Consider the following 72,089-nt stretch of genomic DNA (forward strand, 5'->3'; position numbering starts at 1 on the left):
ATTTTTTTATTTTTTTTTTTAGTTGTTAGTTTTTATAATAGTTTTAGCTTTTTGTGTTTTATCTTTTTATAATAATTGCATTGGCACTGCATGAGTGGATATTAAATGTATGATAAAAGAATAAAAATTAACATAAATGTTTCACATATTGTCCTATATTTTTATATTAATATTTAAGTATTAAAATTTTGAAAGTAGATCAAAACCGACATCAAATAATTGTAATCCATATCACATTATTGGACTTATTACTATTAAATATATAATGCACCACATTGTTTCACTTTTGTTATGTGTATACATGTGAAATCACTTGATAATTAAGATGTGAGGAAATAAAACATCCAACTAACATAGTAATATTATTATTAAAAATGAAGAAATAAAACATCCAACTAATATTGTAATATTAATATTAATATTATTATTATTATTTTGAAATAAAATAAGTAAAGGAAGTTGAAAACTAAAGTATTTTTATGAAATTCATTTATTCTTTAGTTTGATCCTCTTTACAGTTGAACTTTGAGAATTTGTTATATTGCTATTTTTCATCCCATGTTGATCTTTCTCATTTTGTACTTCTTCTACTACAATCTTCGTAAATGTGCGATCCTTATCATTTATCTTGTCTAGCATTGTGAAAAATATGTATATATGTTCAAAAGCAAGTTTTAGTGCCTCAAAATGGGTAATACTGATTGTAGAATCTATTTTAGATTGTGAAACAAAATTGTTTTGAACCTTCTAAAGCAGAGTCGATTGTTAGGGTAAATTATATTTTGTACCCTTGTACTTTGCACTAAATTTCACTTTGGCCCGTACACATGAAATCATGATAGTCAACCTCCTACACTTCTGGTCAAATCCTAATTTAGTCCCTACACATGAAATCATGACAATCAACCCCTTACATTTTTACTCAAATCCCATTTTAATCCCTATACAAGTGTTAATGTCCCTCTTTTGTTACTTTATTTTTAAATCTTTAAACAAAAAATGTGATTATGAAATGAGGGTAAGAGAGAAAAATCATCCATGTTTCCCACCAATACACTTTGTTTTACATGATAAGTACATGAAAGTTATATAATACAATATATATATATATATATATATATATATGTTTGTCTGGTAAAAATTGGGACGAAAGGCAAAAAAATAGAGTTTTTGAAATAAAATAAAAAATACGATAAAGAAATCAAAGAGAAAAAAGATAAATAGACAAAAAACTATGTTACCGTGAAAACGGAGTTCGTGATTCCAATTTATGCAAAACCCTAATTCATCTTCTTAATTGTTCAAAATTTGGGTATTGTTTTAGCCTAATATAGCCATATTTTGATATAAATTTTGGGATAAAGTGTGTATTGGTGAAAAATGTAGATGATTTTCCTTTCTTACCCCCATGTCGTAGTGACATTTTTATCATATGACTAGATTCTGTTAAAGATTTAAACAATTGAGTAACAGAAATGGGACATTGACACTTATGTAAGGATCAAAGTGAGATTTTACTAAGCGGTTAACTATCACAATTTCATATGTAGGAACTAAAATGAGATTTGACCATAAGTGCAGGGGATTGACTGTTATGATTTCATGTGTAAGGGCCAAAGTAAGATTTGGTGTAAAGTGCAGGGATGCAAAGTATACGTTACCCGGATTATTATTTGTGAAAGTGTTGCAGTGGATAGTGAATGGCAATTGTTCCGAACCCTAAGAAACAAAATCTATTATTAATTCACAAAACCCAATTGAAAAAACAACCCAAGGGCTATCAGTTTACCAGTAAGATCACTTTGAATCATCACCACTCATTCAAAATATATCAATTGCAAAAATATTTATTTTCTTTATATACTTTTATGATTTTTCTTGATTTGAATCTCATAAAATTTCTCACTCACTATTCATGAGAAGATAATGGGAAAGACAAATATTGAACAAGTCACAATAGTGAAATTATTATTAAAAAAAAATAAAAAAATAAAAAAATAAAAAAAAAATCATATTATGATATTTGACGGTGTTGATGTTTGAATACTTACCGTTCATGAGAAGGTAGTGGATAAGACAAATATTGAACAAGCCACAATAGTAAAATTGTTTAAAAAAATAATCATATTATAATGTTTGAAAATATTTGATATTTGAAAGTATTTGAATTTTAGAAGGCGTTTGGTTGTCCAGTAGATGTAAGTTGATATTTGATATTTAATAAGTTTGGGAGAATATTTTTGAGATACGTCAAAAGTAAAAAAAAACATAGCAATTCTTTACACTTTTATAATAGCAGTAGATGAGCGCTTCGGCAGCAAATAGCAACATGGGAAAATCACTCTGCACCTGGTCTTACTTGGAGAAATGATTGTACTCTTCGAGCTCAAAAAGGGTGGATGCTTGCACCCCTGCCTTCCCAATTCTCTCGAAGTCAATCTCTTGCTAGTTCTTCATTTTCTTTCTGGTGGAACAAATGAAAAGGCGTGGTTCGGGTCCATGCAATTATATATTAGGCTAAATAAAGTAAAAATCTATGAATCATGATTTAATACAAATCACGATTCACTATTTTAACAAAATTCACGATTCAATTTGTGATTTGACAATAATAATGCCAACCCCTTTTCCGTACAATTGAAATCACAATATGACTTTCAATTTTGTTCTGAGTGATGACCATGTTTGTTCTTGTTCCTCTGTTAATTTTAATGTGATTCCTGGCATCGAAATCACGTTAGACAATACTCAACTTCTGCTGATTTTCTTAGAAAATCTAAAATGCATTGTGGCTTCTTAATGATTCATGCACAATGTACTTATCAATTAACACCTCTTGATGAAATATTCATCTCAATCACAAGTACTTTCTATTAGTAACTGTCTTTTATTCACATCATTTTAACATGGAAGGAAGCAGACAATTCCATCCAAGATACTTCATTGAACGTAGAAACGCTGGTTATAAAATAGAATTCGTATTTTCACTTTAATTTGTATGAAATTTTAAATAGAACGTGCACTGACTCCGGGATTATAGAGGAAAATTGTTCTTCCATCTAGTTGTTGAATTGGCCTTGCATTTGCCTCAAATCCCTGAAAAGGTGCAAACCAACATAAATGTCAAAATCTAAACAAGGAAATATGTTTTATTTATAAAATGTTGTGTGCAACAATTTGTTCAATATAGGAAGAAGTTAGACATGAAGTAAAATTTGAATAAAGAATTCTACAAATTAATGCTTTATGTTCTCCTAGATAAACTGTCATTATCATTACTGTTAGAAGTTAAAAATCAATGGAAAATCATTTATCCCCAAAAAAAAAAAAAAAACTAGCTGGAAATCAATCAGATACACAAATCACATCAATAAGAACACTCCAATCCACCATGACGCTGATGAGTTATGATTGGTCACTGCATATTGAAAATTAAGATAGCCGTACGATTAGATAAGATTTGAAGGATTATTTTTCCCATTGGATGGGTGAGCGAAGACAATCCGCAGGGGGGACTAATTGTCCTGGGGGATTGGTAGCAAGCCAACCAAACAAATGGTGGGGGATTGGTCTATGTGCCCCCACACGTCCCCCTAAACGCTCCAAATTAACAAACATTGTCTTAAAGTTTTTCTTGAGTTCTTAGATTCCGAGAGTGATCCAAATTCATAATAGAAGTTTATCTAAAGCGCTTGTTTGTTAGTAGAGCTTCCAAGCAGACCTGGTTTGTGTGGATAAACTAATCAAAATACCTCAACTCGGAAAAATAACTTACGTCATGAACAGCATCCCTTAATGCTTGAACTTGATCCCTTGAAACTGTTCTCACCTGCATAACCAGAATGGTACATTAGGCTGTGAAGATCATGAATTTTTTTTTTATATTTTTTAATTTTTAATTTTTTTTTATTTTTATACACAACGAAAGAAAAGGTTAAAGACTCGAACCTTCTTGACTATTGTCCAAATAACACCCTCTGTGCATGGAGGAACTGTAAGAGAACCAATATATCTGTAGTATTTTCTGCTCCCAAACTTTATATCACCCGGATTAACAATTCCCAAGTCTCTCTCTTTATCAGTGGACTTAATATGGTTTATCAACTGCTAGGAAAAAAAAAATTTGAAAACAGGTCTTAAAAACAATTGTATCAGCTATAATCTCAAACCAATTTACAGTTAATTCAAACAATTTTCTCCAAGGTAGCATTTGATAAAATTCCCTTTTCTTATTTAAATATATATTAGTCATTTTTTAAGAAAAAATAAAATGAATTCCTCGTATATTATGTAACATAATATGGCATGCATAAATGAGACCATAAGGATCTAGGGAAACAAGAAACCATGTCATTACCTTTGCAAGAAACGGATCGGGCTGACCGTATTTGTATACAATTCCAACAACAGCTGTTGTTCCGCAGGAGCTGAGATGAACAATGTGAAGCTCCAAATGGTACCTGCAAAAGAATTAGGTTGAAGTAGGCATCAAGCTAGGAACAAAATTTCCTTTTGTTTCCATCAAAACAGCTGAAACATTTCCATCTCCTAAGAGATTGGAACGAAATACTAATGGAATAACGAATTTCCAGTGTTCCCACCAAATGATAGAACATTGAGAAACACATCAAAACAAAACAAAACATAGCCAAACAATAAATTGTTGACACGAATTATTTAACAAAACTAGTTTATTTGACAATACTTATCAATTTTTAGTTCATAGCAACATTTACTTTTTGACTATACATTTGTTCCTTTATGCGAATCAATAATTCTAAATATCTTTAATTGATCAATTATTAGGATTACATTCATTTAGGTAAGTTTTAGCATTTGTTTCTACACATTTTCATGTATTTTCAAATTATTTTGGTTTCTTTCGAAATGTTTTCAAAGCGCTTTCATTTATGTGCTAGCCAAAACAAACAACACACTAATGAAATTTTGATCCTTGGCAGTAAGTAATAACACCATTGAATCGGCAAAAGTTGGATTAGATGGGCAAGTTCTATGTCAAAATACAAAACCAAACATATTGTAGAGAGGAAAGAAAAGAAAAGAAAAGAACAGAAAACAAAACAAAAGAAAAAGAACAAATATGAAACCTTGTTCCATTGAAGGTGTGCTCAGAGGGAGAGTGCCAATGACACTGTAGCAGTTTGTAATGGGTGCCATTTATGTTAATTTTTCCTGCATCACCTTTCCATTCCACCTGAAACAACAGAACACTAATTCATCAGATAACTTGAAGACAAGAAGAGAATAAAATTCGCATTTTTATGGCCGACAAGGATTTTTTTAATAGTGACCCTAGTTGTCGCATTTCTGCTTTTGTTTGATGGGGCTATGAGTTTTCTCAATAACAACATCAAATGATTATGTACCACCATGACACACTGCATGCATCAAAATCAAAGTATACCAAAGGGTCACAAATACAACTTAAGCACATGCATTGACTGGGTTGGAATATTAATATGCATTGGTCTTTTTCAAGTATCATTCATATACATTAGAAGCAAAAATAATAATAAAAATGAGAAAGATAGGTTATTTAAGAGCATGTGATAGCTTACAGCAATATCATGTCCCCTATTCTTAAGAGTGGCAGGAGCTGGCTTGTAATCCTTTTTCAATTTCCCCAAATTAGGAAAAACTTTCACTCTTTGGTCAACAACATCAATGGGAGATTGCAATTTTCCATTGCCACAACTTTTCCAATGTGGATTAACCTTGCCCCATTTTCTTGGTCCTTTTCCAGTTCCCTCCACATAGGTGAAAGGTGTTTCATCCTCTGTTCATTCATCACACAATAATTAAATACAAGTTTCAATAACAAAAAAAACATTAAATAATAAAAAATACACAAAAAAATAAAAAATAACTCATCACTTTTAGGCTGGCATCCAAGAACAAACCAGATTCAAATATGAATGTTTAAAAAACTACTAATGTACATATAAGTCACAAAAGAACTCAGAGAATTTATTCTTTTCTTTCTTTTCAAGTGTAAAGTAAAAATAAAACAAGTCAGCTGACCATGGATGAAAAAGTAGTTTAAAATAACCTAAGAGAAATGGAAAGAATAAAGTTAAGGATCTATATTAGCTGAATCACAGAAACAGTCTCGCCAGAAATGGGGTTAAGGTTGAGCACATCTTGTCTTCCCCAAACCCTGCTTTAGGAGTCTCATGCACTAAGTTGCCATTTTTATTTATTTATTTATTTATCTATATAGCTGAATCAAAGGTGTTAGAGTTCGAATCAAGTAACCTAGTTCAGATATGATTTAATTCAAAAACCAATAGATGGGAAAAAAAATTTGTATTAAAACTTAGGAAAAGATTAAAGCTCTTGCTTTATCTATGTTTGTTTATGCATAAAGAGAAAAACTCAGAAAGAGGGAAAGAATAAAACATAATTGAACTATTTATAGATTTGCTTTTTATGACACTTTTCCATAAATAAAGAAATCAATAAACTTTTTGTTGAATCAACTTTGAATATTGCAGGGTGACCAAAGGTTAAGATGCTAATGGAGTTCACTACATAAATCAATAAGAAAGCATAGCTTAATTAGTGCGATAAGAAAGGCAATCCAGTGCATGAAGCTCCGGCTAAAGTGAGATTTGAGGAGCATCAATCAGTTAATTGTATACCGGTAAAGAACAAAACTAGAGTTTCGTAAAATTCTTATGCATATAGCATTAAGGTTACTAATGGTATTGTTTTGTTTTTTGTCTAATGGTTTAATAGACAGTAATAAGCATTTCCCAAAATGAGGTTAAATCAAAAAGACAATATTCAGAAATGGGATTTAGGATCTCATGAACATATTTCCTTGTTCTTGTTGGGCCGATATGAATAATTTTAATGTTGTGTTTGGATTTTAGATTTGTCAAGTAAAAATAAAAGGAAAGGGGAAAGATAGGGAAATAAAATGAAGTGAAAGAAATATTTTTTCTTCCCTTTATTGGTTGGGTTGGGAAAATAAGAAGGGAAAAAAAAAAAAAAAAGAAGGTAGTAAAACTTCAGAATTCTATGACAATACTGCATTTATGATTGTGGTTTTGGCACACCCCATGCTGAAAACTGAGTAATTATATACATAAATAAATTTTATATATTATATTTTTTTTTATGTGATTTTCTCTCACCACTAGTGACAAAGTATTAATAACTATTCATGTAACCTGCTATAATAAAGAAATAATAATTATTTTATAAAAAAATCTGTTTATGTACAGCATTTTGAGTGTTTTTGAAACCATATTTTTAAAATGTGATCATATTGAAACATTTTTAAAACATAATTTCGACACAACCATAAGATGATATTTTGGAGATGTGATATCAAAATAAGATTTCAACATGGCTGGCAGCCTTAAATGTCACCATAAAAGCGCATTTTGAATATGAGATTTCATCATGAAATTGCATTTTGAGAATGTGATTTTAAAAGGTGGGTTATAGTTTGCTAAATAATTAGAAAAGTGTGTTATTTTCAAAAATAGTTTGATTTTTTGAAATATTTAGAGCGAGAATAAAAAAAAAAAAACTCCAGCATTTTTCACCTCAGATAAAAAAATTTAAAATGAGAGAAAAAACTGATAAGAGTAAAGTAAACAAGAGATCAATTTCCAGAACATAAAATAAAAACATGAAATCAAAATTGGGTGCATAGAAAAGAACAAACACAATATATTGTTCAATGAAGAAAGAATGGTTCATCAAACTTATAAGACAAGATTTTAGTGCAGTATGAAATAATATACATCAACAACACTACAAACTCAGACAGAAATTACCCAAATAAAGTGGTTTAAATTCATTTTACTCATCACCTTCATCAATTTAATATACACCACACAAACACATTCAGATAAATTAATGTTGTGTTTGGTTGGGGGATTTGGGGAGGGATTTGGAAAGGGAAATGAAAAATGTGTGTGAAACTATATAAAATATAGGCATGATTTATTCACATTTCACCTACCTTTTCCATTTCCCTTTCCAAATCCATCTTCAAATCCCCCAACCAAACACACGCCATAAGCTTGATAAAGGTGGTTCATAACATTTTTGTATATACATATACCCAGATAGATACATATATAATAGAGAGAGAGAGAGAGATTACCAACTTCAGATTCAAAAGCATTGCAGATGGAGAAGAGGGAATGGGATGATAGAATGAAAAAAATGAAGAAGAAAGAGAATATGAGACGTGGGCTGTTGTTGATGATGGTGGTGGTGGTGGTGGTGGTGGTGGTGGTGAAGAAGGCCATTGTTGCTCTGTCTTTTGGTATTCACAACACAAGGTTGGTTAGGTACTACTTCAATAGCTGGCTGGAGTACTGGTTATTTATATATGACAATGGCGAATGTTTAGGAGCTACACAAGAATTTTTGTCTAGACCTACAACAATCATGCGTAACTAGCATATTATCTATGCTATATATAAATAAATAATTAAAATTTAATTTCAAATTAAAATAATAATATAATATTTATTTAAAATATGTAGAAAAAATAATTTGTAATCAATGAAATTTTATTTATTTTTATCAAACTTGCACATAAGAGAAGATTTTTATTCTGATATTATTAATTGTATGTTCTAAATTCTTAATAAAAAATTTCATGTCATAATTTAATTGGTAAAAATTAAAGAATAAATTGCAAAAATTATATTTACAATAAAATACAAATACATTTCGTTTTATAAGTTTCGTAATTTTAATTTATCACATGATAATAGTAAATTACATTTGTTAATATACTAATTTTTTCTTATTTTGTAAAACATAAAAATTTGTTTAATCAAAATTGTAAATTGTCATATCTCATGACCCTTATGTGAAAATAGATTAGGTTTGACTTGTGGTGCTAGGCTAAATATTAGAAGTGACTTAAAAACTACTTGACTCAATGTTTATTCTAATATAACCTTTACTTAATAATTAAAAATCGTCTTTATCGGTTCGTTGCCAGTATGAGTTAGTTTGGAGGTTTCAATATTGGATTAAATACTAAAAATTAACCTAAAAAATCTAATTTGAGTCATTTTTCAACAATTCTTGGCTTAAGTTATACTATATCATATTTTAATAATTCAATATCATAAAATAAAAATAAAATAAAAAAATCTTAATGTTTATGGTGCTTTTTATCAATCAATAAATGTTTTTTTATAAATATTAAGAGAATTACATTTGAACAAATTCCAACTTAAAATTTTATTTTAAGACCTACTTATTTTCTTTAACTCTATAACTAATTTTTGAGATAGCAACTAAAATAAATTTTAAGCATTATTATATAGAGAGACACATGTGATAAGAGTTAGGACTACACAATTTTAAAATGTAATATTAATTCAAAATTTTCAGTATGGGAAATATGTACCAAACTTTATGTTATGGTTGATTCATGGATTTGGATATGAATTTGGAATGAGAAAAAAAAAATATAGGTAAAATGTAAATGAAATATAACTACATTTTTACTAATTTCACACACCATTTTCATTTTTCCTTCAAAATTTCTATCCAAAACTATCAACCAAACACATCATTAATGTTTGAAAAGAGTTTTGGATCCTTTATTATATTGATAAACACTATTTAAAAAAAAAAAACTATATGATATTTGGTAGGAGACGCAAGTTCTTAAAATGGGTCATCAATCACATTATAAAGAAATAACAGCTACCCAACATTTTTTTTTAATTATTTAAAAAATTGTACATCAAGAGAAATAAATTAGGGAAGATGTGAATTAATTTTTATATTTTAGTGGTACAAAAATCTAAATTTTAAAACTCATCCATTTCAAATTTCTAAATTTAAAATTTTAAATAGATTAATTAACTTTCCTTTTGAAATGTGTAAATCAAGGTATATAATAATTTTTTTAAAAATAATTCAATAAAAACTATAAGATTTTTTTTAAAATTTTAAAACTGATTAGTTAGCTTTCCTTTTTAAATTTCTAAATGAATTAATTAACTTTTCTTTTGAAATGAGTAAATCAAAGCATAATAATTTGTTTTTTAAATAATTCAATAAAAGTTTGAAGATTTTTAAATTTTAAAACTAATTAGTTCACTTTCCTTTTCAAATTTTTAAATTTAGATTTCTAAATAGATCAATTAATTGTTCTTTTGAAATGTGTAAATCAAGGCAAAATAAGATTTTTCTTTTAAATGATTCAATAAAAGTTAGATTTTTTTAAAAAATTTCAAAACTGATTAGTTAATTTTCCTTTTCAAATTTCTAAACTTAAATTTATAAATGGATTAATTAACTTTCCTTTTGAAATGTGTAAATGAAGACCTAATAAGATTTTTTTTTTAATAATTCAATAAAAGTTAGCCAATAGATTTTTTTTTTAATTATTTAAAAAATAAGAATTGTAGAAAAATAGTATGAGAGTTTTGAGTTTCATAATACTCTTTTCATTAGAAATTTCATTTTCCTTAATATCTAGTATAGATTGGTGGGATTCGGAGATATTCGAATGTATATTAGAATGTACACTACAACAAAATGCACATTTAGCAATTAAATTTTTAGTCGTCAAAAGTACAATTTTTAGTTGCCAAAATTTTTGCCTGACTAAATCATTTTTTTGTAGCCAATTCTGGAATTTTTAGTGACCAAATTTTTTTTAGTCGCCAATAATCAATATACGCCGACTAAAAAAAATTAGTTGCTAAATATTTCACTTTTGCCAACTAAAAAAATTATTAGTCGCCAATTTCCAAACTTTTGGCAACTAAATTTTTTTTAGTCGCCAATTTTAGTCACCAAATGTGCATTTTGTTGTAGTGGTAATAATTTGACATTTATTATTTTTTAAAAGATTTACATGCCAATCTCATTTTATAGATTTATATTCCATTTTATAGATTTATATTCCATTAAGTCTTGACTTTAATTTTTTAGACCTTTAAGCCTTATTAAATTTTGAAAAAATTGTTGAAAAGTCTAATTGAAGGAGGGTATAAGGCAATAGGTTCTATAATTATTTTTCTTTAGTGAGAAGTACACTCTTTGTGAAATATTGTATTGAAAAGTACATTTTGTTTTCAATTTCATCCCTTAATCTATTTGTTGGAATTTTTTTTATTTGTGTAATTTTTTTGACTATTTGTTCAAGTATTTTTTTTCATCTTTTTAATTTTTTTGACTATCTATTGAAAATTTTTTTTATTTGTTGATTTTTTTTAATCTATTGTTTCTTATCTTTTGAATTTTTTCAACCTAGCTAATGAAATCTTCTCTTTTTTTTGTTCATGTCTATTTTTTTATTTGTTCAATTGCAATTTGTTCAGATTTGTTTTCCAAATGCACAAAACAAATATTTGAATTTCCAAAGCATTACTTAGCCATGAAAGAACACAAGCAAAGTACCATTATTTTCCATGTGAGCAGACCTAGAAACAAAAGGTACTGAAATTGAATGGTTCTGTGAGAGAATTTTCCTATAGGATTTTTAGAGGTTGCAAAATAATATAAAAACTAGTCAGAATTAATGGATAAATTGAGAAGGAAAACAAACAGAAAGAATTGAAAACCAAATTGAAAGCTGAAGAAGAGAGCAAATTAAAGAGAACTGAGAATATAAGAAGCAACACCCACCAAACAAAACCCTAAAAACCCAAGAATAAATACTAGCAAAGCATTACTTAGGCATGAACGAACACAAGAAAAGTACCATTCTTTTCTATGGGAGTAGAGACCCAGAAACCAAAGACAAAATTTGAGAAACTGAGCCACTTTCGATTCTACTAGCATGACATTCTCAATAGCCACAATCCCACTACCGTGCAAGTAGTTCCACCGCAAGCTGGTCTGGAAAAGGAAGGCACTTTGAGCATCTTTATGCAGAGGAGGGACATAACAGGGGATTGGAAACTCTTGTTTCGAAGATCGCTACTGGCTTGGGAGGAAGAGGAGGTTAGAAGGTTGCAGGAGCTAACAAGAGGTTTACCTAGCCTGAATGTGGAAAAGATGGATTCTGCAAGCTGGTCTGCATCATCTTTGGGGCTGTTCATAGTGGCTTCAGTCAAAGCTTGGCATGAAGTTACCCAAGGCCCCAGAATGAAAATTCCCAGGATGTTGTGAAATAATGTGACACCACCAAAAGCTCAGTTTTTATGTTGGCTGGCATGGAAAGGAAGGGTGAAAACTACAGATCTTTTGCAGAGATTTGGGGTGCTAAGTGACACAATGGAGAACTTGTGCCCCTTTTGCAAGACTCAAGCAGAATCAGTGGAGCATATATTTTTGCTATGTCTTGAGGTGTGGAAGGTTTGGTCAAACTTACTGCAATGGTGGGGATTTAGTTGGGTTACTCTTGTTTCAGTTGAAGGTGCGTTGCAATGGTGGTTGGGAACAAGATTCAAAAAGACAGTGTTGAAGGTTTGGAGACTTGTACCAGTTGCAATGCTGTGGTCAATTTGGAAAATAAGAAATGATTGTGTTTTTAATGGCTATCAATTTAGAAAGGATGAGCTTTGTGAAATAGTAAAGGTTAGAGTTGGGATGTGGGTGAAATCTAATCTGAATGGTGTTCCCTACTCAATGCATGATATTGTGGAAAATTTGGCTCAGGTTAGATTATGTTTATAAGGTGGTCGACTGGGTATGGGGATGTAGCAGCTTAGTGGCAGGTTTTCTGGTGTGTGATGATGTTCTGAGGCTGCTGTTATGAGGTTGCTTCTGGTGGTGAAGAGGTGGCGTTCTGTATTAGAAATGGAGGACGATTGATCTGGAGCTCCATACAACTGAAGTGTTGTTTTGGATGGAGGATGATTGATCTGGTGTTCTGCTGATAGTACTTTGCTGCTAGAATTCTATCCATTTGAGCTCCATATGAGATCTATGGTTCATTAGTCCATCGATAGTGTGAGTCTTTTCTGGATCCTATATCTGTAGTGTTGTTTTGAATGGTTGGTTATTGGTATGTATGGTGTTCATGGTTGCAGTGGTCTGGCCAGGTCTCTTATAGTTTGCTGATTGACTTATTGTTTGGTCTCTGATGTTTGTGTTTGCTGCTGATATTTGTGAATGCACTGCTATTGTATGCTCTGGTCTCATGACTCACTGGTCTTCTGCTGCGACTGATTGAAGTTTCTGGTGGTTGGGTTGTGTGCTGGTTGATCTGGTTGTTGGTTTGTATGGAGCTTTGGGCTGCAAAGACGTGCACTGGCCTCCTGCTATTGATGTTTGCTGTTGTTTTTGTTTGGTTGTCCTAAGCTATTAGCCGGTGTGGTAGCTTGGTTGTCCTTCTCTTTGGGTGTTTTTGATTGGTTCCTCGCCAATCTGGGTCGAGAGCTTGCAAATGATTGCGCTTTCTTTGCCGTGCCAACCTAGTTGGGATCGTTAAGTTAGTTATGATGCTTTCTGCTCTCCCCTACTTCGTTGATGTATTTTTTGCATGTATTATGCTTTTTTCATCAATAAAGTTTTGTTTTGCTGATCAAAAAAAAAAAAAAAAGTAGTTCCACCGCCGTCGAAAACCTCTGCCGGTGATCGGAAGGAGCTATAGATCAAATCGAAGCGGCCTTTTTTTATTTGCTAGGGGTTATGCTAGAAATATGATCTGAGACTACGATGGTGAAGACGATGTGGCGGCGGCGGCGGCGGCAAAGAAGAATGGTGAGCATCGAAGCAGAAGAATAAGCAAACCATGGAGAAGAGAAAGAATATGAGGATGACGACACCACCACAGTAGGTGAGGAGGATGAGGCAGTGGTTCTAGTGGCGGATCTTGAAGTAGGTGAGGAAGAAGCGGTAGTTATGGTGGCAGTGAACGGAGGAGAGGCGTCCCCGGAGTCAGTTTTAGCAAGAGAGGGAGGAAGATGAAAGAGAGAGAATAAATGGTTTAGAGAGGGTTTGAAGAAATGGTTTAGAGTAGACCTTTAAGTCTCATTTGTGAAGTTATGGAGTGAGCACCAAGGATCCTCTAGAGTGAAATTTTCCTAAAGTTTCCTAGAGTGCTACATTGTGTGGTTAAGATTTACTCGCAAGTCACATCAGAAAAATTGATGTGACTTGCCAGTAAATCTCAACCACACAATATAGCACTCTAGGAAACTTTAGGAAAAAATCACTCTAGAGGATCCTTGTTCGTCTAGTGCTCTTGGGGCATGCTTATGTGGTACCTAGAAGAGTTGTGATTGGTGGAGATGGTTAAACCCACAATTTTGTGTTGGGATGTGGGGCATAATAAATTATGTGGCTACGATTATTGAAAATGATCTACATACAAAAACTTATAAATTGAATGACTCACAAACCTGAATTATACCAATTTAGTCTAAATTTGGCCGGGAGACAAACAAACCCCTAGAAAAATATCATGAAAATTAAATGTATGGTATAGATTCAAATTTAATGTAGTGTGAGTTACGTCTATGCGCTTCTTCATCATCATCTTGAGAAACGTGCTTAATTTTGTTAAGTTATTGTTTGTACTTAAAATGACCGGTCAATAGGAGTGTGCCACGTGTACGTATAGTGATGAAAGATGGGTGACTTTAGCAAAATTGTTTGGTGGCAAATTTGTATAGCAATCATGGTTTTGATGATGATGAGATCAAATCCCTAAAAAGGGCATATGATCACATGAACCCTTTTCTTCATGATTTTGATGGTGATGAGATCAAATCCCTAAAAAGAGAATATGATCACACGAGCCCTTTTCTTTCTCTTAATGGATATATGTGGGTATTGATAAATTCGATAGGTGGGACAGGGTGACCAAAATCTAATGGCCACCATATCCATTATTCAAAGCATCCAGCAACTACAATTTAAATTTCCAAATAGCAACTATATTAGTGCAACCACTTGACTAACATGGGACACTTGTCATTCATTTAAGGCTTGATCTTTTCACCCAACGGCTTAAATCAGGAGGCAATTACACCCATGACCAAGTCTTGAGGAATATGCAACCAAGGGCGCTGCTCCGGACCCCCAGTATGGCAGCACCCCCAGCACCCCCACCTCTGCGTGGGGGGCTGCCAATAAAAAAAAAAAAAAACAGTTTTTGGCCAATCAAAACAGACCCCCAGCATCCCCACTGGGGGTCTTATGCATTTTCCATGCAACCAACACCCTAAAGAGGATGAACAAAGTGGGACATGTGTCACTTCAAGAGGAGGTTCAGCACCGCACTAACCAAAGTGATTGCAGATTTTCAGGAGGCTCTAGCCTCTATAAATACAAGAAATGAAGATGAAACAAAGCCCACCCAATCAATAAGCCATTCAGCACAACTTAGTACATTGCCCAGTGTTATTTATCCTTAATTTAACCCTAGTTCAACTTAAGAATAGACTTGAAAGGCACCTTTGTCATAAATTTTAGCCTTAGATTATAACATCCATGTCAAATTAGTTATTTTTTGCCTTCATTGGCATTATTTTGAGACTTAGATTGTGTTTACATATTTTGTAACTCAATTTCCTGTTTTCAAACTTACTCTTTTGTATTTTTGTGTTCATTTCCTTTTACTTATCTCTCTTTTTGACATTAAAAATTCCATTTTAAGTCCTCTTAATTGAGGCAATAAGATCCAATAAGTCTTTTATCACTTTGAGCCTCACACAACCTCCTATTTTCAGAAGTTAGATTTTTTCAAAAATATTTCCACAACTTAAGCACTGTTACCTTGGCACGCACGCGAATCACCCAAAAGTTCATAATTTTAGCCAAAACCTATGTTTTAATTAAAAAGTTTTTCTTTTTTTTTTTTTCTCTTTTTTTGATAGTTTTTACACAAACAATTATAACTTACACTAGTTTGTGACTTTGGTTACGATTGAACTGGTCATTCATTAGAACTCAAACTGATGTTAGTTACAACTTAACAAAACTATAATTAGTATGGAAAAAGTACTTATACGTTATTGACCCCATATATACATGATATTTATTACATAAAAACACCAAAAATAAATATGATGATAAATATTTTTTTCTTTTTTACTTGACACTTTGTTTGGAAAAGAAAAGAGGCATTAACCCATAAATCCTAAAATCAAAATTTATAGACCAACTAGCCCCAAAATTATTTTAATGAACACACAAGTCATTTTTATGTAAATTGGCACATTTATCATTATTTTTATGATATGGTCAAGATTCCCTCAATTTTAATTGTTTATGTCACATTTTAAAAAAGTACACTAAATGATTTTTATAATCATATTGCTGGTTTAGACAAATCACATTTCACTTTCAATCCACCCAAAATATAACATGTCGATTATGGAAATCAAAACTTACGCCACATTTCAAAAACAACATTCCACATTCAATTCACTCAATTTGAAGATTTTCTCTTTAATTTTAATTATTTATGTCACATTTCGAAAAAAAATATATTAAACGGTTTTTGTAGTCACATTACTGAATTGGACAAACAGCATTCTCCATTTTAAAATTTACATTCCACATTCAATTCATCCAAAATATAACATAGCCCATTATCGAAATCAACCCTTATATCAAATTTCAAAAATCACAAAATTTCTGCCCATACTTGTTCCTTCCAAAATGAGCAAACAGCAACAACACGAAATCAAAGGAATTCAAAATCCCGAAAAAACGATCCACAACATCCGTAAAGAATACAAAGGGGTAGAGATTTCTGCTGTCACTACGCCAAAACAGGGTATTAACGGCGGTTTTTTTAACGGCGGTAATGAAAACCGCCGTTAAAGGTACTATTAACGGCGGTAACAAAAGTCGCCGTTAATACCGCCGTTAATGCATCATTAACGGCAGTTTCGTTACCGCCGTTAAAAAACCGGCACTAAAAGTGTCTTTAACGACGGTAATGAAACCCACTTTTAACGGCAGTAACGAAACCGCCGTTAATGCCCACTTTTAACGGCGGTAACAAAACCGCCGTTAATGCTCAATCATTACCCCCGTTAATGACGGCAGTCTTTGCCGGCGGAGCTCCGGCAAAACTCCGACGTGCTCCGGCGAAACTCCGGCGAGCTCCGGCGAAACCATCTACAATAAAGTAAAAGTAATGTTTAAATATTTATTTAGGGAATATATTTCATGAAGAGTGGCTGTGGTAGAGTGGTTGGTGTTGGTGGATGAGAGGTCTTGGGTTCAAAACTTGGGGAGTACAAGATAAAAGAATTATTTTTTGAAAAATTTGAACCTATTTACGGCGGTAAAAAACCGCCGTTTTTGGTCCTATATTACCGCCGTTTTTGGTCGGCTTTTAACGACGGTAATTTGCCTTTTTACGACGGTTTCACTTTTTCCGACACACGCATAAACGGTGGTAACGAAACCGCCGTTAATACCGCCATTAAAGGCTTTAACGGCGGTTTTACAGCCTTTAACGGCGGTAAAAAACCGCCGCTAAAGCCCAATTTTGGCGTAGTGTGTGCCATAAAGAATGGTAGGTTATTATGAAGTCTATTAATGTTGTGTTTGGTTGGGGGATTTGAGGAGAGATTTAGAAAGGGAAATGGAAAAGGTAGGTGAAATGTAAATAAAGCATACCTATGTTTCACCTAGTTTCACACACCTTTTCTTTTTCCTTTTCCAAATCCCTCCTCAAATCCCCCAACAAAACACAGCATAAAGGTGTGTCTTGAGTCACTTTTGATAATTTGAATAATTCATATTATAAAGTTCGTCGAATAAATCATTCATATAAAAAATCAAGTAAATTGGACATCTGTAACCCTTCAATAGTAGCACATTTGTTTTTAAAAAAATGAACGGTTAATATAATTTTAATAATTTTTAAAAAAAAATTAGATTTTGATCATGGGATTACCAATATCTGATTAATTTAATTTTTTTATATAGATGATGTATTCGACAAACCTTATAATATAACCGTTCAGATTACCAAAATAGATTCGGGAAATACTCTTACAAAGGTACAACAGCAAACCTCTCTGTCCGCATAAAAATGTCACTAAATCCAATTTACACTTATTAAACGAGATCTGGTGGATCACAAAATCAAAAAAGTAGGACTTACATGCGTATTAAAAAAAAAGATAAATTATACTGATATCTCTTGAGATTTCTATTTAATATAAATTCACTTTCATATTTAAGAAATTACATTTTATTTTTTGAGGTTTATAATCTCATTACAAATTGTTTTATGGATTGATGATGTCATGCCTTAAAATTTTTTAAATGATCATCTTGCCCTTTTTCCTATCATTTGTTCTTCCTATCATCATAACTATATTTTACAACTTTTCATCATTAAATTCTACCTGTACATATTTTTATTGAGTGGTGATATACAAACACAATGATAGAAATTTGATAGAAATTTCGGTAGAACTTTTGAGATCTCTAGCATTTTTGTAAATTTTATATAGATATTTCAAACACAATGATATAGTTTAATAATGACCTTTCACTTTAAAACAAAACACTCATAAATATGATTTATATTTACAACAATATTACTATCACAACATTTTTACGATATTTTTTGTATAAATTTTTATATATGAATATAATTTTTATTTTTATTTCCACCATCATTTTTATTTCTCGTCTATTCACTCATATTTATTATAGTATTACCAAATACCGTCATTCATGTAAAAATTTAGCCAACCATCCAATCAAATTTAGAAGCACAAAAATACAATGCATGTATATACGTTTATACAAAAATAAAATCAAACACAAATATATTCCACACCCTCTTGGAGTTTTTACAAATAATTTTCTAAATTTTTAATTTATATTTTTATATTTTTAATAATTTTTAAAATATTTTAATCAATTTGTTTTTACTGTTTAGATCAATTTAATCTAGATATATTTAAACAATATATAAAATTTGTACAAAAAAAACTTCAAAAAAAATCCATTGAATATAATAAAATAGGATAATGTACTGAATTTTTATGTTTTTATATTTTTTTGTATTTGGTGAATATAAAAAAAAATCCAAAATATTATACTTCTTAAGTATATCTAGATTAGGTGTATCTAAAAAATAAAAAAAAAATTACTTAAAATATTAAAAAAATTCAGTAAAAATAAAAAAAACACAAAAAATAAAAAAAACTTAATTTTTTGTGTGAGTTAAATCAAAGAATACGATTGTTATTTCTCTTGAAATGACATGAATAAAATATTTGTATTATTTTATTATTTGATATGTATAAAGGCTAAGGGGCAAACATGTTATTTTAATCAAACAAGGGGTTAAGTGTAATTTTTCAAATGTAATAGGGAGATCTGTATTAAATAAAAACCTTAGGGGTTGTTAGTGTAATTTACCGTAAAAAAAACGGAGGACTCGTGTAGTTTCTCACCTAAATGAGGAAAGAAATTATTGTAATTTCTCATCATCTTATTTGGATAAATAATAAACAAAAGAAAACATGTGTTTATTTATTGGGACAGTTAAAAAAAATATAAAAAATTGTGAGAGCCGGATAATTGGAATAATCAGAAGCGTACTATAGAAGACAGATGTTATACGGCTCTATCCTACATGATAAGGATGCCGAATATAATAGATAGGCCGAATAGATACTGAATTATGGAGCCGAGTAAATAAGAGGATAATGAGTGACAAGTGGGCCTGGCCACGAGGCCCAGGAAACAAGTATAAATAAAGGAACAACAAATTAAGAAAGGTATGTGAGAATTATTGTGCTTAACTTAGAATACAAGCATTCTTGAGTGTGGATTCTAACTTGTCCGTCGGAGTGCTAATTCCGGTACCCTCGACTAGAGTGTTTATTCATTTTTAGGTGACCAGAAGAGGATCACGAGCGTTCTCCAGGATCGGAAGAGTATTTCCAAACCACTTCCTCACAATTGGCGCCGTCTGTGGAAATACTCAAGCACATCCATGGCAAGCGTGACGGAAGATCTTCCGACAGTCACTATCGACCCTATACCGCAAGACGAAACAACTCCAACAAACTTGCTTGGAACAGAGACTATCGCCGCAAGACATGCCTTGAATTTCGCCTCACCCTCGACTTCTGAGCACGAGACAATGCAGGCGATCATGGAACAAGTAAAGAAAAATAAACAAAGGTTAGAGAACATGATCGCTAAAAACGAACGTCTTCACGAAGATTTGGACTTGGAAATGGCGAAGTCCAAGCAAGCTGCGCACCTAAATTCGGAACGATCTCCGAAGGCAAGTGGTCGACAACCTCGAGCACGACAAGACACTAGGGCTGCTCGCGGGTCGGTTTTGGTCGGGTGCGGGTCAAAACCGACCCGACCCGCACTTATGCGGTTGGGGAAACCCGCAACCGCCCGCGATGCGGTTCGCGGTTTGTGCGGGCGGGTGCCGTTCGGTTTGCGGTTTAGTGTTTTTTTTTTTTTTTTTTAACTTAAGCAAATTTGACATTTTTTGTTACTTTCTAAACATTTTTTTTTTCTTCAGAAGAGTTATAAATTAAATTACAAGATATACAATTCATGATCATAATAAATAGTCCACATGTTAGATAAGATGATATGGAACCATGCTTGAGGATAGTAATTAATCTTCCTCCTTAGCTTGCAAAAACAAACCCTTAAAAGTCAAACTAGTAACACTAATTTTAATAGTGGATTAATCTTCACTGTTTAGTTTTTAATATGCAATAATGTGATAATAGAATGACAATTCAAAATATCATATTTAACTGTGTCTACTAGACTAATGGAATATAATGATTTTTTTTTATATATATATAAATAAAAGTCAAACTAATAACACTAATTTAAATATCATTAGATCATGATAATGTATATAAGTGCCCATATAATAAATTTTACTTTCATCCAAAATGTAAAAATAAAAATAATAACTAGTTATCTCCATCCATCCAAAATGCAAAAAATAATAATAATAACTAGTTATTTTTTCTTAAAAAAAAAAAAAAAGATGCGGGTTGCGGGCGGGTCGGGTTCGACCCGAACCCGATCTTTTGCCAATTTCTTGACCCGCACCCGCCCGCCTACCTACATCGAAACCGCCCAAAGCACTGCGGGTAGGGTAGGGTCGGGCGGTTTGTGCGGGAGGGTGGGTTTGTTGCCCAGCCCTACAAGACACTGATAGCGACTCCGACTCATTATCCCCGGAGCCCGGGAAGAAGGGACGACATGAAACCACCAGTTCTTCCGAAGAAAGTCCCCGTACAATGCACAAGCGAAGAAGGAACAGTTCAGACGAAGACCAACACGATTCCTTCGTACGACGGATTGTAAAGACTGCACTACCCAAGAAATTCAAAGCACCGTCGTTAACTTTGTACGACGGCAAATCAGACCCCACCGACCACATCCGCTACTACAAGCAGGCCATGACATTGCATGCAGATGAAGAGGCCCTCATGTGCCGAATATTTCCTAACAGTTTGGGACCATTGGTGGTCAGGTGGTATTATAAACTAGAGGCGGCTTCGATCAAAACCTTCCACCAACTACAGAAATCCTTCAGGGCCAGATTCATCACCAACGAAGTCTAGCCGAAGCAAGCCGACTCTTTCTGGGCAATGCAAATCCTACCAGGAGAAACACTAAGAGCATATTCGGCGCGATACTGGGATGCTTTAATCTTATTGATGACGCTTGCAACGACTCCATCGCCATCACCGACTTCAAAATGGGATTACACCCAGATAGTGCCCTCCGCAGTTCCTTAACTAAAAGACCCCCCAAAACAGTTTGGGGGTTGATGAAGAAAGTAGAGGAATACTGCAAAGTGGAAGATGACGTCTTGCGGGTTAAAGCCGGACACGTGGCCAACAAAACAGCCCCTCTCGAAATCACTCAGCCGATAAGTTCCGCACCACCTCAGAGCCCTGAACCACGACAGCGGGCTAAACGAGACAAGAGACGGGATTCTCGCCGATCTAGCGATCAATGCTCACACCAAGCAAATAAGCAACTGCAGGTCAATAGCAGGTGCATAAAGCGCGCCGACAAGAAATATACAAAGCTGTTAGAGCCAATCAGCTCGATTATGTCCAAAATCCAACATCTTCCGTTCTTCAAATGGTTGTCCAAGATGGTGGAACCTCCTGACACGAGAAGGCAGGACAGGCGTTGTGAATATCACAAAGATCACGGTCATGATACGGACAATTTCTATGCCTTGAAAGACCACCTTGAGGAATTGGTGCAAGATGGTCGGCTCCAGCAACACGTCCGGAAGAGCACAATCAAAACTATCGCCCTTAGGCATGAGTCACCTCCCCTCGGCGTTATACATATGATATACAGCCTTCCAACGCCACGTACCATACATGCAATTTATTCAGCCCTCTAGAAGCAACGCATACAAACGAAACAGCCCCACGAAGCTCCGAGCATTACCTTCGACGATTCCGATCTCATCGGCATAACGCTTTCCCATATTGATCCATTAGTCATTGAACTACACGTGAATCGATTTACTGTTGAGCACGTCCTCATAGACCAAGGGAGCACTTCGGAGGTCATGAATTACGAGACCTTCATCAAACTTGGCTTTAACAAATCAGACTTGTCTCCGGCTCCTCATCCATTATTCGGCTTCAACGCAAATCCAGAGTACCCGTTGGGGAAAATCACGTTACCCGTTCGGGCGGACTCCCAAACAGTGGATGTGGAATTTTTGGTCGTCAAGCTCCCTTCGCCGTATAACCTCATCATGGGGCGAACTTGGTTGCATACTATTCAGGCCGTGCTAAGCACCTATCATCAGCTGTTATGCTTCCCGACCGAACACGGCGTTGAGCAAATCCGTGGTTCTCGGCAATCCGCACAAGCATGCTATCTCCTTTCTGGAAAGACACCAATGGAGACACAGGTCAACTCCACTGAAGTGCCGAATCGAGACAGTCTCAACGATGTCGGACGGCTCCCTGACGACGAAAAGCCACGGAAGCTCTAGGCGATACCAGCAGCAGCTTCCCAAGACGTATGTTTAACGCGTCCAGCTGCGCTGCTACAAGCCGGGAAAGTTGCTCCTAAAGGTATTTCCGGATGATAGGAGGCCAGTTGACGAAAAATTAGGCACGCAGCCTTGCTCCTAATGCACTTGCGCAAATTTTATCATTAAACCCGACCTGTGGGGAATGATTTTGGTTCTGAATGGCTCACCATGTACACTTTCCACTTCTGTAATGCAAAGATTCCTGTTTACGCACTGTGCAATCCAGTTCAAAAGTATTCCAAATAAAGTCTCCGGATTTAGAGCCCCATCGGCGCATGACGTCTTTGGGCCGATAAAGCCTCCGGATTCGGAGCGCCCTTCGTGGATGTCACGATTGGCCAAATAAAGCCTTCGGATTCGGGGCCCCATCAGTACATGACATCTTGGGCCAATAAAGCCTCCGGATTCGGAGCGCCCTTCGTGGATGTCGCGATTGGCCAAATAAAGCCTCCGGATTCAGAGCCCCATCAGCACATGACGTCTTTGGGCCGATAAAGTCTCCAGATTCGGAGCGCCCTTCGTGGATGTCACGATTGGCCAAATAAAGTCTTCGGATTCGAAGCCCCATCGACGCATGACGTCTTTGGGCTGATAAAGCCTCCGGATTCAGAGCGCCCTTCGTGGATGCCACGATTGGCCAAATAAAGTCTCCGGATTCGGAGCCCCATCGGTGCATGACGTCTTTGGGCCGATAAAGCCTCCGGATTCGGAGCGCCCTTTATGGATGCCACGATTGGCCAAATAAAGCCTCCAGATTCGGAGCCCCATTGGCGCATGATGTCTTTGGGCCAATTAAGCCTCCGAATTCGGAGCGCCCTTCGTGGATGTCTCGATTGGCCAAATAAAGTCTCCAGATTCGGAGCGCCCTTCGTGGATGTCACGATTGGCCAAATAAAGCCTCCGGATTCAGAGCCCCATCGACCCATGGCGCCTTTGGGCCCAAAAAGACTCCGGATTCGGAGCTCCATCGGCGCACAACGTCTTCAAGTCGATAAAGCCTCCAAATTCGGTTGACCAAATAGTGTCACCGAGCGACGCTCGAGGACTGAGTAATATTCTGAATTTAGAGCGCCCTCCAGAATGAAAACATTTACACATCGAAGCAGGGATATGTAGGTTGAACCAGTACAACCGCATGAACAAGACAAAACGTTCCAGCATTCAAAATAAGATGCTTAATTCAGCATACAAAAATTCAGAATGAGATAAACTTTTAGAATGAAACATTTTATTCGATCAAACAATAATTACAAAAACGCAATCTGCGTTCAAAGCATTACTATGTCTATTCTCATGCGGCGTCGCGTTGGTACAAGCGGTAGCCCCGAATTAATGCCCGCTGATCAGAGAGCACCCGCAACTTGAAATGTTTTGATCTAATCGCGCTTGAATCCACAATTCACAACGACGATATAATCACCTTTTGAGGCGGGGACCTTTGACACCATAGACAACGTCAAGGCCAAGTTCAAAGACAAGAAAGGAATTCCCCATGAAAATAGTAATGCTCAACGGTCGCGGTGCTACGTCGGCCTCATTTCTCGGTCGCGATTGCGGAGAACTTCGCCATTGCTGTTTCTCCCTTCGAGGTGATCTGCTTTGACAACTTAGAGGCCAACGTTTTTCCCGTTTTTTGAACGTCCTACCTCCCGCGCGAGTGGGTTCTCTGCTGCGATTCATTGCAATGCCAAGTTTAGCCAGAGTCCGAGCTCCTCCTCTGTTGCTGAAGAAAAACTCCATTTGACATTCGCACTTATCTAACCCCACGCAACAAAATCGTTTTAAATCGAGTCTGAGCACAATAAGCGAAGTCACTGGAGCAAAAAGTCTGAGGTGATTTATTTCTACAATCCTTGCAGTGGCCCCGAGGCGATTTCATTAACATTGAACTCCAAAAGACGGACACCGAGCGATATTGGCCATAGCCACTCCATGTATCAATCTTTGGCTAAAATGGCCTAATTATATAAACAGCAATTATAGATAGGTTGTCTGTCTTCGGATTCGAAGCCCCTGGTGCATGACATCTTTGGGCCGGTTAAGCCTCCGAATTTGGAACCTCATTGGCGCAATTAACCTTGTGTGACACACCAAAAATATATTTAGTGAAGAATGCTCATGACAAGCCAGCATATAACCGTTCGGAATTAAAACGCCTAGTTGATTCAAGCCAGTCAATGTTTATATAATGAAACGCATGCAAACACATGTGTTCCGAATGAAAATTACAATGAAACATTTAAAATAGAACGTTTTATTCAATCAGGCAATAATTATATAATTATGATCGCGATCTCCGTTCGAACGTTACATTGAATATTTTTTATACGGCATTGCCCTCATCCTCACTCTGCTCGACTTCAAAGGCGGAAAACGGAAAATGGTTACGTTGGTACAGTGGCAATGCCGAATCAACTCCTGCTGCTCGGAGAGCTTCGTCGGCCTGAAGCGCCTTAATCCAACCATGCTTAAATCCACGATTTTCGCACCGGCAAACTTCATCGGCAACCTTTTCCTTGGTCTTCTGTATCCCTACTTTTCGGCCATTGTGGAAGCCTTTTTCATAGGCCCTCCCATTCGCGGATTCCATCACGAACATGCTCGCCGTATCGCGATCGGCGAGCGTGGTACTGATAAGCCATTGGGTGACCCTTTCTTCCACGATTGGGTTAGCCTGTCCGACGGGTTCTGCCTGAACGGCCTCGATCTTCCTTAGCTCACGCTCAGCCGCTTCTGCGCGAGCCTCCAAACTTCGGATACGTTCATCTCTCTTCTCTATTTCTCGGCGAGAAGCACGGAGACGCATGCCGATTTCGTAGGCGGTGCAGAGGCCCTTCACCACACCGTGAATGCCATCACGAAACACTTCGAAGTCCTGCCGACCTACCATCGACTGCTGGACCTCGGGAGGAAAAATCTGTCGAGCAAATTCGACTGCCACACTTGAATCTCGAACGATCGAGTCCGCATCTATCATGGGCCTATTCCCCACGAAGACTGCAAAACTCAATGGACGTGGGTTCTCACCGGGCTCCCTTCCAGAATGGGGTAGCGGGGATTTGCCCTGTGGCTTCTTGTCCCTCCTGGGCGACCTACTTCGACGACGAGGAGATTGACGTCTCTCCCGATCCCTCGAAATCCTACCTCCCGAGCGCGAAGGTTCGCCACTTCGATTCATGTCTCCTCCCAGCTTAGCTAGCATCCTCGTTTCCCCTTTGTTGTTAAAGAAGAGTCTATTCGACATTCGCGCTTGTTTATCCTTCGTCAAAGACCTGGACTGAGTTCCTCACTGAGCACTTAAATAGGAACTTCATTCATTGATTCCCTACGAGGGTAGCGCCTCCAAGGCAATCTCACTAATATCGAAACCTCAACAGCCCGAAGCCGACCGAGTCGTGCCCCCATCAAATAATGATTTAGGCAGTCTTAACTTCCGCAAGGGCAAATTCATGAAGCAGCGAGGGCAATGACAGATTCATCAATTTATTCGGCCTGAGTGTCGTAGCCGCTTCACGAATCGACTCTTCAATATTGTGTGATTCGGCGTTTGAAATTCATGAACCAGCTGGGGCAAGGGCAGATTCATGAATCTATTTGGCCTGAGTGCCGCAGTTGCTTCACGAATCGACTCATCAATATTGTGTGATTCGGCGTTTGAAATTCATGAACCAATTGGGGCAAGGGCAGATTCATCAATCTATTCGGCTTGAGTGCCGCAACCGCTTCACGAATCGACTCATCAATATTGTGTGATTCGGCATTTGAAATTCATGAAGCAGTGGGGGCAAGGGCAGATTCATCAATCTATTCGGCTTGAGTGCCGCAGCCACTTCACAAATCGACTCATCAATATTGTGTGATTCGGCGTTTGAAATTCATGAACCAGCTGGGGCAAGGGCAAATTCATAAATCTATTTGGCCTTAGTGTCGCAGCCGCTTCACGAATCGTCTCATCAATATTGTGTGATTCGGCGTTTGAAATTCATGAACCAGCTGGGGCAATGGCAGATTCATCAATCTATTCGGCTTGAGTGCCGCAGCCGCTTCACGAATCGACTCATCAATATTGTGTGATTCGGCGTTTGAAATTCATGAAGCAGCGGGGGCAAGGGCAGATTCATCAATCTATTCGGCCTGAGTGCCGCAGTCGCTTCACGAATCGACTCATCAATATTGTGTGATTCGACGTTTGAAATTCATGAAGCAGTAGGGGCAAGGGCAGATTCATCAATCTATTCGACCTGAGTGCCGCAGCCGCTTCACGAATCAACTCATTAATATTGTGTGATTCGACGTTTGAAATTCATGAAGCAGCGGGGGCAAGGGCAGATTCATCAATCTATTCGGCCTGAGTGTCGCAGCCGCTTCATGAATCGACTCATCAATATTGTGTGATTCGGCGTTTGAAATTCATGAACCAGTTGGGGTAAAGGCAGATTCATCAATCTATTCGGCCTAAGTGCCGCAGCCGCTTCATGAATCGATTTACTTGTTCGGATAAATTAAAATTAAACTAATATAATGGCCAAGATTACACTGTTATCCAAAGTAGTGGAAGGTAAAACCCTTCATTAAATTCAAAAACTGCGTACAAGTAACAGTGAAATGGGAAGGAAATTTTCATTAATAAATTGAGTGTAGATAGTAACTAATTTATACATGAAAATTACCTTGAATCCACTAAACAAAAACGTACACTGAAATTAAAGATACCTAATAAAACTAGAATGTCTCCTAGATCAATCCTCGGGATCAGACTCAAGTGGGCTCAACCTCCACTTGCTCGTATAGAATTGGCAAGGTCAATGTAACTCCAGCGGCAGCAAGGGCTTTAAGCCACCCATGTTTGAATCCTCGATTCTCGAATTTGGGGACCTCATCTACGTATTCCTTCAAGGTGGCGCTCTTCCCAGCTTCTAGCACCGTAGAAGCTACTGATTCGGCTTTTTCCTTGGCCGCCTTCAATTCTTCTAACTCGGCCTCTGTCTTGGAAAGCGCCTCCTGGGCTAACTTGAGCGACTCCTCACTCGCATTCGCCCTATCCTCGACTTCGGATCTGAGCTGGTCAGCAGTCCAAGCCCTCTCCTTTTCAGCTTCAGCTCGAGCACTTTCCATTACGGCCCTCATCGCCTCGAACTCAGCCCTGCTTCTTTCACCTTCAGCTTCAAACTTTAAGCGGCCAATTCTTTCAAAGGCATCACGCTGCCGGCGGCCTAGTTCGGCTATCCTTCCAACCGTCTGCAAAACAAGTTTGGATCACCACATCAAGCAACATCGTATGCAAACCAAACCAAACGAACAAAAAAGAAAAGTATCGTATACATACCAGAAGCGCCGACTGGGCAGCGAACGCTATAGCTACCAAATCCGGCTCTTCTTGAAAGGTGGCGTTGTCAGCCGGTAGCGAAACCAAGGCGGCCAAGCTCAACGCCACGACTGGATTCTTCATGGCAGATGCGTCAGAGGAGATTGGCGTGTCTTTGATCTTTGGTTGAACAACGAAGGGGACAACCACGTCGGACTCCTCTAAGCGAGGCCGTTTGTCAGCAAGGCTATCCTCTGAGCCGGCCTCTCCCTCGGCGGAACATTTTTCGCCCCGCTCTTCTGAAACCAGCCGTTCTTCCATAACCTGCTGTTCAGCTCCCTCCGTCTCGGCCACAACAACTTAAACCGTTTCTTCTCCAGTAACCGGTTGTAAAGATTCAACCGAGGCAGGCTCAAAACGAGCGGCCTCGGCTTTCTTTTGAGTGGCCATTCGCTCGGCATTTCTCTTTCTCGCCATCTATGTGAGATTCTCCCCAGCCATGCCTTCTGAAAAAGTGCCGAGAAGGTCTCCCAAGTTTGTAAAAATATCTCCGAAGGAAAACTTCGCCCGACCCGAAATGGACTGTGAGTTAGGCTGGTTAAGACCGGCTGCCTCAAACGCTGATTTCAGAGCTTCATCGACCTCTTCGGCCTCGGCGACAAACGCCCTCGTTAATTCGGCATCTACCTCGACAACCGACTCTAAGCCTTGTTCCGAATTAGAAGCTTCGAGACCAATTTGCCTAAGGATCTTGAAACTGGGGAAAACAAGAGCCATAAGGTGTTGCTCGCCGGTTGGGATCGGGATGTCGTCTGTGGCCAAGAACGTAGTGTAGGTAGGCTTGTACTGCAGGAGAATATGGGCAGCCCTCCCTTGCCTCTGTACGTTTGGACGACCAAAATACTTTAGTGCAGTTTTAATTTCCGCAAGGACTGCGTCGTCAGCCGAGGTCAAAATCCTCTTCAACTTATTGCCTGCAAGAATAAAGGGTAAGGTTTGGAGAAAAAGCCGCATAAAAGAAAGATCAACAAACAAGGATTTATACGACGACCTAGTTCACCTCTCCGTCTGGGAATAGGATCTAGGCGATCTTCGCCTTCGCCGAACTCCCAGTTGCCTCGGACATTGACCATTACATCGTCAACTCGTTTGCCAGAGCTGGCAGGCATCGTTACCAAGTGATGGTCGGTGTCCTTGGCCCTGAGAAAGTAGTGCCCGAGCCGACCGGAGGATTTGGCTAAAGCCTAGTAGTGCCGAATCGCCGGAATGCCAAGGTTGATCCTGAGACGCCGGTTCAACTCTACGATTCCCATTACGATTCAGAAAAAATTCACATTGGGTTGCGAAGGAATCAAACTCCAATAGCGGAGGACGGCCCTGAGAAATGGGTGCAGGGGAAAGCGAACTCCGCCCTCCGCAATAGACAGGAGAGGGAAGACGATTGTGTTTTGGTCGTCCCTCTCCATATCAAGGGTATTGTCTATTACCAGTGAAAGATGGACATCCTCAGGGATAGAAAAATGTCTTCGAAACTCAGAAATTCGACCCTCGGAAAGGAGGTCTTTCAAATGCTTACCCATTCTAGTAAGGACTCAAGGATATTCTAAATCAAAAATAAAAGCGGAAAATATGATTACAAGGAGAAGAAAAGAAAACTTACGAAAGGCAAAGGAGACAAGAAGAGAATGGATAGGAGTTGCAGAAAACGCGTTGAAGAAGAGATACCGACTGGCAGTCCAGGAGGTTCAAATATTCGAAAAAGTATGCTTTCGAATGGACTTAAGTTTCAAATCATAATAAATGCGAGAGAAGCATGAATGGGCCGGGAAAGCGTCACAGTGACAAAAAAACATGTACGCATTCTGACACGCATTGGGAAGAAGATTAACCGCTGAATTTTTGACTTCTAGCCAAACACGCCGACTAACTGATGCTAGCGAGGTGTTTGGGGGGCAATTGTGGGAGCCGGATAATTGGAATAATCAGAAGCGTACTATAAAAGACAGATGTTACACGGCTCTATCCTACACGATAAGGATGCCGAATATAATAGATAGGCCGAATAGATACTAAACTATGGAGCCGAGTAAATAAGAGGATAATGAGTGACAAGTGGGCCTGGTCACGAGGCCTAGGAAACAAGTATAAATAAAGGAACAACAAATTAAGAAAGGTATGTGAGAATTGTTGTGCTTAACTTAGAATACAAGAATTCTTGAGTATGAATTCTAACTTGTCTGTCGGAGTGCTAATCCGGCACCCCCGACCGGAGCGCTTATTCCTTTTCAGGTGACCAGAAGAGGATCACAAGCGTTCTCCAAGATCGGAAGAGTATTTCCAAACCACTTTCCCACAAAAATATAAAAAATTTAGAGTTTGACCCTTATAACAAAATAAATTCTAAATTTTTAATTTTGTCAATTTATATGCTAAACTTTTAATTTGTTTTCAATCTAAACCATTTTCCTATTTTCATTAAGTAAAATGATGAAATAATAAATATTTTAATCATTATACGCAATGAAAATTATATTTTAGACATTTTATATCTACCTATATTGAGTTTAATGATTAAAATATTTGTTTCCCGTTGGTTTTATTTAACAAAAAGAAACAAATAGTTTAAATTGAAATCAAACAAAAAAATTTGAGATTTAAATCGATAAAATTAAAAACTCATAATTTACTTTGTCATAAGGGGGAATTGACCAGTAAATCCCATTTTGTCATCTTGTAGATCATATAGTCCTAATTGTTTTCTTTTAATCCGTTTAGTCCTTAGGATTGTTTGTTTACTATTTTGCTATTGAGGTGTTAATTTGAGTTTGTAGGCACACGTGTTTTTATGGAAAGGGGTGTGTGTGTGATTCACGTCCCAAAAAAAGATAATAGTACTCTTTTTAGATGGTGTGGGTTACAGGTGCATGATATGGGACGTGAAATAGATGAGTGAGTGGGATTGTGTCACGTTAGACGGGAGGTGTTGTCACGTGACTCAACCCACCAACCCAGAAATCCAACTTGCTTTTGCATTCATATTTACAAATTGGCAATCAACCCCAATTTGGAAAGATGAATCGGTGGTGAAGGGAGACACGAACCCTACCTTTTGTTACGATTATCCTCTTTTCTATTTTGAATTTCAAATATTCGTGATTCCAAAACTCACGTTATAGATTGAGAGAATATTTCACATAGTGTTTGTGTGGATCAAACTCTCTGTGTCGTTCCATTTCATTGAGTTTGTGGTCATGAAGAACCGTAATGCCTTTCTGGAACGGTGGATTTTGCTCTGTGAACCCTGCCGATTAGATTCGAGGTGCATTGACGTTGGCGGCAAAGTTCTGGAACGATGGATTCTACTCTATGAACCCCGCTGATCAGATTCTAGGTACATTGTCGTTGGTGGCAAAGTCTTAATCAATGTCTGGAAACGTAAGTTGTTCATTGTTAGGTTCACGTTGTGCTTTCATTCAAATATTGTAAAGTTCACGTTACAATGGACTGAATCATTGGTGGACTGTTGGTTCACGTTATGTTTTTATTCGAATATTGTAATGTTCACGTGAATATTGTGGTGTTCGCGTTAACTACAGTATTGTTGGATTGCTACACAGAAAAATGGACTCGAAATGAAATCCTTAGAAAACTTTATAAACGAATTTTCACCACTCCCACCCCACAAAACATGGGATTACACATATCCAAAAATAAAGTAGAACTTCTCCATAAATTATGTGAGGGCATATTCGTCCAGCACACAATCATCTACATTCAAAAAAGGACTTATCAGTAAGCAATCCCGCCTCACATGGACTTGTCAATCAAACAAAAACTCAATGGGATCAAACGGAACACAATTTAGCCATATGGGACTTTTCGATAAATTTCCCTTTAGGCTCAAATCTTAGAGTTTTTTTTTTTTTTTTTTTTAAATTGTCCCTTATTTATTAACAAAAATAAACAAATAGTTTAAATTGAAATCAAACCAAAAAAAATTAAGATATAAATTAATAAAATTAAAAACGCATAATTTACTTTGTTATAAAGCTCAAATCAGAGGGTTTTTTTAACCCAAAAAAAAATGTGTCCCTTATTTATTAACAAAAATAAACAAATAGTTTAAAATTGAAATCAAACAAAAAAAATTAATATTTAAATTAATAAAATTAAAAACTCATAATTTACTTTTTTATAAGGCTCAAATCTTAGAGATTTTTTATTTTATTTTATTTTAATTGTCCCTTATTTATTTTATTTGCTAAGTTTTTGGTAAGTATTCAAATTGACAATTAACCACAGGATGGTTGGCCTAGTGGGTGAAGACTGGGGCTTGAAGGTTTGCTCCCTCTCCGGTCTCAAGTTTAAATCCCCTAGCTAGCAAATGCATACCTTGGGGCCACGGACCGCAGGGCGCAAGTCCTGTTTCGGAAGGCTTGTTTGGGCTATAGAAACTTAGTCTGGTATGCATAAATTGACCCAAGATATCCTACATAACAAAAAAAATAAAAATAAAAATAAATAAAAAAGAAGTCCTGTTTCGGAAGGATTGTTCGGATTATAAGGACTTAATCTGATGCGCGTACGCTGACCCAAGATACCTTACATAACAAAAAATAAAAAATAAATAAATAAAATAAAAGCAAGATACCCTACATAAAAAATAATAATAAATAAATAAAAATTCTGTTTCGAAAGGCTTGTTCGGGCTATAAAGACTTAGTCTGATGTATGTAAATTGGCCCAAGATACCCTACATAACATAAAATAAAATAAATGGACAATTTAGGTATGTGTCCTTTTATAATACACATTTTCAAAAAATGATATACTAAATGATATTTTATGTTATTGATATTTTATGTTATTGATATCATTCTGTGTCCTAATCAAATCTTTTTCAGTTATAATTAAAGAATCACAAAGGAAATATAACCAAACACCACATGCTGGAACTAAAAACCTCTTTGATCGCAATCAAAATAACAATCGAAATAAGTTATTACTAAATCATAATCAATATAATCAAATTATAACTAATATCACAACGAGTCATAATCAAAGAGAACGAGAGATTATAGTTTGTACCTCTAAGTATATAGTAATGTTTGAATAATAATTTAACCCTAGATAACTAATTTGTAGCATTCACAAGTATCGTATTACAATTTCATATAGACAAAACTTTCCTTTACCATCCATATTTACAAATGCACATTTTTTTGCTTTTTTTCTTTCCTATGGGGATTGGCAGAGAAATTGTAGAATCTTATGAAACTTTTTCTTGTTAAGTACCAATCTTTTCTTAATTTTCGAAATTTTTCCTTTTTCTTTGTTTTTTAATCTTTTTCACTTTGAAACGAAAATCTAGGAATTGAGAGCTTAAAAAACTTGGACTTCAGTTCCAGTACTAGAAAAAAATATATATATATACTAATAATCAAACTGAAGCTCTGCCTCCATTGCTGTTCTCCTGGGCATTCCTCCATTCCTCCTTGAGATCATACGCCTCACGCTGCAAACCAAAAAAAATTATGTTAATATGACTCATTAGTAATTCACACAGAACAAAAATAAATCAAGAAGAAAATTCCACAATAGTCGTTCAGATGAGACTCAAACTTGATCCTGGGTTATTAACCAGGTTTAAAAAAACACATATTTAGGCCTAATAGAAATATTTTGGGGCTTTCAACTAATCAATTCCAGAGACCTGCACAGGCCTTCTATTGAGGGCAATAGCCACCACAAGTCAGGGGTCACATACGAAATAAAAAGTTGTCAAACATGATGTCTCGTATTTGATCCTTCTGTTTTGAAGAATTCTTTGATATTTCTGACCCAGGACGCTGACCCAGGACTCTCTTATATACATGTATAAAAAAGTAGGTGATAACAAAGGTTTGAGAGATTGGATCTAAGTTTATAGGCTTATAGCTCAGTATCTCCCATTTAAGAGATCCATGAGATTGGAAGGACACAAGAATAGAGAAGAGCTAACAAAGCCAAAACAGTGAACTTTTCCACAAAGGAATAAAGCAATTTTTTAGCAATTACCAAACACACCAGCTTTTTTAGATTCTACAAAAGCAAAAAAGCTACTAATAAAAAAGAAAATTCCAAACCCACCCAATCAAGGTTTAACTATCTAGTGAACTTTTAGTCTTAATGCAACTTGAAAAAATTAAGATTGATAAAGCCTAAAACATGTAATGTAAAGACTAGCAATGTCATAGATGATGTTGAAAGGATAAAGTAAGAAGATAAAGTAAGAACATAAATGTTAAACAAATGTGATGCTCACAAAGACCACAAGAAGTTGCAATGACCATGCAGTTAACAGACCTTGGTGCGCTCTGAAAGTACGCCAAATGCCTCTGCAATCATCCTATAAAGTCTGTCAGCATTCTTGAAGATTTCATCAGCAATTTCATCCCAGAGTTGCCTATTTCCTCCAGTCTCTGCCAGGAACTTAGTAGCTACCTATGTCAACATACACTTTATTATAAAGATGACCAAAAATATACATATATATATTTAATAATAAATATCTAGACAGCATATATTAAAACTAAAAACCTTGTCTGGATGATGTTTAAGTGCTGCTTCCCGGTATGCCTGTTTGATTTCTGATGCCGTATCAGATGCCTTGATTCCCCTGCAATTGGAATTTTGAAATAATTGAGGTCTTTAGAAACCTAACAAACAATTGGAATAATTGGAATCACATGAAATAATTTGGAAACCTAACTCTAGAAAGAAGTATCTAGTTAGATTAGTTCATGATTTCCCCATCTTAAAAGTATTGCAAAGAAAAGTGGTTAATATGCGACACAAAACTGAACTTCATATTTTGTTTGCAATTTTTTTACATCAAACACCAAACAGCATTTGCAATTAACACACATCAAAACGTAATAATAACACATGGGAAAGGGATACAATTGCAGTCCAAAAATGAGAGTTTAATAATCAATATTCCGACAGATTCATCCCAAAATGAATTGCTCCCAAGGCAGAAACTTCTCTATTGTACATCCTTTTAATCATCTAGATGAATTTTCTAGGAGTTACATACTTTGTACAACAAGAGCCGCCTACCATCGTTAGCAGTGCTTGTTGGAGAGTGTTTATGCACACTCTTCATTCATCAGGCCATTACTGTTGAGTGCAAAATACAATACATAATCAACATTCACAAATTTATTAGTAATTATTTAACACTATTGATATCAATCATACAAAATCATACATCACAATATAATAGTTGTATTCATTTCATAACACATTGGAAAGAAAATCTAGTAGAATGTGGCAGAATGAGGACTTTCACATGCTTGATTTCCAAGATGCTAAAATTTACTAAACATCCATGAAAATCAACTACAAATATACACAATTTCTAGAAACAAAGAGAAAGAATAAAAGGATAAGATAATGTCATGATAAAATTAGTATTTAAATTAGAAATTAAGTTTATTCAATACCAAATGGACATCAAACAGAACTAGGTGATATGCGGAAAACTTACAGAATGAGGTAAAGATCCAAGAAGGTTTCTTGTTCAGCCTTTTCTTCCACTAATGTGAGGTGCCTGCTAGCTCTTCTTAATGCTGCCATTTTGCTGCCAGTTATTCCATCGGGTGTGCCAGACTGTCTGGCCCTTTCATCCACATTGCTGCCAGTTGGTCCATCTGGTGTGCCCGACACTTGAACCTTTTCTTGTAATTGCTCTTCAAGAATGGATAAGAATCTCTTCAGGTCACTAGTTGCTTGTTCATAGTCTCTAACTGTCTCATGTAAGGTGGCTCTCTGATACATTGCCTGCAAAAAGGACAGCGTCAATCTGGTACACAAACTAGTAGCCATGGTCCATAAGATTCACAAAAAGGACTTTGAAAGGACATACATATCCAAGTGAAAAAGAAAAAAAACAATCAAAACTCATTAGTAAAAACTACAGGAATATCTAACGGCTACAATTTATTGAAAAAGGCTCAACTGTATTAACTCGAGGATTTATCACAATGTTACTAGCAAAACATTAATAACCTTGCGATTTACGTATTAATATGCATGTTCCAAAATATGGTAGACACGTTCCAAAACAATGAATTTAGCGATCCAAAATGATTCCCAAATTTTCCTCCTTTTTTTCCCCCAAAATGGTTTCCTTAGAAGAAAAAAAAAAAAAAATCAAATATAATAAAATAAAATAAAATATAGAGAAAGTGGAGTTTTGGAAGGATAAAATGTAAAAAGTGCGCCATAATGCTCTTAGAAATGGGCTTTTGCATGATTAGTAGAAATAAAATAGATTATATTTTATTAAATGTCTAATTGTTTAAAAAATTAGTCTGGAAATACCTTAAATTCCAATAATGTAACTGACAGAAGTCTACCCCTATTAGACCAGATTTTGGTGTATGTAGGGTACTACATTCCTGTTTCGGTTCCATTTGCCGGAACGATCCATGTTCCAAGTAACATGGGTCTGTAAACTGTCCCGACATTGATTCCGGTTAGTTTCTACAAGGGTCCGACAAGACTCTGTAAACTGTCCCGACATTGATTCCGGTTAGTTTCTACAAGGGTCCAGCAAGACTCCGTAAACTGTCACAACAACTGTCACAACATTGTCTTCTACAACGTTATGACACCCCCATACAGTGTCCTCTACAACGTTATGACACCACCATCCAGTGTCTTCACCAATGGTCTGACACGACCATACAGTGTCTCCTATCCTCTTTTATTTTTATGTATTTTCTTGTTTTCTTACTCTCTCCAAACTCAAGTTGGTTAGTTTCTATCCTGCTTGAGTTTGCGGCGGGCTGTTAAAATTTACCATCACCTACCACCAACTTACCATCACCTACCACACACTCACCTACTACACTCACCTACCACCACCATCCACTACACCTACATCTATATAAGGAACCATTTGTAATAGACAGAAAATCATCAATATATCAATCAATAATACATAAATTCTTACATGGTATCAGAGCAAGGTTAAAGATCTTGGTGTTCTTCGCTTTCCGGTGGGCGGCAACCTTGCCTTGACCGCCCGCCGGATCTCAACCAATTCAACTGCCTCGCTTCCCTCATCCTCTCTCTCCCTCTGTCTCTCTTTACTTTGTAGTGTAGAAGGCCATCCATGGCTGCAGCTCGCATAGTCTCCTCTTTGCTCAGTCGTTCTCTCTCTCTTTCTGCTGGTTTCTTTCTCTCCACAGGAAGAAATTCTAGCTTGGCGAGAAGCGCCCTCGGATTTAGCACTGCTGCAGTGGCAGAACCGATCACTCCACCTGTTCAAATCGAACATACCCAACTTCTAATCAATGGCCAATTTGTGGATTCAGCGTCCGAAAAAACATTTCCAACCTATGACCCTCGGACAGGAGAGGTTATTGCTCAGGTTGCCGAAGGTCATGCAGAAGATATAAAACCGTGCTGTATCTGCTGCTCGTAAGGCATTTGATGAGGGACCATGGCCAAAAATGACCGCTTATGAACGGTCACGGATACTGCTACGTTTTGCTGATTTGGTTGAGAAACACAGCGAGAATGGAGAACTTGATATCTCTGGTCAACAAACTACAGAGAGCTTGCACTGCTCTAGGCGATCATGGCGAAGAGAGCGCTTTGCCCACTCTCTGGGACTCTCTTCCTTCCATCGCCGTCGTCGGTGGCCAGAGCTCTGGGAAGTCTTCAGTGCTAGAGAGCATTGTTGGGAAGGACTTTTTTGCCTCGTGGATCACCCCTCTCTTTTTCCTTTCTTTTTCTTTTTAATATTTACATCCACTATCTTTTTGTCTTTCAAATAAAGCCACTACCTTACCCCACACCAATTTTTTTATTCATTTTATTCTTCTTATCATCCTCATTATCATGTACCCCACTTTCTCTCTTTCATTTTTTCACTTTCCAACCCACCGAGGCACATCCTTTCGCCATTCATATATTCTTATTATTATTATTATCATTAATTAAAAAAAAAAAAAAAACCCAAACCCTTTGCAGGTTTTCCCCCAAACCGTGGGCCACGAAACTTTTTTTCATTATTATTTCTTTACCAAAAAAAAAACAAAAAAAAATAAAATAAAATAAAATAAAAAAAAATCACACCAATGTTTTTCATATCACCCATCCACAAATATTTTTATCTATTTTCTTTATCCATTGTTTTATTTTTATTTTATTTTTATTATTAAACAAAACAACAACACAAAATCACACCAACAACATTCCACAACCTTGTCATTTTATTCATATCAGGGGATCAACTCCGCTCCCAATTTTACACCAACAAAAAAAAAAAAAAAAAAAAAAAACACAACAACCACAAAACAACCACATCCACAGGCAGGATTTTCTTCTCTACTCTGCCGCCGGTCTTTTCTTCTTGCCTCCGTCCTGGGCGGCCCTTGACGGTGCTGCCTCCGTGTTTTCCACACCACCGAGCACGTTCACTCCCCCATAGTCCTCCACTGCAGCATATGGCGGACCTCCAAATCGGAACATCACGGTGGCCTTCCGCTTCAGCTCCTTATTTTCTGCCTTTAGCACACTTATCTCTGCTCGCGCATCCTTATACATGCGTTGGAGCAGAGCCAGTTGGGCGTTTAAATGCTGCACCTCATTTGTCCTACTCTGAAGCCGGTGCGACAAGTTTGTGACCGCAGTCATGGTTTCCACACATGACTTTAAAGTATACTGATTGGCCTCAATATCAGTTTGCACCGCCATTTTTTGCTCCACCGACCGCATCGGAAAGTTCAACGGAGCAAACACAGAGGTGTTTGGTTGAGGTTCACTGGCCACCGCACCAGTTATCTCTCTTGTTGACTCATTGAGGTCGGGAAAGAGAGTGAGCAGACCACGGGACGAAGAGGCCATGTTCTGGGTAGCTGGACGGGAAGAAGAAGCCATGTTGCTGAGTGTTTCAGAGACGGGTTGGTTACAGAGTATTACAGAGTTTCTCTCTCAGCAACCGCAGAGTTTTTTCAGAGGTTTCAGACTGGTTTGATTTCCACATGTTCTCTCAGCCTCCGCATTGATTTATATAGAACATGACGAAGAGGCCGACACGCGCACTGTCGATCACGTGCATCGCCGCGTGTCTGGCGCGCCTTTTGATGGCTCGTCTTTTGATGAATTGGGCACGCCTTTTGATGGCACGCCTTTTGATGGCACGCCTTTTTATGGATTGGGCACGCCTTTTGATAGATTGGGCACACCTTTTGAGGGTGCGTGTAGTATAAGCATGAGAACATACTTACCTCAATAGCTAACATAGTATCAGAATCGGATTATCCAGGGGTCACTAGGGTGCGTGTAATTGGCTTGCACACATCAAGTGCTGCCGAGTGAGCACGCTGTGTGTGAGAGAGGGTGTGAAACGAAGTCCCACATCACCATGGTATGAAAGTAATGTGAAGTATATAAGCATAAGCACACCCTTACAGCAACAACTAGCTTTTGGGGTTGAGTTCTACCCAAGACCTATGGGGAACGCTCAAAGCCCACTTTCCAAACCCAAAACTAGCACCCCCACATTAGTGACAAAATACAAAAACTCCTCGAGTTACTATATTACATGGATTTGGGTACTAGTGTCGGGTGTGGGAAAGTGTCATGAATATTGGATTCATCTAATTCTCATGTCCAAGGACAAAAGGACATGCCTAGATTTCCTGTTTTCTAAATCATTCTTTTACTTAATCTGGTGAAATGATGCTTACAAGCTAACAAAAAACATTCTATGCATAAAATGGGATGCAGTCTAACACAGATATATGGTAGACTTGACCACTTAGTCATACTTGTTGGGTGCATATACAACTCACACATCCAATACCCTCATCCAAGTGTAAAAGTGTCCAGCATGGATACTTCACAAATTTAGAAGAGTCCATGTAACACATCTAAGTCATCAATCAAGCAGTAAGATATTCTTGACAAAAACACTATTTCGGCTCACTAAAAAAGAAAGGAAAGGAAAGAAAAGAAAAAGAAATAGGAGATGAAGTAAGATAGAAAAATAACACGAGAAAATAATTTATCAATGTCTTTCCAAATTCTAACAAAGAAAACATCTAGGCCAGCACACCACATAAGATAGGTACACAGAATTTTGGGCAAACCTTCAGGTAATTTCCATCAAGACCTATCGCTAGATTGCAATCTGCAATGGCATCAGAAATTTGGCCCAAAGCTTGGCGGGCAGCAGCACGCTTGCGGAAACAGATAGCCGTAAAGAGACGTGATTCAGTACTGCTTGATATAGCGGCAGTATAATGCTCTATTGCTTCCGTATGCCTTCCAGCATGAAGTGCTTCATTCCCAGCTTTCTGGAATTGAAACAATCGAAAAACACAATGTTTGTTCAATACATAGAACACCAACCTCGTCATAAAGCATCAAGGGTTGCAATTACATGAGTGACTAAAAAAGCAAAACAAGTCAACCATGAATCCAAAGAAATAGATAAATATGAACAGCATAAAATTTTAACCTTGCCAGAAAAGGAAGACTATTTTTTTGGCTAAGTGCTAGAAAAGGATGCCGCAAAATTCCACCTTTTTGAAGAATAGATTCTACCAAGAAGAACACGTTTTGATGTATGTATAGCATGCCACAACCCCTACACAACTGAATTCTTTGAAAGCATGTCACACATGTTATGTACTGTGTGTATTTTTAAGTTCAAAAGCAACTTTATTACCAAAAGTTCAAAAAGGATCAACCGATTCTTTACAATAAATGACATTAAAAAATAAATAATGACCACATAAATTTAAATGGGCATATAATCTAATTACACAAAACTTAAATCTTCTTCCAAAAATGACCACTTCTTGTTATTTTCATGAACTGCACTTCAAATCACTGAAACAGGTCTTATAGACCTTAGTTCTCTTCAGACAACCAAATTTTACTTTTTTCCAACCACATCCAATCCATTTTGCAACAAATCCTTGTTGTACTGTCAAAATGCCCTTTACCAACTTGATACCTGGGATTAATATCAGACTTTCATGCAATGTTGAATTATTTGGCCACATATCAATAACATAGAGCTTCCATCAAAATTAGAGGTCTTCCTAAAAGATTGTGAGAGTACAAAGAAAGATTTTCCTTCAATGATTGGTTCTATGGAGGCTATTTGTAAATCCATCAAGTGACAATAGAAAATAGATGCAGGCACTAAAAAAGATAAAGCTTCTACCCATCACAGTTCCAAATGGGAGGCTGAAATTGTTACTCACTGTTGAAAACTGAATTTTCATATTCATTTAAAATTAAAGGGGGTCTATTATTCCATTAAATTATTATTCGACTTTAGGCTACAAGGTGGTCTTAAAGACAGTTTCAAAAGGCTTTACGGAGACTCCCTTCAATGCCAGCTTTGAGGCGAGGCCAAGGCAAAATGCATCAAAGCTTCAAATCTAACCACCACCACCACCACCACCAAAGCTTTTTCCCTAAAATCTAACCACCACCACCAAAGCTATGGTCTTGTCTTGTCCCTAGACTCCCTACTGAAATGGCTTGCAGGACCACCAACATATAGCTCCCAAACTAGGAAGTCCCTAAGTGAACTACAAGTAATGCACAACCTAGTGCCTCTAAAAACATAATTGTCCTAAATGATAAGATTAACACATTCACAACATTTACTATCTCGAACCTCTTTAAAACAAAGGCCAAAACCAGGACCCTTCAACTTCTTGAATACTATCACATGGACACTTATGGATTGTACGACAACATTAGCTTGACTAAGAGCATTCACAAGCTTGTTCTCAACACTAATGTGGCACTTAAGAACAATAGTGTACTCGTAGAAGAATTCTACCTATCCAACATATCAAGCACCAAGTATAATCTGAGAGTGAATATGCCTATGTGCATGATGGTCAAAAAATAACACAAACTACTAGGGTACAATATAACACCTCTAATGGTGCAAGACCGTACAACTACATAAAATTCATTATCATAGGTAGAAAATCTCTGCTTAGCTTCATTCAGTGTAAAACACCATTCACCACAGACAAACTACTCATATAGAGACATCCTAAGAAGTTCTTCACAAGAAACTTAGTTTAAGTACTAGGAAGTTGTGAATTGGTGGTGGTTGTTGGTTTTGGGATGAGCCAAGAAAACCCTATTGTTTGTTTTGTGATTTGTGAGTATAAAGGGTGAAGGTGATCATAGACAAAATTTAAGTGGAGTTGTAAAGATTTTGAGTTAAACATTGGGAAAACCTATTGTTGATTAATGGAGATTAGAATATGCCGGAAAGGTAGGCTGAGAGTAGACATAGGCACAAGGGGTATGTTGAACCACTATAAATCCTTATGTTCATTCTCTTTACATTACTTGCATTTATTTTGTGTGATCATGTTGTGAATGTATGAGATTAATACAAAACTGTTGAATGTATCCCTTGAAATAATTTGAAGTATAATCCTTTTCACTATGTCAATTCATTTAACAACTAACCTTCTTGAAAGAAGCAAGACAACTACATCAATTAAAGAGAAGGCAATTTGGGCAAAAGTTAAGAGGAATTAAAAAGCCCTATTCAACCCCCCACACCTCCAACACCTTTTTCATGCCTTACACAATTATGGTTCCAAATCCAAGTCACAAATAAAAAATTGGCAGCATACCTCATAGTGTAAAAGTTTGCGTATAGTAGCAGCAAATAGCATGGATGAACCCAAAATATTGCTTTGATACCTGAGCATAAATTAGATTAGTTTCTTAAAAAATGTTTAAAGAAGGGAATGCCCAATTTTAACTGGAGACCAGAAAATGTAGTGTATGATAAAAATTACGTATTACTTCTCTTCAGTGCATCTCAATTGCTCGTGCTTCTTAATTAAATCGAGAGCCACCTCCAGCCTCCCCAATTGAAAGTGGGACCTGGACATGAGGTGCCACCTCCACAGCCTTACAGACGGGTGCTTATTGTATTGAGAACCATTCCCTTTAGGTAAATTGTTACCAGCACCTACCATGGGGAAATTCTTTTCAGCACAACCAAGAGTCCGCTCACACAACTGAATCACCTCTTCATACTTCTGCAGCTGCTAGATGCCACAGAAATAAAGCCAATGCTGAGACCGAAATTTCAGACATACAAATCAAAGTTTTAAGGAATGGGAGTTTATTGAATTTCACGGCCTTAATAAATCAAGTATAAATAGTTGTGTGAGATGCATAGACAAACCATAAGAAGAGCTTTCCCTTTCATTTCAAGTAATTTCTCTGAGTACGAACTTATTGATAAGACATCATCAATTATTGCTAACGCATTAGTTGCTGCATCGGAAGTTCTCTGTTTCAAGAGTTCAGCACATTGATGTATACAATTGGCCACTTTCTGCAATCACCATATTAGACATTGGATTATCTAGTTATTCATAGAGAAGCCTGCAACACACACACACACACACACAGAAGGAAATTGTAGAATAACTAAAGGTATAAAAAGTTAATTTAGTAATTTCAAGAAGGACGCATAACAGCAATGTGATCAATTATATACTGCACAAAGTTTGAAAAATTGAAGATTAATGAAGATGGTTTGGTCATATACAATGGAGACCAACAGAGGCAATAGTCAAGAGATGCGACATAGTAACGGTAGATGGAAGTGTGAGGGGAAGGGACAAACCTAGATTAACGTGAGCTAGTATAGTAAATAGAGATATGAATCTCCTTAATTTGAATAATGATATGGCCTTGGATGGAGTCGAATGGAGAAGAAGGATTCATGTCGCCGACCCCATTTGATGGGACTTAAGGCTTGGTTTGGGTTGGTTTGGTTAATGAAGGAATCCAAAGAGATCACACAAATCATAACAATGCCATACCCATCCAGCAAATCATACAGCATGAGTTTTGGAGTAAGATCAGCTAGAGCTCATACCCAATATTCTTCAAATCATATCACATCAATTCAAGAACAATTCTAGCTTCTTTCCTTATATATATCTAAGTGTGTTCCCTTTAGGTCCTTCTAGATTTTCAGCTATGTATATTGTGCAAGGTACAGATATGTAATTTTATGTAATTATATAATTTTTACAAGTGGTTGGACTTGTCAAGGGCAAAACACAATACTTGCCTTAGAACAAATTCTCTAAATGTTTTACAGTATCAGAACCATACAATCCATAACAGTAACTTCTCTCAAGATAACTCACCCTACTTTTCCCAGATTCCATGCCTTCTTCTTCCTCTTCTTTTTCTCTCCCCATCGGCAATATTGCTAGTTATGTTTAAGTGAAAATCATAGGTCCCAAAGGAGCAAGGACTTAATCTATACTTGCTTGGCTTTGTACCTACATTTGGCAAGATCAACTCAACTCTATTCTTATCTGTAATGATCTCTTTGGCTTCGTTGATGGCTGCATTACTCTTCTTAAAAAATGTTATCACAGCCAATTCTTCTTCATCTTCCACTAATCCAGAATATCCCAACTGGCAAAAACTTTATCAATTTGTAAGGAGATGCATTAAAGCAACACTTTCTGAGGGCCTAGCCAAAAAAAAAAAATAGGACTTGAGTTGATCTTATGAACGCTTAGTTAATGCTGTGAGAATATATTGTGAATCTTACAAATTATATTAGAGTCCTATTAGAGGCATGATTGTATTAGAGACCTTAGATTATATAGCCCTAACTCCTAATTATTCCGTCCTACGTGTTTTTGGGTCTTCTTGTTTTGTCCTCCTTCCTCGTAAAAATATGACCAAACTCAGTGCCCGGTCTGTCTTGTGTATCTTTTTGGGTTACAATCTTACTCAGAAAGGCTACCGTTGTTACGATCCTGTCTCTCGTCGCCTTTTTGTCTCCCGTCATGTTGCTTTTCTCGAACATCTGCCTTACTTTCAACTTCCCCCTCTCACTGCTCCAGTATCCAATGAGGATTTAGTTCACATTGACCCATTTCCTTCTGAGGTCTCGTCTGATGAATACATCTCCATTGTTCCTCTTGAGCTTGTTCCATCTTCTCCTCCTACTTCACCTTTGGCTACTTCTCCTCCTTCAGCTTCTTCTCCTCCTCCATTATTAGTTTATTCTTGTCGCAAGGCTCCTCCTCCACTGGTTGTCTCTGCCCCTGCTGCTGCTCCTCCTGCTTCTGACGACTCTGATCCTACTAAACACCGATATCTTACTCGAGCGCGTCATCCTCCAAACAGGAGCCTCATTGGGTTCACACTATGGAGGATGAGTTGTCTGCTCTACAAAAAACTAGTACTTGGGAGCTGGTTCCTTTGCCTGCTAGTAAGAACTTGGTTGGTTGCAAATGGGTCTACAAAGTCAAGACTCATTCTGATGAGTCTCTTGAGCGCTACAAAGCTCGTTTGGTTGCCAAAGGTTTCTCTCAGGAGTATGGTATTGATTATTAGGAGACATTTGCTCCTGTTGCCAAGATGACTACTGTCCGTACTTTAATCTCTGTCGCTGCTATTCGTTCTTGGCCTCTTTATCAGATGGATGTTAAGAATGCTTTTCTTAATAGCCATCTCACTGAGAAAGTTTACATGCGTCCTCCTCCTAGCCTTCCCCATTCTTCTGGCCAAGTTTATCGTCTTTGGCGTGCTCTGTATGGTCTAAAGCAATCTCCTCGTGCTTGGTATGATCGCTTTCAGACTACTGTTACCGAGCTTGGGTTTCATCCTTCTGCTTCCGACTTTGTTTTATTTCTGAGACATACATGTCACGCCCCAAGCTCCGTGACAACGCCGCACACTCATTTAAGTGAGCATGCAAGGCTAAGAATCCAACACATAACCAACAATGTAAAATACTCAAATTAAATCCTTAAATATCATAATGCTAAAAACCATACAAATAGATAATTCTTATCATATGAAATTGTCCACCAAGTCCACTAATAAAAATAATAATAATAATAATGATTCAAATACTCAAATCATAGTCCTACTCTCGGTACTCCCACAAGTAAAAACCCTGCACAGCTCTACTCCTCAGAATCTGAAAAATAAAATAAGGGTAAGCTAGACAGCCCAGTAAATAACCAACCATCACTATTAGCTGGATCAAGTATACAAAAAAAATAGTCGATAACCAATAAATATATTTTTTGCTACCATTCAATAAATGAATAATTATTTGTAAGACAGTTTCATAGCTAAAAATAAACAATGTACAATACATTTTAATTGAAAATCCAACAAGATAATTCAAAGGAAATTCGTTGTTCAAATCGATGGTTCGATATTCAAATGGTTCAATGATGCAATTCACAAAACCCAAGTCTTGGTGACTACGGTCACTTAGCCCGTGACAAGGCCCAGAACCACACATAGGCCGGTGGTAAAGCCCCAAAAGAAACTAGTTTCTGTGCCAATAAATAACCCCCATTGGCTAGGGTCCAAATCATAGTCAGACTAGAGTGATGTTCAAAATTCAAACAATACACAACTTTCAAATAAAACATTCGATATTTTCAGAATAAATGTTTAGTACAATTTTCAAAATAGTTTCATCAAATATTCAAATAATTTTCATAATAATATTCGATGTTGTTTTATACTTGACCCATATTTTATTTTAAGAGAACATGAAGGATATAAATAAATATTTCTGATTTTAAACGATTCGATAGGAATAAAAATGAACCAACAGTGATAGAGGGTTACTTACCTCAAACGCTTAGAAATAACACTCCAACACCAACTCCAAACACCCAATTTCACCACTTCAATCACACAAACCTATTAAATAAAACTTCAAATAAATTAATATTTTTTTACATGTTACAAACACTCACAAAAGCACCACTATATTAGATTAATGTATTACTTTAATATTCAAGAGATCAAACCATTCAACCCAACTTTATAGCCAAACACACCTTTACCCATGATACAAAACTCCATTGTTTCTATTACCCATCCAAAGTTACACTTACACATTGCACCCAATTCTCAAAACCTAAGTAGGCACCTATAGATCTTCCAAATCTCCTTAATGCATTGATTGTTAAATTCCTCAACATAAACTTAATAATTAACAGTAAAGACAGATTTTACCTTAACCAATGGGTGTCCCAAAAATCACCAACGTGCTGCCTTCAATCCCTATTGTAGCCTCACTTGAACCTCTCTTCTCTTTTTCTTTTCTTTTTTCTTTTACCTTCTCAAACCCTAGCCGCCTATGGAGCAATTCATAGCCTCTGTTTTGTTTGTTTTCCAAGACTTAAAGCCACAATAGGTGGGCATATTAACCTAATTTCACAAAGTTACAAAATTACCCATCTAAGTAATAGGAAATATAATGCCATCTCATAACTAATTCTTTGATATTAATAAATGACCCATATAAATTAATTTAATTACTAATCTATCCAATAAAATAATCCTACACACAACTTGGGTTTTACAATACATCGGCTGGTTTTGTTGCTCTCTTACTCTATGTAGATGATGTGATCATCACTGACTCTGACTCTTCTACTATCTCTGAGGTCAAACAGTATCTCTTCCGTACCTTCGAAATGAAAGATCTGGGTCCATTACAGTATTTTCTTGGTATTGAGGTTGTTTCTTCTCCAAGGGGCTATTTTCTGTCTCGGACTAAGTATACTAATGAAGTCATTCACCGTGCTGGTCTTACCAATATTAAGGTTTTTGATACACCTATTGAGCTTAATGTGAAACTTAACTCTACTAATGGTGTCCCTCTGGATGATCCCACTTTATATCGTAAGCTTGTGGGTTATTTAGTTTATCTTACTGTCACTCGCCCTGATCTTGCTTATGTTGTTCATGTGGTTAGTCAGTTCGTTTCTGCTCCTCGCTCTACTCATTGGGCTGCTTTGGTTCGCATTCTTCTCTATCTCAGAGGTACCATCTTTCTGGGCTTACTATTGTCCTCTCCTTCCTCTTTGGATTTGGTGGCCTATGCTGATTCTGATTGGACTGGTGATGTTACTGATCGCAAGTCTACGTCTAGTTTCTATATGTTTCTTGGTGATTCCTTGATCTCTTGAAAAAGCAAGAAACAATCAGTCATTGCTTGCTCTACTACTGAAACTGAGTATCGTGCTATGGCTCATGCCACTGCTGAGATTGTTTGGCTTCGTTGTCTTTTGTCTGATTTGGGTGTCTCTCAGTCTTCTCCGACCTCTCTCTATTGTGACAACCGCAGTGCTGTTCAGATTGCCCACAATACTGTCTTCCATGAGCAGACAAAACACATTGAGATTGATTGTCACTTTGTTCGCCAGCATCTGCAGTCTGCCTCTATCTCGCTTCCTTTCATCCATTTGGCTTTGCAACTTGCAGACTTCTTCACTAAGACTCACACTACTGCTCAATTTCAGTTTATTCTTAGCAAACTCTCAGTGTTTTCTGCTGGAAATTTGTGTTAATAATAAGATAGTGGCATGTATATAATATGATAGTGGTGTTGGTGGTAGATAGTGGTGTTGGTGGTAGATAGTGGCATGTATAGAATATGTGATAGTGGTGTTGGTGGTAGATAGTGGCATGTATAGAATATGTGATAGTGGTGTTAGTGGTAGATAGTGGCATGTATATAATATGTTAGTGGTAGATAGTAGTAATATATAATATGTAAGTGGCATATAATGGGTTATAATGATGTTTGTAATATCTCCTATATAAGGAGTGTCATTTGGTCTTGTAAGATAAGAAGTTTTGAATATAACAGAAATATATTCCTTCGTCCTCATATTTTTCGGAGTTTTTCTTCCTCATATTTTTCTAAGTTGGTATCAGAGCAACAAAAAACACAGCAGTCCTAAAACCGTCATAGCCATGTCGGAAGTCACGTCCGAAACCATTTCAACCCCTGCCGCTGCCATTCCGGTGAAAACGTCCAACTCTCACTCTGTCCAAATCACCACCATCTGCCTAAATGGTGATAATTTTCTCCGCTGGTCACAATCTGTCCGGATGTATATCCGTGGGCAAGGAAAGATCGGTTACATCACTGGTGACAAGAAGGCTCCTGCTGTTAATGATCCGCTATTCGACAGTTGGGACGCTGAAAACTCCATGGTTATGACATGGTTGGTCAATTCCATGGAGGAGGATATAAGCTCTAATTACATGTGCTATACTACTGCACAAGAGTTGTGGGATAATGTTAGTCAGATGTATTCTGACCTAGGAAATCAATCTCAAGTTTTCGAATTAACTTTGAAGTTGGGAGAGATTCGTCAAGGAGATGATTCTGTCACCAAATATTTCAATTCGTTGAAAAGGTTGTGGCAGGATCTTGACATCTTCAACACATACGAATGGAAATCGGTTGACGACTGCAACCACCACAAGAAAACTGTGGAAGACAGCCGTATTTACAAGTTTCTTGCCGGCCTCAACATTGAGTTCGATGAAGTGCGAGGAAGAATTATTGGCAGACCTCCTCTCCCATCCATTGGCGAAGTATTTGCCGAAGTCAAAAGGGAAGAGAGCCGAAGGAGCGTCATGCTTAAGAAAAAAGGTACTGGTGAATCAATTGAAATTTCTGCTTTAATTAGCGATGCTGCGGCCAACAAGGCTGCAAATTACCAGCGCAGGTTTGATGATAAGCCACGGGTCTGGTGTGATTTTTGCAACAAGCCTCGCCATACACGTGAAACGTGTTGGAAGATCCATGGCAAACCTGTCAACTGGAAAAGCAGCAAACAAGGAGAGAAGAATCGTGGCTTTCCTACCGCTAATGAAGCCGATTCAGGTCCCTTCAACAAAGAGCAGATTGATCAACTCTTAAAGCTGATAAAATCCAACTCCTCATCCGGTACTCCTAGTGTTTTGTTGGCACAAACAGGTAGAAATCCTAAAGCCTTCTCTTGCCTAAACTTCTCTCCGTGGATCATAGATTCCGGTGCCTCCGATCACATGACTAGTTTTTCCCATTTATTTAGTACCTATTTCCCTTGTTCTGGTCATGACAAAATCAGAATAGCCGATGGTAGTTTTTCACCTATTGCAGGAAAAGGATTTATTAAACTAACTGAGAAAATTAATCTCAATGTTGTTCTTCACGTCCCCAACTTAGCCTGTAACCTTTTGTCTGTCAGTAAACTATCTAAAGATTCTAATTGTCGTGTTACATTTTTTGAATCCCATTGTGAATTTCAGGACCAGAACTCGGGGATGATGATTGGGCGTGCTAGGATGCTTGAAGGTCTTTACTACTTTGATGAAGTACCTGTTAGTAATAAAAAAGCTCAGAGCTTTAATAGTACTAGTTCAATCTCTGTTCGAGAAAAAATAATGCTATGGCATTATAGGCTAGGACATCCTAGTTTTCTTTATCTGAAACATTTATTTCCAGAATTATTTAAAGGGATTGATTGTTCTTCTTTTCATTGTGAAAGTTGCATTTTTGCAAAATTTCATCGCTCTACTTATTTGCCAAAACCTTACCAGGCTTCCAAACCTTTTTATTTGATTCATAGTGATGTTTGGGGCCCTTCTAAAATCACTACTCTTTCTGGTAAAAGATGGTTTGTTACATTTATTGATGACCATACCCGCTTATGTTGGATTTATTTGATGAATAAAAAATCTAACGTGAAAAATTTATTCACAAATTTTTACAATATGATTGAAAACCAATTTCAAACCAAAATTGGTATTTTACATTCTGATAATGGAACAGAATATTTCAATGAGCAGTTGGGTGAGTTTTTGGAAAAAAAGGGAATTTTTCATCAATCTACATGTTGGGATACCCCTCAACAAAATGGCATTGCAGAACGAAAAAATAAACATCTACTTGAAGTAGCACATGCTATAATGTTTTACATGCATGTTCCTAAATATTTATGGGGTGAAGCAATTTTAACAGCCTCTTATTTGATAAACAGGATGCCTACAAAGGTGTTAACATACAAAACACCTTTTGATTGTCTCAAAACTTTTTTTCCTGACACGAGGTTGTTTTCTGATTTACCCGCCAAAGTTTTTGGATGTACTGCCTATGTTCATGTTCCCAGTCAATTTCGTTCAAAACTTGACCCCCGTGCTATAAAATGTGTTTTTTTGGGTTATTCCTCAAACAAAAAGGGGTATAAGTGTTTCGATCCTCAAACCAAGAAATTTCATGTGAGTATGGATGTGTCATTTGTGGAAACAAAATCCTATTTCCCCAACACTTCTCTTCAGGGGGAGACAAGTGGAGTAGAAGACCGTTTTTGGGATATTTCTATCCCGCTCCCCAATGTCATTTATCCTGCACAAAAACCACATCTGTCTGATAATGATCACTTAGGAGAACCAAGTTCTATGGTGCCTAGTCAAGAAGATTCTTGTTTAGAGGGAGAAGTACTACAAAATGATCTAAATCCTGAGCTTCAGGTTTATACTAGGAAGCGATTTTATCTGAGGAATAATGACCCGAATGTCCATCCTAATGACCCGAATATCCACCCGAGTTCTGGCATTGAAATTTTAGGTAATCCTATTCCTTCTATTTCCGACCTTGATGTTCCTATAGCAATTAGGAAAGGTGTCCAAAATTGTATTAAACATCCTATTGCAAATTACCTCTCCTATCAAAGACTGTCTAAAAACCATAGAGCTTTCACATCTAGGATTTCACACTTGTTTGTTCCAAGGAATATACAGGAAACATTGGATGATCCGAATTGGAAATTAGCAGTCATGGAAGAGATGAATGCTTTAAGGAGAAGTGGTACTTGGGAGATAGTTGATCTACCCAAAGACAAGAAAACAGTTGGGTGTAAATGGGTGTTTACGATAAAATGTAATGCAGATGGAAGCGTTGAGAGATACAAGGCGAGACTGGTGGCTAAAGGCTTCACTCAAACTTATGGGATTGACTATCAGGAGACGTTTGCTCCTGTTGCTAAAATAAATTCCATCAGAGTACTGTTATCTCTTGCAGTAAATTCAGATTGGCCTCTACATCAACTTGACATTAAAAATGCATTTCTCAATGGTGATCTTGAAGAGGAGGTGTTCATGAGCCTACCGCCGGGATTTGAGCAGCGACTTGGAAGCGACAGAGTATGCAGATTGAACAAGTCATTATACGGACTCAAACAATCACCAAGAGCGTGGTTTGAACGCTTTGGGAAGGCAGTTATCAGTTGTGGCTTCTCGCAGAGTCAAGCAGATCACACAATATTTTATAAACATTCAAAAGACAGTAAAATTGCAATTTTGATTGTTTATGTTGATGACCTCATTTTAACTGGTAATGATGAAGCAGAGTTAGCAGCCCTCAAAGAGAAACTCGCAAAAGAATTTCACATTAAGGATCTGGGAGCCCTCAAGTATTTCCTCGGAATGGAATTTGCAAGATCCAAGGAAGGTATATTCGTTAATCAGAGAAAATATGTTCTTGATCTCCTTGGAGAAACAGGTATGCTTGGTTGTAAGATGGTGGAGACTCCGATCTAGCCTAACTTGAAGTTACAAGCTGCTAAGGCTGAAGAAGTCAAAGAGAAGGAACAATATCGGCGACTTGTAGGGAAATTGATTTACTTGTCTCATACGCGGCCTGATATTGCCTTTGCAGTCACCATGGTAAGTCAGTTCATGCACTCACCAGGGGCAGAACACTTTGAGGCCGTTTATAAGATCTTAAGATATTTGAAAGGAACTCCAGGGAGAGGCTTACTGTTCAAGAAACATGGACATCTTCAAGTTGAAGTATACACAGATGCAGACTGGGCAGGAAGTGTTACAAACAGGAGATCAACATCTGGATACTGCTCCTTTGTAGGTGGGAACCTAGTTACATGGCGGAGTAAAAAACAGAATGTGGTAGCTAGAAGTAGTGCACAAGCAGAGTTCAGAGCTGTTGCCCATGGAATCTGTGAAGTAATGTGGATTAAAAGAATTCTTGAAGAATTAAAGCTTTCTCACCCGACACCTATGAAGGTCTATTGTGACAACAAAGCAGCTATATCTATAGCTCATAATCCAGTTCTACATGATCGCACAAAACATATAGAAGTGGATAAACATTTCATCAAGGAGAAAATCAATGTTGGCATAATCTGTATGACCTACCTTCCAACAGGTGAACAATTAGCTGATGTGCTAACGAAGGGACTACACAAGAAGCAATTTGATAAGCTGACTAGCAAGCTGGCTATGGAAGATATCTTCAAACCAGCTTGAGGGGGAGTGCTGGAAATTTGTGTTAATAATAAGATAGTGGCATGTATATAATATGATAGTGGTGTTGGTGGTAGATAGTGGTGTTGGTGGTAGATAGTGGCATGTATAGAATATGTGATAGTGGTGTTGGTGGTAGATAGTGGCATGTATAGAATATGTGATAGTGGTGTTAGTGGTAGATAGTGGCATGTATATAATATGTTAGTGGTAGATAGTGGTAATATATAATATGTAAGTGGCATATAATGGGTTATAATGATGTTTGTAATATCTCCTATATAAGGAGTGTCATTTGGTCTTGTAAGATAAGAAGTTTTGAATATAACAGAAATATATTCCTTCTTCCTCATATTTTTCGGAGTTCTTCTTCCTCATATTTTTCTAAGTTTTTCTGCTAAAATACCTTGAGTTTAAGCGGGGGTGTGAGAGTATATTGTGAAATATACTGTGAATCTTACAAATTATATTAGAGTCCTATTAGAGGCATGATTGTATTAGAGTCTTATGTATTGTATTTCCTTTTTGGTTTAGGAGTTAGGGCTATACAATCTAAGGTCTGATTATAATCTAACATACAGTTGCATATACAAAAATACAGAAAACTTACAAATGTCCCATCTGTCATCTGGCTTGAAAAGTGTCTACTAAATTTGAAGAAAGCTTTTGTAATGTGAAACAAGTTAGGCATAAATGTATTGTTCATAACAATGTCCCAACTTGGCTTGAAAAAGAGAACTCAAATCCGGGTCAAGAAATAACATTTTTCAAAATACTTGTAAAGGATCTCCTAGTCATTTCACTAGAACTACATTTATGAATCATGACATGCACATGCACATGCACAGGCAGACAAACATAATTACTCATACATCTTTAAATAGATAAGAAATACGTGTATATCTACGTTCCCATTGCCCTTTCTTCTATAATTTCTTTTTTGGATTCTACAAATAGCAGGTGGACAAAAATCTACATGAAAATGGATCAACTGATGAAAGGAGTAGTGAAATGGTTTGTTAAAGAGAATTATCAAAGATGATGACAACGATACCACCAAAATCCAAAACTACAACAATGATACCTTAGCCTTTTGTAGCCCATCAGCAGCTTCTAAAACAACTTTTCGATCCAAACATAGATAACCCCCAGATTCCGTGAACTTGTTGAAATATTGCACCGCATCTTCAACTTCTCCCAGCATAAGATGACAACTAGAAAAACAAAAATCAGAATAAAAATGTTACTAACAAAAAACAATAAGAAAATATAAATAAACAAAAAAGACTTATAAACAATGTCCGTCAGCAACATGTAAAGCGACCTATGCATGATCACTACAATAGAAAAAGGTTCTCACCATGAAATGATTTGTCACAAGTCAAAATTTCATCATAAAAAAGTTATTGTGACAAATCATTGCTCCTTCATCACAATGAGCTCATCCCAATAAGTTTATCATGACCAAAACACCAACCACCACAACAAGCTTACCCGTAGAGCAATGAAAAGGAGTTTTGTCACAATGGAAAATTAGCAACTTTTGTCACACTGTTTTCATTGCAAAAAGTACATTCCTCTTGTAAAAAACAAAAACAACAAAAAACAAAAAACAATAACGAAAAAGGGAACCTTTTATGATGAAGTGAGTTCGCCATATATGCCACATACATTCATTGAGGGACCATGGGGTTGCACAAATGGAATTATTCCATTTAGAATAACTAGAATAGCTTTTAGCTCTCCCAAATATAGATTAGGTAATTCAACATAAGCTGATTTTAAATTTTCACAAAGGAAGTAAAATTAATAGATTCTTGAGCTTTATGTTTACCACCAAATTCATCTAACCATCTAATTGGTTAATGGGTTAATTTTGAAATGGTCCAATTCACATTTTTTTTGGGACAACCAAATTAGCCCAAAAAGTATATGCACAAAATATGTGTGTGGGAGCACAAAGGAAGGCCATACTTTGCAGCCCGGAGTCGAACTTTGAGAAAGTTAGGATCTAGAGTAGCAGCCACCAGACAATCTCCTAAAGCATCTCTAAACCTTTTGCAAGTCATGCGTACGGCAGCACGGTTACTATAACACAGCACAAGAGGCTCAAGGCATAAGGATTCTGATATGTCATTACAAGGAACAGACTTCACACCCTTTGTGTAACATTCCTCAGCTCTGGACAGATCATCTTGTTTGTAAGCTTCATTTCCCCTGATACAAAAATCATATTGTTCTATCAAACAGTAGAGTAAACAACTTGATGGGTTTCACTGTTCAGCCCAACAAAAACAGCAATAATTACAATGCCCAACAACAAAAACAGTAGTGGTAATGATTTTGTGTTTTTCAGAAACAAAAATACAAAACTTTTTTCAAAATTCAAAAGCTATCTTTAAATTATTTTTTGGGTTAATTTGAAACTATACTAACAAATAAAATTTGAGTTTTTGAAAAATAATTTACCATTTCTTCTAAAAATAAGGTAGCTTTCATGTAATTAGTTTAAAGATACAGTTCACTAAACTAGTTTAGAAAGTTTCCCCAAAAAAGAAAACCAAAAAACGAAAAAACAGAATCAAAGAGAGCTGGCAAATAATTAAACACAAAAAAAAACAAAAAATCATTGAAGAGTGAAAGTGTTGAGAATCACCTGAGTCTCCACCTTTCACAGGCTTCCAGAGCTGCGGAATTTGACATGATGTGTTCTCAATTTTATTACAGTGACTGCTTCGAATGCGAAGACCAACTCTCAACTCTCAACTCTCATCACCATCATCATCATCATCATCTTTCTCTCCCTCCCTGCGTTGACCGCTAATTGATGGGAAATCAAGTCGTGTCGTAAGGCAGAAGAAAAAGAAGACATGAGTGACCCATTTGATAGAGCTGTGTGTAGACTCGTGGGAAAGTGATTACAGGTATAACTTAACTGATTATAGTTTAAGTTGGTAACTTGTTTAATAATGTAGCTGTGAGATTATAAATTTAAGTAATAAAGTAATGTTTGGTTAATAAATTGTAAAATAATTTTTTATTGTATAATTATTCATTTATAAAAATGATTATTTTGTCATTTTTTCAATTTTAATTTTTAAAAAATTATTTTATTAATAAAAGTTAATATAATTAGCATCACTTAATACTAAAATTAATAATACTATCAATTAGTTTAAATTTTTTCATTTTTTCATTACAAATTAATTAGTATTAATTATTGGCTTAATTACCATCAATTAATACCAAAAATTAATAATAGTATCAATTAGTATAATTTTTTAAATTTTTTCATTACAAATTAATTATGTCAATTAATGGCTTAATTACCATCAATTAATACTAAAATTAATAATAGTATCAATTAGTATTATTTTTTTTTCATTACAAATGAATTAGGTGTCAATACTAATTAATTTAAAAATACTGAAATTGGTGTCATTTATTAGTGTCATTATAAAATTAGTGTCATTTATTTTGTCAATTATATTTTTTGATTTAATAGAAGTTATTTTATTTTTTTATTATTTTGTTTTTTTTCATTAATATCAATTAGAACAATTTTTTTTTTAATATTTTATTACAATACCAAAGAAAATACCAAAGAAGTTATTTAATTGAAATAAATTTATATTGATATATTAACTGAAATAAAATTGTGCAATTTATTTAATTTTATTTAATTTTTTATTAATTTTGTTTTTGTGCAATTTTTGTGCAATTTATTATTATTAAAATTGTTTTTAATTTAAATTTAATTGAATAATTGCTTTTATTTAAATTTAACTGAAATAAATTTATTTTTAATTATTAATTTTGTTTAATTTATTTAATTTTTGTTTTTTTTTTTTCTTCTCTTCCTTCTTGAAACCCTAGCCACCGTCGCTCGACACGGCAGAGAGGGAGTGCCGGGGATGGGAAATGGTTCGTGAGAAACAGAGAGAGAGAGAGACGACGGCAGGACGATGGCGATCTGGTTCAAAACGAGATCGCGATGATGACAGGACGACGGCAGTGACGCAGGGTTTTGCCCTGAGATCGCGAAACCAGATAACCATATCAACCCAGATTAACCCAAATCTTCCAAACCAGATCAACCTAGATCGCGATGACGGCGAGCTTCTAACCCAGACTTTCAGATTTGCCTTCAGATCGCGATGCCTTCAGATTTGCCTTCACAACGGCAGATCGTGATCTGAAGGCTGTCGATTTGCCTTCAGATCGCGATCGCGATGCCTCTCTATGGCCGTGATTGTCACTCTCATAGATTTGAATCCGAACACACACACACACACACAGAGAAAGAGAGCTAGGGTTTCAGAGAGCTAGGTTGGTCGGAAATCGCCTCCCTTCCGCCGGAAATTGCCTCTCAGAGGCGTGTGAGAGACAGAAATGGGTTGTGTCTGGCTTATATACGTGGCACACTGGTAATAAGTCGAAGGCCCCGTTTGGTAGAGCTGTGGGAAAGTGATTACAGATTATAGCTTATAGCTGTAAGTATAAGCTGGTAACTTGTTTGGTGTAGCTGTGGGATTATAGATTTAAGCAGTAAAGTAGTGTTTGGTTAATAAGTTGTAAAATAACTTTTTACCGTGTAATTGTCCATTTTGCCCTTATATGATATAAAAATGATTATTTTGTCATTTTTTCAGTTTTAATTTTTAAAAAATTATTTCATTAATAAAAGTTAATATAACTAGCATCACTTAATACTAAAATTAATAATACTATCAATTAGTTTAAATTTTTTCATTTTTTCATTACAAATTAATTAGTGTTAATTAATGGCTTAATTACCATCAATTAATACCAAAAATTAATAATAGTATCAATTAGTATAATTTTTTTAATTTTTTCATTACAAATTAATTATGTCAATTAATGGCTTAATTACCATCAATTAATACTAAAATTAATAATAGTATCAATTAGTATTATTTTTTTTCATTACAAATGAATTAGGTGTCAATACTAATTAATTTAAAAATACTGAAATTGGTGTCATTTATTAGTGTCATTATAAAATTAGTGTCATTTATTTTGTCAATTATATTTTTTGATTTAATAGAAGTTATTTTATTTTTTTATTATTTTGTTTTTTTTCATTAATATCAATTAGAACAATTTTTTTTTAATATTTTATTACAATACCAAAGAAAATACCAAAGAAGTTATTTAATTGAAATAAATTTATATTGATATATTAACTGAAATAAAATTGTGCAATTTATTTAATTTTATTTAATTTTTTATTAATTTTGTTTTTGTGCAATTTTTGTGCAATTTATTATTATTAAAATTGTTTTTAATTTAAATTTAATTGAATAATTGCTTTTATTTAAATTTAACTGAAATAAATTTATTTTTAATTATTAATTTTGTTTAATTTATTTAATTTTTGTTTTTTTTTTTCTTCTCTTCCTTCTTGAAACCCTAGCCACCGTCGCTCGTCACGGCAGAAAGGGAGTGCCGGGGATGGGAAATGGTTCGTGAGAAACAGAGAGAGAGAGAGACGACGGCAGGACGATGGCGATCTGGTTCAAAACGAGATCGCGATGATGGCAGGACGACGACAGTGACGCAGGGTTTTGCCCTGAGATCGCGAAACCAAATAACCATATCAACCCAGATTAACCCAAATCTTCCAAACCAGATCAACCTAGATCGCGATGACGGCGAGCTTCTAACCCAGACTTTCAGATTTGCCTTCAGATCGCGATGCCTTCAGATTTGCCTTCACGACGGCAGATCGCGATTTGAAGGCTGTTGATTTGCCTTCAGATCGCGATCGCGATGCCTCTCTATGGCCGTGATTGTCACTCTCATAGATTTGAATCCGAACACACAGAGAGAGAGATAGAGAGAGAGAGAGAGAGAGCTAGGGTTTCAGAGAGCTAGGTTGGTCGGAAATCACCTCCCTTCCGCCGGAAATTGCCTCTCAGAGGCGTGTGAGAGACAGAAATGGGTTGTGTCTGGCTTATATACGTGGCACACTGGTAATAAGTCGAAGGCCCCGTTTGGTAGAGTTGTGGGAAAGTGATTACAAATTATAGCTTATAGCTGTGAGTATAAGCTGGTAACTTGTTTGGTGTAGCTGTGGGATTATAGATTTAAGCAGTAAAGTAGTGTTTGGTTAATAAGTTGTAAAATAACTTTTTACCGTGTAATTGTCCATTTTGCCCTTATATGATATAAAAATGATTATTTTGTCATTTTTTCAGTTTTAATTTTTAAAAAATTATTTCATTAATAAAAGTTAATATAACTAGCATCACTTAATACTAAAATTAATAATACTATCAATTAGTTTAAATTTTTTCATTTTTTCATTACAAATTAATTAGTGTTAATTAATGGCTTAATTACCATCAATTAATACCAAAAATTAATAATAGTATCAATTAGTATAATTTTTTTAATTTTTTCATTACAAATTAATTATGTCAATTAATGGCTTAATTACCATCAATTAATACTAAAATTAATAATAGTATCAATTAGTATTATTTTTTTTCATTACAAATGAATTAGGTGTCAATACTAATTAATTTAAAAATACTGAAATTGGTGTCATTTATTAGTGTCATTATAAAATTAGTGTCATTTATTTTGTCAATTATATTTTTTGATTTAATAGAAGTTATTTTATTTTTTTATTATTTTGTTTTTTTTCATTAATATCAATTAGAACAATTTTTTTTTAATATTTTATTACAATACCAAAGAAAATACCAAAGAAGTTATTTAATTGAAATAAATTTATATTGATATATTAACTGAAATAAAATTGTGCAATTTATTTAATTTTATTTAATTTTTTATTAATTTTGTTTTTGTGCAATTTTTGTGCAATTTATTATTATTAAAATTGTTTTTAATTTAAATTTAATTGAATAATTGCTTTTATTTAAATTTAACTGAAATAAATTTATTTTTAATTATTAATTTTGTTTAATTTATTTAATTTTTGTTTTTTTTTTCTTCTCTTCCTTCTTGAAACCCTAGCCACCGTCGCTCGTCACGACAGAAAGGGAGTGCCGGGGATGGGAAATGGTTCGTGAGAAACAGAGAGAGAGAGAGACGACGGCAGGACGATGGCGATCTGGTTCAAAACGAGATCGCGATGATGGCAGGACGACGACAGTGACGCAGGGTTTTGCCCTGAGATCGCGAAACCAAATAACCATATCAACCCAGATTAACCCAAATCTTCCAAACCAGATCAACCTAGATCGCGATGACGGCGAGCTTCTAACCCAGACTTTCAGATTTGCCTTCAGATCGCGATGCCTTCAGATTTGCCTTCACGACGGCAGATCGCGATTTGAAGGCTGTTGATTTGCCTTCAGATCGCGATCGCGATGCCTCTCTATGGCCGTGATTGTCACTCTCATAGATTTGAATCCGAACACACAGAGAGAGAGATAGAGAGAGAGAGAGAGAGAGCTAGGGTTTCAGAGAGCTAGGTTGGTCGGAAATCACCTCCCTTCCGCCGGAAATTGCCTCTCAGAGGCGTGTGAGAGACAGAAATGGGTTGTGTCTGGCTTATATACGTGGCACACTGGTAATAAGTCGAAGGCCCCGTTTGGTAGAGTTGTGGGAAAGTGATTACAAATTATAGCTTATAGCTGTGAGTATAAGCTGGTAACTTGTTTGGTGTAGCTGTGGGATTATAGATTTAAGCAGTAAAGTAGTGTTTGGTTAATAAGTTGTAAAATAACTTTTTACCGTGTAATTGTCCATTTTGCCCTTATATGATATAAAAATGATTATTTTGTCATTTTTTCAGTTTTAATTTTTAAAAAATTATTTCATTAATAAAAGTTAATATAACTAGCATCACTTAATACTAAAATTAATAATACTATCAATTAGTTTAAATTTTTTCATTTTTTCATTACAAATTAATTAGTGTTAATTAATGGCTTAATTACCATCAATTAATACCAAAAATTAATAATAGTATCAATTAGTATAATTTTTTTAATTTTTTCATTACAAATTAATTATGTCAATTAATGGCTTAATTACCATCAATTAATACTAAAATTAATAATAGTATCAATTAGTATTATTTTTTTTCATTACAAATGAATTAGGTGTCAATACTAATTAATTTAAAAATACTGAAATTGGTGTCATTTATTAGTGTCATTATAAAATTAGTGTCATTTATTTTGTCAATTATATTTTTTGATTTAATAGAAGTTATTTTATTTTTTTATTATTTTGTTTTTTTTCATTAATATCAATTAGAACAATTTTTTTTTAATATTTTATTACAATACCAAAGAAAATACCAAAGAAGTTATTTAATTGAAATAAATTTATATTGATATATTAACTGAAATAAAATTGTGCAATTTATTTAATTTTATTTAATTTTTTATTAATTTTGTTTTTGTGCAATTTTTGTGCAATTTATTATTATTAAAATTGTTTTTAATTTAAATTTAATTGAATAATTGCTTTTATTTAAATTTAACTGAAATAAATTTATTTTTAATTATTAATTTTGTTTAATTTATTTAATTTTTGTTTTTTTTTTCTTCTCTTCCTTCTTGAAACCCTAGCCACCGTCGCTCGTCACGGCAGAAAGGGAGTGCCGGGGATGGGAAATGGTTCGTGAGAAACAGAGAGAGAGAGAGACGACGGCAGGACGATGGCGATCTGGTTCAAAACGAGATCGCGATGATGGCAGGACGACGACAGTGACGCAGGGTTTTGCCCTGAGATCGCGAAACCAAATAACCATATCAACCCAGATTAACCCAAATCTTCCAAACCAGATCAACCTAGATCGCGATGACGGCGAGCTTCTAACCCAGACTTTCAGATTTGCCTTCAGATCGCGATGCCTTCAGATTTGCCTTCACGACGGCAGATCGCGATTTGAAGGCTGTTGATTTGCCTTCAGATCGCGATCGCGATGCCTCTCTATGGCCGTGATTGTCACTCTCATAGATTTGAATCCGAACACACAGAGAGAGAGATAGAGAGAGAGAGAGAGAGAGCTAGGGTTTCAGAGAGCTAGGTTGGTCGGAAATCACCTCCCTTCCGCCGGAAATTGCCTCTCAGAGGCGTGTGAGAGACAGAAATGGGTTGTGTCTGGCTTATATACGTGGCACACTGGTAATAAGTCGAAGGCCCCGTTTGGTAGAGTTGTGGGAAAGTGATTACAAATTATAGCTTATAGCTGTGAGTATAAGCTGGTAACTTGTTTGGTGTAGCTGTGGGATTATAGATTTAAGCAGTAAAGTAGTGTTTGGTTAATAAGCTGTAAAATAACTTTTTACCGTGTAATTGTCCATTTTGCCCTTATATGATATAAAAATGATTATTTTGTCATTTTTTCAGTTTTAATTTTTAAAAAATTATTTCATTAATAAAAGTTAATATAATTAGCATCACTTAATACTAAAATTAATAATACTATCAATTAGTTTAAATTTTTTCATTTTTTCATTACAAATTAATTAGTGTTAATTAATGGCTTAATTACCATCAATTAATACCAAAAAATTAATAATAGTATCAATTAGTATAATTTTTTTAATTTTTTCATTACAAATTAATTATGTCAATTAATGGCTTAATTACCATCAATTAATACTAAAATTAATAATAGTATCAATTAGTATTATTTTTTTTCATTACAAATGAATTAGGTGTCAATACTAATTAATTTAAAAATACTGAAATTGGTGTCATTTATTAGTGTCATTATAAAATTAGTGTCATTTATTTTGTCAATTATATTTTTTGATTTAATAGAAGTTATTTTATTTTTTTATTATTTTGTTTTTTTTCATTAATATCAATTAGAACAATTTTTTTTTAATAGTTTATTACAATACCAAAGAAAATACCAAAGAAGTTGTTTAATTGAAATAAATTTATATTGATATATTAACTGAAATAAAATTGTGCAATTTATTTAATTTTATTTAATTTTTTAGTAATTTTGTTTTTGTGCAATTTTTGTGCAATTTATTATTATTAAAATTGTTTTTAATTTAAATTTAATTGAATAATTGCTTTTATTTAAATTTAACTGAAATAAATTTATTTTTAATTATTAATTTTGTTTAATTTATTTAATTTTTGTTTTTTTTTTCTTCTCTTCCTTCTTGAAACCCTAGCCACCATCGTTCGTCACAGCAGAAAGGGAGTGCCGGGGATGGGAAATGGTTCGTGAGAAACAGAGAGAGAGAGACGACGGCAGGATGACGGCGATCTGGTTCAAAACGATATCGCGATGATGGCAGGACGACGGCAGTGACGCAGGGTTTTGCCCTGAGATCGCGAAACCAGATAACGATATCAACCTAGATTAACCCAAATCTTCCAAACCAGATCAACCTAGATCGCGATGACGGCGAGCTTCTAACCCAGACTTTCAGATTTGCCTTCAGATCGCGATGCCTTCAGATTTGCCTTCACGACGGCAAATCGCAATCTGATCACAGAGAGAGAGAGAGAGAGAGAGAGAGAGAGAGAGCTAGGGTTTCAGAGAGCTAGGTTGGTCGGAAATCACCTCCCTTCCGCTGGAAATTGCCTCTCAGAGGCGTGTGAGAGACAAAAATGGGTTATGTCTGGCTTATATACGTGGGACACTGGTAATAAGTCGAAATAGTGAGGGGCATTTAAGTCATTATACAGCTTAAGTATCAGCTGCGCGCATAATCTGTTTGGAAAAGCACCTCTTTGCCAACTTAACAGATTACACGTGAAATGGCTTAAATTAAGCCATAATTCATCCCCATAATTTTTACCAAACATTCCAATATGACTTATTTTAAGCTATAAGTTGATTTAAGCTGTGAATAAGTTCTACCAAACGGCCACGAAATAGTGAGGGGCATTTAAGTCATTATACAGCTTAAGTATCATTTGTGCGCATAATCTGTTTGGAAAAGCACCTATTTGCCAACTTAACAGATTACACGTGAAATGGCTTAAATTAAGCCATAATTCATCCCCATAATTTTTACCAAACATTCCAATATGACTTATTTTAAGCTATAAGTTGATTTAAGCTGTGAATAAGTTCTACCAAACGGCCACTTTGACCCGACTCTCTCCGCGACGTTTAACTGCAACATCAAATACAACGGTTGGCAAAAAAATTGGTTTAGGCGACTAATCGACTTAAATAAATTTTAAATAAATATATTTAAAAAATAAATTAAAAAATATATAAAAAAGCAGATTTTATGATTGAATTTTATGTTTTAAATGGATTAAGAATTTTTCTGAAGGTAATTAAATAGAGGAGAAATGAAACAGGACATAATAGAATATGTATTTATTTAATTAAATTGCCACTTGTTACTAGTTATAAAAATTTAAATAAGAACAAATAAATAAAAAATACAGCAGTTGACAGAGAGAAGACAAGCAAGGGTTAGAAAATTATTTAATCTACTCATAAAATAACTAATTTAAAACTACTCCTAAATAATTTTTCACGAGTGTGATTGATGGGGTGTTGCCCATTTTCTCTGCACCTAGCTCTCTTTTATACTAGGCTTCTAGCGTTTGGTTCTAATCTTCCTTAGGAGTTGTTTGGTATATTCTAAATAAGTATACTTTTTGACTTTTTATTAAAAAAAATATGCAGAAAAGTAGAGAAAGTGAGTAGAAAAGTAGAGAGAAGATGTTGATTGATGTGACCCAAATAAGTGTATGTATGCAAAAAAGTGCACTTTTTTAGTATATGTCAAACAAGCACCTAATTTTTTGTCTTTCTACATATCTATACCAACATTCTAGAAACTACTTCATTGAGTTTTTGATTTCTTCCTCGATTTTCTATTGCCATCTTCCTTATTCTTCTATCTTTAACACATCCTTATGTCAGCCATATTAACCAAGCTTGCCATGTCAGCTGCATTAACCAGTCTTGCAATGTTAAGAATCTGTCGACGGAAAATTTCTAAATTTTAGCACCAACAATGCCCCCTTCATTCGAGGTAAAAAAAAACTTTTGTCGTGAATGATTTTATTCTAGGCTTACTAACAACCACAAACCCCTATTATCCCATTCTAGGCCCAAAACTCTTTAACCTTTTTGGGTCCTAATAATTCACAGGCCTATCATTATTAGGCCCCCTTCAATTTATCCAATTTGTTATTTTTATTTGGGCCCCACACGAAGGTACTTAAAGCTTCTTCAAACTCTCTCTTTTCGCCACTTCTTCCTTCTAGCAAACTCTTCCTTTCCTTCTGAAATTAAGAAACTGTAGCACTCCGTGCTTCTTGGTATAATGGAATTATATTTGACTCTTCAATTATCATAGTTGAGAACCTTCTTAGTCGATATTTGAGTCTTGGTTGAGGTGTTAACGTAGTGGTTAGGCAAGATTGGATTAAAAACTCTGAATTTGAATAGTTGTTGTTGAATAGTCTTCACTTTTTTATCATTTTTTCTCTCCACACTTTGACTCTTGGTGTGAGGCTAGAACCATTAGAAAGCTTACTTTCAGGGCTTCAATTTGGACACAAGAACTACCCTAAACGGAGTCCAAACGAGAGAGTTATGTCTATTTGAAATTTGTGAATCTGTGTTGTGTTCATAGTTCGCTCGAGCGCAACTTTTACCGCTCAAGCAATCCACAAACTCTTCCAGCTCTGTTTTCAAAAATTTTTGAGATATTGGAAGCCTCGATTCACTGCTCGAGCGCATTTTTGACCGCTTGAGCGGTCTGTCTAGAATCATATATTTAAAAATCACTTTTAGGGTCAAATCTCTTCACTTTTCACTTCATTTTCTCTCTCTTTTCGCCATTTTTTAGTTTTCAAGCTTTTTAACCTTGATTTCATCTATTTCTAAACATCTTTAACTCCTAGTTCCATATGCCAAAACGTAGAGCTCGGTGAAAGCTTTCATTTAATCTGAGCGGATTGTTGTTTCATCGTCGATGATTTTTGGATTATCTCCTCTTTGCTTCAAGAGATAGAGATTCTTTTGCTCCTCTTCAATACCTCTTTATAGATAGATATCCGGTAATTTTTATTGCATTTAAAAATATGTTTGTTAAGAGATTTTTCAAAAGCAGGAAAGGGGATTTGGGGGTTTGAGTTTTAAGAGTTGGAAATGTATGATTGATAATTGATTTGGTATGTTGGGAGGTAGTTAATCATGGCTATATTGATTGTGGCAAAATGCTCTAATTTATTATTAAGAATTAATAAACAAAAAGGGATAAAGTTGTGTAATAAGTAAGTTATGAGTTATGAGATTAAACAAGTGCTCTAGGGGATTGAACTAATGCTTGGTTACAAACAAACAAACAAACAAAAAAGGGATTTTTGTTAAACAAAACGAGGTTTAGCTATGGTTTGGAAATGACGAGGGTTTGGAATAACCGATTTGGTGTTTGAACATAAAACGATGATTCTAACTCTTTTATGAAATGAAATGAGAAATGGTTGATTTGAAAAGATGGAATTAGTTATGGATTTATATTGTATGAGTCGTGTATCTATTTATCTGTTTAGAGGTTTTGTCTTTCGTCATCGGTGAAGGATGACATTGTTGTTGTTGAGTATATGATGTGTATGTACTACACTTGTACGGTATTGTGTAGTTTAGCAAGTAGTGCTATTATTGTGTTTTGTTTGGAGGTTCGTTTCCCTTTGAGTGAGGCCAGTAAAGCGTGACACGTTGATAGAGGTTCCTTGTCCCTTTCAATTTGTGCCCAGTAAAATGTGAAAGGAGGTCTGTTTCTCTCCGTATTGAGCCGGAAAAGCGTGATGCCTTGCGATAGGTTCATCTCCCTTCCGGTTTGCGCTCGGTAAAGTGTGACATTGGGGTCGTTCCCCTCTGGGTGAGGCTAGTAAAGCGTTATGTGTTATGTGGGTTGTATCATTTGCCATCCGTGCAGTAGACCAGCAGAAATGAAAGTATGTATTACGTTCAATTAATTATATTTAGAAATATATGTTTCTCAGTATTTCTATTATGGGTGTTCATTACCCTTGGGCCTATGGCCAAAGAAGATAGTAGATGTGTTGTTGCATAAGTATGTGTAGTGGGTGAGTTGTGAGATTGGGTTATGACTTATATCTGTGAACGTGCTTTCAAAACAAATATGGAGACGAAATTCTTTTATATTAACGTGGAGATTTAGTTAACCAAGGTTGTATTGTGAAGAAATGTTTTTGGAACTAAACTGAATAATTTGAAAGAAAACAAATGGTTTTATACCTTATAGTGTTCAAATGGATGTTTTGGAGAAAATGTACTTATATAAGTATATTTTGAATATTAAATTGTCACACTATTTATATTGTACGTCATGGTGCATTCATGATCATAGATATCTGTATGTTGTTATTATTTAGAATCATGTTGGGATCTCTTCTAGATTTTATGTTGCTAACCATTTTTCAGGTGTAAGTTGAGAGATGATTCAAGATCGGTGATCTTCCTTAATTGTTGGCCATGGGGCCTATACTTGTTAGCGAAACGTCATTGTTGTAAAAGGGTTAAACTCTTACTTTCAATGTAAAGATGTAATCCTATTGGCATTTTGTTTAAAGGGTGAATTACACTAATAGTTCCTATAGTTTGGGGTTTGTGTCACTTTGATTCCTGATTTTTCAATTGTAACACATTTGACCCTAAGTTTTGAATCTTGTTCCAAATAAGGACAATTGAAGATATCATTAGATTTTTCAAGGGGAAAATCGTCAATTTGATAAAATATAAACTAATTTGATAAAAATAAATGTCAAACAAATATTTTTGAATTTTTAAAAATTATTTCTACTCACTAAAAATAAAATTATGTAAAATTGATAAATCTTTTAGACATTTATTTATTTTTTTACCAAATTAATTTTTATTATGTGTTTGGATGATGATCATGTAAAATTAACTTTTAAAAATTAATCATGTAATTTTTATTAATTTTTATAAATTTTACATACTTTTATCATTGGTGGATAAAAATAATTTTTTGACATTTATTTTTGTCAAATTAGTTTATATTTTATTAAATTGACGATTTTACCCTTGAAATTAAACAATGGCATCTTCAATTGTCCTTATTTGAAACATGATTCAATATTCAGGGTTAAATGTGTTACAATTGAAAAGTTAGGGACCAAAGTGACACGAGTCCTAAATTATAGGGACTGCTAGTGTAATTTGCCCTTGTTTAAATGTAATTTTTGTTGCATTTCATATATATACGATAGAGAGGACTTTCATTTGTTTATGGAGGTGATGTATGTATAGTTCTGCTTGTTCTTAATGAAAATGGATTTATGTTAAAGGACATGGTAATGTTATTCGGGTAATAAAAAGTGGGGCGTGACAGAAACCCTAAGCTCCCCAGCCATGTCTTCCGACTCAGACTCCGACTTAGTTTGTCAATTCCCTCATAAAGCCATCCAACTCATTGAAAACAACAAATTCGACTCCCAAATCACAACTAGCCTCATACTAATGCTGGCGAACTTGCCTCGTACTAATGCTGGCGAACTTGGCCCCTATGTCCTAACCACATTTCTAGATGGTTTATCTCCATACTACCCAATCACTGATGGTGAAACTCTTCTTCTAGACCAATCTTTACTTTCATGGTTGAACTGGTACCAAACCAACCGATGCATGGGTTGATTGCGTAAAGAGGATGACTACTTTTGAAAGGGACATATGGCACAAGCTGGGTATCTACTATGTCATTCAGTTGTCCACCATCCCTATTTAAATTGACCCTTGGCTTATTGGTATTGCCACATGCTTTTGGTCTACCTCTTGCAATTCTATGATGCTTATGTCTGATATGACTTGTCCTACTATTCTCAATGTTATACATCTTATTGTCCTCCCTACGTATGGTCAAGACATCCATGCTTTTTTGAAAACTCCTCAAGTCAAGCATGACGTTAAGGTAGGCAATTATAGGAAATTTATTTCGGACCATTCAAGGAAACTGGCATTCCTTCAGTTACTAACAAAATTGCCTTCTATTTGTGCTGGTTGCACCAATTTCTCTTTTGCGTTGGTGGCCTTAGGATTACAAGGAATACGTTAGTCTTGCCCTCCTAATCTATGAGGACAGACAATTGGCTTTTGCCCCTTTCTTTTTGGCCACCATGTACAGAGGACTTTTCTCACTTCATGAAAAAAGAATTAACCATAGTGTAGGGGGCCCTTTTTGGCTCTTTCAAGCATGACTTCTTATCTATTTCCCAGAGATCAGATCCAATACGAGAATAGACTATACCTCCAAATGTGAAACCTATGCTGAGTTCTTTCTTTCACATCGATCTTCTCCTAATGCCACTTTTGCTTAGTATTTTTCCACCTTCCTAAGCTTTACTATCTACAGCATTCCTTCCCTTCCTTTCCAATCCTTTCTCTTTACTTCACCTCTTTGTCTTACATGTCTGCTGACCTTACTTTCTTAGATCATGACCTTAGGTACACTCAGAACATAGCTGAGAGCATCTGTCTCACCCCTAGGAACATCTTGGTTGGATGCTCTTTTTCCAGCAATAGGCATTCTACCTGCAGTTTCAAGAGTTATAAACCTAGCCAATGGGCTAGACAATTTGGCTTAATCCAAAGCATTCCTCTCCTCTATGTTCACCCTACCATACATGAATATGTGAACACTAGAGTTTAATTCATTGAGTAGCCATCTGCCTATGCTATCTTAATTGAGAATTAGAAGCTTTTGCATAAGCCTAGTTTCTTTGCCTTTGTGGCTAGCTCGAGTATTAGCAACAAGTTCAGAGACAGGTGGACTATTCTCAGTGCTGTCATATTTCATAAATCACTAGAGGAATAGTTGTCTTGTCTCTCTCTTTCCCATCGACAGAGCCAAATTTGTAAGCTATTCATCCTCTCTTTTTGTTTTTTCCTTCTTATCTTCTGTTCTTTGGATTTTTTTTTTTAAATTTTTTATCATTACTTTTTCTCTTCTCTGTTGCTAATAGCCTTGTATTTTTCAACAACTGATAATTCAAGAGGGATTAGGACTACTAACATCTCTCACTCACTACCTCCTCTGTTGGCCTGAACCTCTGGTAAGGCTAAGGATAAAACCCCCAAGGTCTATACCAAAAAAACCCAAAAGGAGTAGGAATCCTAAGGATGATCCTCTCATGGCTTCTACCTTCATAGCCTACGATGCAAAACTTCAGAGGAAGAAAGCCAAGCAAAACCCTTCTCCTTCCAAGGCACTCCATTCTTCAACAAAATCAAAGAAAAATGTCACGACCCAAACCTGGTACCCAAAGGTTTGGCGTTGCAACAAGACAATATAAATAAAATAATTCTAAAATTTTTGTAGTAGTAACGCAAGCGGATAAATTAAATAAATTAAAATAAAATAAATGAGTACCAAAAAGTTTATTTAAAAGGAAAATAGTCATTTAGGCCTTATTTTATTACAAGAGTCCAATCAGAATTACAGATAGTAAATAAATAAATAAAAAACACTGCGATCTATTCCCAATCTCGATCCCGCTAAATCTCATCACCTGAAAGGGGATAACAACTATAAGCACATGGCTGAGTGAAAAGTATTATACAGTGAGTATGAGGATACATAAATCACTATGGATAATTATTTAAGCCAAAATAGTGAACAATTCAGTTTGAATAAATAAATTACTTAAACTATAAAATTTTAACCCAGAAGTTATATAAGCAAAATAATCATAGCAATGGTACAGAACAAAACAGAACAGAGGTCACTGAAGTGACAATCAGAATAGAGGTCAATGGATCCATGACAAACAGAGGGCCACATGGTAACCAATCAGAAGCTAATGGCTTATTTAAGTACCCCAAGGCATGGGACTCCTGTGATGGTACTTACAGAAAATAATTGTTTACAAAATCATTGTCAAATAAGTTCTAAAATTTAAACAAACATATCCATGGGTTTCAATTTAAGTAAATAGAGTTCAGAAAATAATTAACAAAATCGAAATATTAATATAATTTATAAAACACAAATTACGAAAAATAAATTATGGTAGCTCAAAACATACATAAAATATATTATGGTGACTCAAGGTATAATATAATTCACCTTAATATCGACTCTTATTATTTTCTATTTCCTCTGACTTTCCAAACCCCACTCCTTGCTTCTACTTCTATTTTGTGATGCCTCTGCTTATTACCTCAACCCCCCATATATACATGTCTGAAGTGCTAACGCCTCAAGCCCAATCTCTCCCTTAATCATTACGTGCACAGGTGGCACAAGTTGGCTGCCTCCAGCAATGCTCTTTTAAGCCTTCTAGACTTATCAACAGATTACACTCATTCTATTAGTGCTACCTCTCAACTTTTGTTAAGTAATTATATTTGGGTCCCAAGTAATAAAAAATTTACATCATCCTCTTTTGATAACATACCATGATTCCTAATTAAATTATATTGTAGGCACACATAACTATTAAATTAGATATATTATTATTGTTTTATTTATATATTTATTTTACTATTACTACCACCACTACTATCATCATCATTATTATTATTATTATCATGATTTGTTGTGGTATTAATTAAATATTTAGGGTGTCACAAAAAAAGCCAGCCCAATTGGCTCAAACACAGGGACTAGCCAAGACTCTGATATGGACAATCTCACCCTTGAAGAACATAGA

At 35.7% G+C, this 72,089-nt stretch overlaps 3 protein-coding genes and 1 long non-coding RNA gene across 8 annotated transcripts; 1 reads left to right on the forward strand and 3 right to left on the reverse strand.

Annotated features, from left to right (window-relative positions):
- Positions 1–2,847: 2,847 nt before the first annotated feature.
- On the reverse strand, positions 2,848–8,398 carry LOC114305472 (alpha carbonic anhydrase 4). Of its 2 annotated transcripts, none has more exons than XM_028250568.2 (7): positions 8,144–8,398; positions 5,580–5,797; positions 5,109–5,215; positions 4,358–4,460; positions 3,949–4,104; positions 3,776–3,829; positions 2,848–3,096 (listed from the first exon to the last, which is right to left on the reverse strand). In XM_028250568.2, exons 1-7 carry the CDS (start codon positions 8,289–8,291, stop codon positions 3,007–3,009), a joined length of 876 nt encoding a protein of 291 aa, XP_028106369.2. In that variant the 5' UTR covers positions 8,292–8,398; the 3' UTR covers positions 2,848–3,006. The 2 variants fall into 2 exon arrangements, with proteins under 2 accessions (XP_028106369.2, XP_082754543.1); XM_082898417.1 differs by lacking the exon at positions 8,144–8,398 and adding an exon at positions 5,889–5,960.
- A 3,842-nt stretch (positions 8,399–12,240) lies between these two features.
- Positions 12,241–13,386, forward strand: LOC145803526 (uncharacterized). The gene is made up of 3 exons (XM_082896817.1): positions 12,241–12,624; positions 12,999–13,010; positions 13,270–13,386. Exons 1-3 carry the CDS (start codon positions 12,241–12,243, stop codon positions 13,384–13,386), a joined length of 513 nt encoding a protein of 170 aa, XP_082752943.1.
- A 19,877-nt stretch (positions 13,387–33,263) lies between these two features.
- On the reverse strand, positions 33,264–56,352 carry LOC114305480 (uncharacterized). 4 transcript variants are annotated; one of them, XM_082898419.1, is made up of 11 exons: positions 56,101–56,352; positions 55,419–55,661; positions 54,529–54,658; positions 43,516–43,668; positions 43,128–43,372; positions 42,953–43,022; positions 40,418–40,624; positions 35,800–36,092; positions 34,848–34,926; positions 34,614–34,751; positions 33,264–33,783 (listed from the first exon to the last, which is right to left on the reverse strand). In XM_082898419.1, the coding sequence occupies exons 1-11, from the start codon at positions 56,145–56,147 to the stop codon at positions 33,709–33,711; spliced, it is 1,680 nt and encodes a 559-aa protein (XP_082754545.1). In that variant the 5' UTR covers positions 56,148–56,352; the 3' UTR covers positions 33,264–33,708. The 4 variants fall into 4 exon arrangements, with proteins under 4 accessions (XP_082754545.1, XP_082754544.1, XP_082754547.1 ...); XM_082898418.1 differs by having other exon boundaries at positions 43,128–43,375; positions 56,101–56,348; XM_082898421.1 differs by lacking the exons at positions 33,264–33,783; positions 34,614–34,751; positions 34,848–34,926 and adding an exon at positions 35,213–35,429 and having other exon boundaries at positions 56,101–56,350.
- LOC145804469 (uncharacterized) lies at positions 46,220–47,491 on the reverse strand. The gene is made up of 3 exons (XR_014346238.1): positions 47,355–47,491; positions 46,966–47,036; positions 46,220–46,293 (listed from the first exon to the last, which is right to left on the reverse strand). It is a non-coding gene; the product is annotated as an uncharacterized LOC145804469 (long non-coding RNA).
- Positions 56,353–72,089: the final 15,737 nt, after the last annotated feature.

Source organism: Camellia sinensis, chromosome 12 (genome assembly GCF_055761805.1).
Source record: "Camellia sinensis isolate YWXY chromosome 12, ASM5576180v1, whole genome shotgun sequence".
NCBI lineage: Eukaryota > Viridiplantae > Streptophyta > Magnoliopsida > Ericales > Theaceae > Camellia > Camellia sinensis.

What these genes read in the sequence shown, in the direction of transcription:
- LOC114305472 (XM_028250568.2), bottom strand. Translation starts at nt 8,291, where the DNA reads ATGGCCTTCTTCACCACCACCACCACCACCACCACCACCACCATCATC. An exon ending in TGCTTTTGAATCTGAAGTTG is followed by an intron (nt 5,798 to 8,143) that starts GTAATCTCTCTC and finishes ATGAATGAACAG; the next exon opens with AGGATGAAACACCTTTCACC. An exon ending in CCGATCCGTTTCTTGCAAAG is followed by an intron (nt 4,105 to 4,357) that starts GTAATGACATGG and finishes TTTTCCTAGCAG; the next exon opens with TTGATAAACCATATTAAGTC.
- LOC145803526 (XM_082896817.1), top strand. Translation starts at nt 12,241, where the DNA reads ATGGAGAACTTGTGCCCCTTTTGCAAGACTCAAGCAGAATCAGTGGAG.
- LOC114305480 (XM_082898418.1), bottom strand. Translation starts at nt 56,147, where the DNA reads ATGTCAAATTCCGCAGCTCTGGAAGCCTGTGAAAGGTGGAGACTCAG. An exon ending in TTGAGATGCACTGAAGAGAA is followed by an intron (nt 43,023 to 43,127) that starts GTAATACGTAAT and finishes ATTTATGCTCAG; the next exon opens with GTATCAAAGCAATATTTTGG. An exon ending in TACTTTCAGAGCGCACCAAG is followed by an intron (nt 33,784 to 34,613) that starts GTCTGTTAACTG and finishes TTTGGTTTGCAG; the next exon opens with CGTGAGGCGTATGATCTCAA.